Source organism: Zea mays, chromosome 10 (assembly GCF_902167145.1).
Source record: "Zea mays cultivar B73 chromosome 10, Zm-B73-REFERENCE-NAM-5.0, whole genome shotgun sequence".
NCBI classification, from domain to species: domain Eukaryota; kingdom Viridiplantae; phylum Streptophyta; class Magnoliopsida; order Poales; family Poaceae; genus Zea; species Zea mays.
The window spans coordinates 132,457,420-132,529,508 of record NC_050105.1 but is presented as its reverse complement, the minus strand read 5'-3'; the positions used below and the strand labels follow the sequence as shown (position 1 = coordinate 132,529,508).

General features: G+C 44.1%; 1 protein-coding gene across 3 annotated transcripts; it reads right to left on the bottom strand.

Moving 5' to 3' along the window:
- Positions 1–34,230: 34,230 nt before the first annotated feature.
- LOC103641836 (uncharacterized) lies at positions 34,231–57,631 on the bottom strand. 3 transcript variants are annotated; one of them, XM_008665156.3, is made up of 18 exons: positions 57,173–57,631; positions 56,989–57,047; positions 56,785–56,866; positions 56,556–56,623; positions 55,285–55,354; positions 54,697–54,778; positions 49,968–50,032; positions 48,456–49,508; positions 48,323–48,385; positions 48,161–48,207; positions 48,011–48,056; positions 47,848–47,927; positions 47,453–47,569; positions 43,645–43,726; positions 35,289–35,414; positions 35,091–35,171; positions 34,881–35,006; positions 34,231–34,791 (listed from the first exon to the last, which is right to left on the bottom strand). In XM_008665156.3, the coding sequence occupies exons 1-18, from the start codon at positions 57,506–57,508 to the stop codon at positions 34,729–34,731; spliced, it is 2,646 nt and encodes an 881-aa protein (XP_008663378.1). In that variant the 5' UTR covers positions 57,509–57,631; the 3' UTR covers positions 34,231–34,728. The 3 variants fall into 3 exon arrangements, 2 of the variants coding, with proteins under 2 accessions (XP_008663378.1, XP_008663379.1); XM_008665157.4 differs by having other exon boundaries at positions 43,645–43,681; XR_004853289.1 differs by lacking the exon at positions 43,645–43,726.
- Between the last annotated feature and the right edge of the window lie 14,458 nt (positions 57,632–72,089).

The following is a 72,089-nucleotide window of genomic DNA, read 5'->3' as shown; positions in this document are numbered from 1 at the left end:
CTTGTTGGTGACCCGACTCAAGTTTGTAAGCGATCTCGAGGGATCCACCGCGCCGGAGTGGCAAAGGATCATCTCGTAGTGAGCACTTGGTTCTTGCGAGGACCAAGGGGGAGCGATACCTGTGCGCGGGTGCTCCAACGAGGACTAGTGGAGAGTGCCGACTCTTCGATACCTCGGGAAAAATTGGAGGAGTCTTCTAAACCTTGCTTTACATTCCGTACTTAATTCAAGCACTTTACTTTGTGTATTTGTTTAGCAAGTATTTGAAGTATTGTCTTAGCATTGTTGCATTTCTAGTATTATATTCTTAGTGCTAGTTGTTGGGGTGAAGTTGGGCTCTTGCTTAGCTCTTGCTTAGGTTTTAATTAGTGTTGATTTTTAGAAAAGCCCAATTCACCCCCCTCTTGGGCATCGTGATCCTTTCAATTGGTATCAGAGCCTTGTTGCTCGTAGATTAGCTTAACTGCTAGAGTTACGATGTCCGGTGGGGATGGACCTCCTCCGGTTTTTGATGGTGACGATTTTCCTTATTGGAAAATTCGTATGGAAGCATATCTAGAGGCTATAGACATTGGTGTCTATAAAGCCGCCACACAAGGATTCCCCGAACCTAGAGATCCCACAAATCTTGTAGGTGATGAGTTCAATTATGAGAAATGGAATGCTAAGGCCAAAAACACCCTTTTTAGAGGCCTTTGCAAAGATGTGTTCAATAGAGTAAGAAATCATAAAAATGCTCATGATTTGTGGATGGACATTTGTGCTCTACACGAAGGAACTAGAAGTGAGCGTGAGGAGAGATATCACATAGCCATGAGAAAGTTAAATTCTTTTGAAATGCTTGCTAATGAAAATGCAAATGCTATGTACTCACGTCTCAATATTCTTGTAGAGGAAGTTAATGGATTGGGGCTTACTCAAATCTCACAACCGGATGTTGTGAGGAAGATTCTCAGTGTCCTCCCAATAGACAAATATGGACACATTGTCACTGTGCTACATCAAATGGATCTTTCAGTTACCACACCTACACAGATTTTGGGAAAGATCAATGCCCATGAGATGTACATGCACATCAACGACAAAGAAGAATCATCTTCCAAAAGAAAGGATTTGGCTCTCAAAGCAAATCATGAAAGAAAAGGAAAAGCAAAAATACAAGTTGAGGAAGAATCCTCAAGTGATGATGACCTTGATGCAAACATTGCCTTGATGGTAAGGAAGACCGCCAAGATGTTGAAGAAGCTAAATAGAGAAGGCATCAAATTTGATTCAAGAAAGAAGAAATTCTTTTCCAACAAAAGAAAGCCCATTTCTGAGATGGACTGCTACAACTGTGGTGAGCTCGGTCATCTTGCTCATCAATGTAACAAGCCCAAGAAGAATAAGTTCAAGGGCAAGAAAGAAGATGACAGCGATGATGAAAAGAAGGAAAAGAAATTCTTCAAGAGGAAGGATGGGAAGCAAAAGAGGTTCCACAAGAAGAAGAATGGAAAGGGATATATTGTTGGTGACTGGCTCACCGACATTGAATCATCAAGTGGGTCTTCTTCAAGTGAAGAAGAGAATGATGAAAAAGTTGCCGCCATCGCCGGGGACTTCTCTTCACCACCACCATCGCCATCATCGACTTCTCACCTATGCCTCATGGCTAGGGGTGAACGGAAGGTACAAAATGATATTAATATTGTTGATGATAGTGATAGTGATAGTGATGAGGAATTTGCTTCACCTTCATATGATGAGCTAGCTGACTTGCTTAAAGAATATACTCAAATCATTAGAAAGTCAAAAGCTAAATGTGATAGGTTGAAAAATGAAAATGAATCTTTAAATGCTAAATATGACATAGTTATAAAAGCTAGTGATGAAATAAAAGAAGAAAATAAAACTATGTCATCAACTGTAAATGAGCTCACAAACTCCCTAAAAGATGCTAAGGATAAATGTGACAAATTAAATGAAGCTAATAGGGAGTTGCAAAATAGACTAGTTAAAATCAAGGAAGACTATACTCAAATTAAATTTGATCATGACAATCTTCTTGTTGAAAATGAACTTTTATCTTGCAAAACACATGAGGCTATTAACCCTGTTGTTAAGATTGATGTAGCAACCTCATGTGATGATTTGAGTCAAGAAGAGCAAACTAGTCTACATGCTGAATTGACTGAAAAAGTTGAAGTCCTGACTTTAGACAACCAAAAATTGAAGAATTACTTGACTGATGCAACTACTAGAGGAAAGGTTGCTATTGAGAACAATGATTTCAACAATGAGTTGGCAGTGGATAATCAAAGGCTTAAAAATGAGGTCAAGAAACTAAAAAGTGAAAATGAACATCTTGCAACAAGTGTGCAAAAGTTCAACAAGGGTCAATACCTCCAAAATGAGCTGCTTATGAACACTATCATGAAAAACAACAAGAGTGGTATTGGATACAATGCTTTTGTGCAAAAGAAAGCTACCACTCAATACAAGCCAAAGCAGACTCACAGGCCTATCAAATGCTTTGAGTGTGGAAATGAAGGTCATTTTGCCCACAACTGCAAAGCCAAACCACCAACTCCCTTGCCTAAGCACTCAAGATCATTTGCTTTCAATGCTCATTATGTTCTAAGAAAGGTTGCAAATGGAAAGGTCAAAGTTACATTCCTAGGTCCACCAAACAAGAGTAGACCTAGACAAATCTGGGTTGCAAAGTCCTTGATTGAGAGAGTCACTGGTCCTATGCAATATAGGGCCCTCAAAATTCAAGCTTGAATTGTCTGTGGATGTAGGTGAACTACAAGACCGGTGGGAGCCATTGGGTTATTGATAGTAGATGCACACAACATATGACAGGCAACCCACGGATGTTTGCCTCACTTGATGAGAATGTTGATGGACAAGATAAAATCACATTTGGAGACAATTCAAAAGGAAAAGTACAAGGACTTGGCAAGGTGGCAATCTCAAATGATTTATCAATATCAAATGTTCTCTTAGTTGCACATTTAAGCTTCAATTTATTATCAGTGGGTCAACTCTGTGATCTTGGATTTCAATGCTTATTCACTCCAACAGAGGTTATTGTAACAAAGGTGGATGATGAATCAATGGTATTCAAGGGATTTAGATACAACAACCTCTACTTAGTGGATTTCACTTCAGAAGATGCAGACTTAAGAACTTGCCTCTTCACCAAAGCTTCACTTGGATGGCTTTGGCATAGGAGGCTTGCACATGTTGGGATGAGCACACTCAAGAAGGTATTAAAGAAAGACATGGTTAGAGGTTAAAAGATGTGGTGTTTGAAAAAGATAAGCCATGCAGTGCTTGTCAAGCTGGAAAGCAAGTTGCTAATACACATCCTACTAAAGCTTTCATGTCAACATCAAGGCCACTGGAACTACTTCATATGGATTTATTTGGACCTACAAATTATGTAAGTGCCGGTGGCAACCTCTACTGTCTAGTGATTGTTGATGACTTCTCAAGATACACTTGGGTGTTCTTTCTCCATGACAAATCAGAAGTTGCATCTATATTCAAGAAGTTTGCCAAGAAAGCTCAAAATGAATTTGATTGCAAGATCAAGAAGATTAGAAGTGAAAATGGCAAAGAATTTGACAACACCAACATTCATGAGTACTGTGATGAAATTGGGATCAAGCATGAAGTATCTGCCACATACACACCTCAACAAAATGAAGTTGTTGAAAGGAAAAATATGACCTTGATCACTCTTGCAAGAACAATGATTGATGAGTATAACACACCGGAGAGGTTTTGGGCCGAAGCTGTCAACACTGCTTGTTATGCATCAAACAGGCTATTTCCTCACCGGCTACTTGCGAAGACTCCCTATGAACTGCTAAATGGGAAAAAGCCAGACGTCTCCTTCTTCCGGGTGTTTGGGTGCAAATGCTACATCTACAAGAAACGCCATCACCTAGGGAAGTTTCAAAGACGTTGTGATATTGGTTTTCTTTTGGGTTATTCATTAAAGTCCAAAGCATATCGAGTATTCAACCATGCCACTGGCGTGGTAGAAGAAACATATGATGTGGAATTTGATGAGACTAATGGCTCCCAAGGAGCACTTGAAAATCTTGATGATGTAGGTGATGAGCCACTTAGGGAAGCAATGAAGAACATGCCTATTGGAGCTATCAAATCAAAAGAAGATGAAGAAGAGGTGCAAATCATTGACAGGCCTTCTTCATCAAATGTACCACAAGATGATGAAAAAGATGAGAGGCATGCAAATGAAGATACATTTGTCTCTCATGAACAAGCAAGGGTACAAGCCGAAGATGTTGATGCTCCAGGATCTTCTTCCCAAGTAGTTGACAGGAGAAACTCATCACTACTTCAAGCTCATCCTCAAAACCAAATCATCGGGAGTCCTTCACAAGGGGTTATTACTCGATCACATAGACATGCTTCTTTTATTGAACATCACCCTTTTGTTTCTTGTGTTGAGCCTACTTGTATAGATGAGGCGCTACAGGATCCGGACTGGGTGAATGCCATGCATGAAGAACTTAACAACTTCACCTGTAACGAAGTTTGGACCCTGGAGAAGCCCCCACAAGATGCAAGAATCATTGGAACAAAGTGGGTGTTCAGAAACAAACAAGATGATCAAGGTGTGATTGTAAGGAACGAGGCAAGACTTGTTGCAAAGGGATTCTCTCAAGTTGAAGGCTTAGATTTTGGAGAGACCTTTGCACCGGTTGCTCGACTGGAAGCCATCCGTATCCTACTTGCATATGCATCATGCTATGATATAAAACTTTATCAAATGGATGTAAAAAGTGCATTTTTAAATGGCTTCATAAATGAACTTGTATATGTTGAGCAACCGCCTGGATTTGAAGACCCTAGATATCCTAACCATGCTTACAGGTTGTCCAAGGCGCTTTATGGGCTAAAGCAAGCTCCAAGGGCTTGGTATGAGCGCCTTCGTGACTTCCTCATCGAAAAGGGCTTCAAGATCAGGACCGTCGACACAACTCTCTTCACAAAGAAACATAACAGTGATATTTTCATTTGTCAAGTATATGTTGATGATATAATCTTTGGCTCGACAAATGACTATCATTGCAAGGAATTTGGTGAGTTGATGTCGAAGGAGTTCGAGATGTCAATGATTGGTGAGCTAACGTACTTCCTCGGCTTTCAAGTCAAGCAAATGAAAGATGGTAACTTTCTCTCACAAGAGAAGTATACCAAAGACTTGTTGAAAAGGTTCAACATGGAGAAGTGCAAACCAATCAAGACCCCCATGCCTACAAATGGACATCTCGACTTAGATGAGGGAGGTAACCGGTTAATCAAACTCTCTACCGCTCTATGATTGGTAGTTTATTGTACTTTACCGCATCTAGGCCTGATATTATGTTTAGTGTCTGCATGTGTGCCAGATTTCAATCTAATCCTAAGAAAGCTCATCTTCGCGCTGTTGAGAGAATTCTTAGGTATCTCAGGCACACCACAAGCGTTGGTCTGTGGTATCCCAAAGGAGCTACTTTTGATTTAATTGGCTATTCCGATTCGGATTATGCCGGTTGCAAAATTGATAGGAAAAGTACTTCTGGGGGATGCCATCTGCTTGGTAGATCACTAGTTTCATGGACATCCAAAAAGCAAAACAGTGTTGCCTTGTCAACTGCCGAAGCGGAATACATTGCCGCAGGTGCTTGTTGCACACAAATTTTGTATATGAAACAAACTCTTCTAGACTATGGCGTAGTTCTAGAAAAGGTACCTTTGTTGTGTGATAATGAGAGTGCTGTTAAAATTGCTAATAATCATGTACAACACTCTCGCACCAAGCACATTGATATCTGTCATCACTTCCTTAGAGATCATGTTGCTAAAGGAGATATCATTTTAGAAGGAGTGAGGTCGGAAGATCAATTAGCGGATATTTTCACTAAGCCACTTGATAAGACCCGCTTTTGCATGTTGAGGAATGAACTAAATATTCTTGATCTCAGAAATTTTATGTAAAATGTCAAATGGTGTTGTCAAGCTTGCATTGCATGTTTAAATTACTTGTATTGCATCTAGGGCTTGTCTAACCTAGTTGAGATAACCGCCAACAAAGCGAGTGAAAAAGCTTAACTCGGGTCAAACTTGACAAGTCTTAGTTTTAAGCTTTTAGCACTTAAATTCTTACTTTTTATGCAATTGTTGGTTCTTGAAATATGCATGAGGTACTGCACTTAGGGGGAGTATTCAAAGCTCAAATCACTCATGAAAACCCCTAGTGCAAGCCAAATGCAAATTTCACCATTTGCCTATTTTCTCTAAAAATTATCTAGCCTATGGCAAAATATTTTGAAAAGTATATGAGGGTGCCAATACCTGTCCCAACAAGTGTTATTTTGTGTGATTATAAGTTGGGATTTAGTTTGGTTGGAAATTAGATAGAAAAATTCGAAATTTTCCAATCTTCCCTCTGTCTGGGCTCACCGGACACTGCACAGTGCAATGTCCGGTGCACCGGCAGCCGCACACTAAAACTCCTTTCTCCTGTGCGTTGTCCGGTGTGCACCGGACAGGCACTGTAGACTGTCCGGTGCGCCCATATCGCGTTTAAAAAAAAAGGCCTCCAGCCCGAGACCGAGCCAGAGGCTCTTTTCTTCCTCTGAGCTCTCTGTGCTCTGCGATTCCTCCCTCTCTCCGGCGACCCCCCTCACCGGCGTCCACCGCTCTAGCCGTGCTCCGGCGACCTCGCCCAGTGCTGCCCTCCTGCCCTCGCTCGGTGAGCAACCTTGTCTTCTCCTCTCTCTTCCCTCTGTTCAACTCAGTGAGACCATTTCCACCCCTTGTGCTCAAATTCAAATCCTGTGAATTCCAGTGAATCCTTGTTGTGCAATGTGTTCCTCTGTGTGCCTTGAGCATTCCTACAGGTTCTTAGCTCCTTCGGGAGGGTTTTCCCACCTCAAATAGCCATTTCACCGAAACCCTAGAACTCCGCACGTCACGTGATCGGTGAAATGCCCAAACCAGCCAAAAATGCTCCAATTGAACCCAAAATTTTCAGGCACCTTCACAACATCCCCAGTAACACATTTGCCAAATTTCACGCCAATCCGAGATTCCAGGCTTTATTTTCACCAAATTCCCCGTTTCGAGCGATCGTTTCCGAGCCGAGTGCCCAAATCTCTTTTTCTTCGCCTAAATTCAAACCAAACACACACTTCACTCATATTCACCTATATAAACCTATTCGTGAAGTATCGGCTCAATTCCATGTCGTTTCGTGCCTCAATTCAAATTCCAAACCTCCTATGGCACTGTGTATCGTTCAAATGTCGTTTTCACGTCGTTTGACCTCTCGATCGTCTCATCTCGTGTTTTCTGTGCCATATTTCTCTGCGTATGTATTTATTCACATTTCATATACTTATGACTATGTGACTAATACGTGCTCACCTCTTCTGTCATTTCAGTGACCTTGATTGCCCGTGTGCCGTCTCCTGTCCTGCCTGGATCGTCACCTCTCGTGTGAGCTTTCCAGGTAGTCATCTCATCCTTTGCTATTCTATCGGACATTATCGATTTGTGCTTAGTCACTCTCTCTCATTTGCAGTCATCAGTTCAGGATGCCGCGCACGAAGAATGTGTCGGCGCCAGGGGGAGGCGATGATGAGGATCCTCGTCGCTCCTTCAGGCAGGTCAAGGGCAAGACAGTTTACTTGGAGCAGCAGGAAGGCCACAAGAAGCGGCGTACGGACAGAGCAGCCCGTGCAGCGGCAGCAGCAGCAGCAGCAGCAGCCGCTGCGCAGGTCGAGCTTGGAGATCAGCCGCAGACTCCGTCAGATCAGATTGCATACCGTGTTCGTCGTCTCGCCTCCCGGCCTCGCTCCTCCACTCACACCACCGCTTCCACTCCACATCTTTGCGCAGCTGATTCAGCCTCCTCGGTTTCAGGGCACACTTGAGGCCTCACGCCTTGTTTTTGGATCCTACCGTTCTGCGCTTGAGGCTCCTGTGCCAGCTTTTGCTCCTATTTTTGACTCTCAGGCCAAGGATGCTGCTCTTCGTCAGTTCGACACTCAGGATACAGCAGTTGATGATGATGATGATGATGATTTTGGGGTTCCTCCTCCGCCTTCGCCTCCTATGCCTCCACGCTCACATGATCATGAGGCTCGGAGTTCTAGTGCTGCCCCTGCTGCCCCTCCGGCTATTGATCCTGCCCTTGCTTCGATTCTCCAGTCTCTCACTCAGCAGCATGCTCACCTGGCAGCCGAGCAAACCCGGTTATCCGAGAGGATGCTCTCGATGTTTCAGACCATACAGGACAGGCAGGATTCGCTTCAGCAGCAACTACTCCAGGATCGGGCTGAGAGCAGGGCATTCATGGCTCTTATGCTACAGCAGTCTGGTGTCTCAGTTCCTCCGGTTCAGTCTGCTCCACCTCCTCCGCTTCACGCTCCTGTTGTGCCAGCGATTCAGTCAGGACCCCCTGTTCCTACTGTTGGTCCTTCTCCGCTCTGGCCGGTCACTCTGGCGTTCACGTCACCGGTTCTCAGCTCTGTCTGCCCTCAGCCGCCAGTGCCACCAGCATCTGCTGTTATCACTACTGCTGTGGCAGTATCTGTGACCACTTCTGTTCCGGCAGCTCCTGCAGCGCGGCCTCAGTCCGAGTCAGTACCAGCTCCAGCTTCTACCGCAGATCTTGGATCCGAGACTGACTCTGACCCTCCGCCGGCGTTCGCTCTGCTGCCTCGACCGCGACCGGATGCGCCCCCGCCGCCTCCTCCCGCTTCAGATGTTTAGGTTCGGGTACCCTTTTGGTGTTTGACGCCAAAGGGGGAGAGATATGAGTTGTGAGAGCTAGGGGGAGTTAGAGAGTTAGTAGAGAGTCATTTTGATGTAATATATGTGCTTGCTACTCTCTGTACTAGCTTGATGTTTTTGGCTCACAAACTCGATATATACTCTCGTTGCTTATGATTGACTGTGTGTATTATGTTTTCACCTTATATTTTATCACCAATCTTCTAGTTCTTGTTTCATTGATTTAACTTCACTTTTATATGAACAAGAATCTTATGATGTGTATGCGCTCACTCTTATTATTATGGTACACGTTCTTTCTGTCAAAGATTACTGAGTATAACTAACCATCCTTTCTATTGACAGAAACTTCAAAACAAACTACTCTCACAAAACTTGTAGGGTTGTCATCAATCACCAAAAAGGGGGAGATTGAAAGCATCTAGGCCCTTGGTTGGTTTTAGTGATTAATGACAACGTAATATTATATGTGACTAACGTATGCTTTGTAGAGACAAATGGTAAGTTAGGTCGCATCACAGGTAGAAGTACTACAACGGTGAAAACAATCCCGGAGATAAGAACTCGAAGCGACGGCTAAAACGACAAAACAAAAGGTGAAGGTCTACGGAGTCCGAGTGTCAAGGAGATGTGGACACTCGCGATTTAGTTAGGTCTTTTATTCTCTTTTAGCCGTACTATAAAGAGGGGTTGTCGATGAGTAGTTTGACCAAGAGAGTTCTAATGTAGTGTTGGTGCACAATCACACTCACATACAGTGCTAGGTGTCACTCTAGAACTCACTCACAAGTTAGAACGAAAACCGATTTGAAAATCAGCTGAAAAACAAGAGTTAGGGTTTCTGGCCCTGGGGCACCGGACAGTGCACCGGACTGTCCGGTGTGCACCGGACAGTGACTGTTCACTGTCCGGTGTGCCATGAGTCCAACGGCTAACTGTCAGAACTAGACGTTGGAATTGACCGTTGGCGCACCGGTGGCGCACCGTTGGCGCACCGGTGGCGCACCGTTGGCGCACCGGTGGCGCACCGGACTGTCCGGTGCGCCATTGCGCAGTGAGTTGCCTGTAACGGCTAGTTGGTGGGTGAGGGCTATTTATACCCCTTCCACCCACCACATTCAATGTCTTGCACTCCACATTTATTCCAGCACATTGCTAGAGCATTGCAAGCACCAAAAGCCTAGTGAGGAGATTAGAGAATCTTAATCCGCGTTTGTTCCTCATTAGCGCTAGCGAGAGCCACCTAGAGCACACACCACTTGCATTAGGCTTCTCTTGGTCAAGCGAAAGTCTATGGCTTGTTACTCTTGGTGATCGGCATCACCTAGACGGCTTGGTGGCGTTGGGAGCTCGGTGATCACCGTGAAGATCTTGTTGGTGACCCGACTCAAGTTTGTAAGCGATCTCGAGGGATCCACCGCGCCGGAGTGGCAAAGGATCATCTCGTAGTGAGCACTTGGTTCTTGCGAGGACCAAGGAGGAGCGATACCCGTGCGCGGGTGCTCCAACGAGGACTAGTGGAGAGTGCCGACTCTTCGATACCTCGGGAAAAATTGGAGGAGTCTTCTAAACCTTGCTTTACATTCCGTACTTAATTCAAGCACTTTACTTTGTGTATTTGTTTAGTAAGTATTTGAAGTATTGTCTTAGCATTGTTGCATTTCTAGTATTATATTCTTAGTGCTAGTTGTTGGGGTGAAGTTGGGCTCTTGCTTAGCTCTTGCTTAGGTTTTAATTAGTGTTGATTTTTAGAAAAGCCCAATTCACCCCCTCTTGGGCATCGTGATCCTTTCAGATATGCTGATATTTAAGGATGTGGAAGAGCAGGTCAAGAAGAGGGTAGAGAATAAGGCAAGGATCTTCGAGCAGAATGCCACTGATAGTGAGTGCAAGGTCGATCCTAAAGTGCTCTCCAAGCTATATGATCAGTGGGTGATGCCACAAACCAAGGATGTCGAACTTGAGTACCTCCTGCGCTGCCTTGACTAATCACCGATTAGTTGTAGCTGCAATTTTATGTATGCATGGTTTCAGTTGTGCTCGAACCAATTGTCTTGACCTTGAATGGACATTTTGATGTTTATTTCATGAATGTTCAGGTCAACGGCAAGAGAAACCAATTGCGTTGTACGAGTTTTAGATCATAACTCAAGTTTTTTTGTAGATCTTGGTGCTATTTCATCTGATGCGTCATGTTTTAGTGATTGATTTATAGTGAACCTGTAAGATGTAAAATGACCTTTAAGACAGAACCAACTGCAAGAACAGAGTATTCTGAGGAACCTTTGTTGAAGTAAATGTAATCGAGTTTCCTAGCAATCTTGTTCCTGCTGGTATCATATTTCTTTGAGCTAATCTTGTTCATCAGCTTTATATGGCTCTTGCTATGAACAGAAGTTATGTACTTGTCCGGATTTTGCATATCATAGTGATGTTTGTTGATCTAGTTTTTACTCCCGTTGCAACGCACGGGCACGGACCTAGTAAGTAATTTAAATAATATGGATGACTCTAAGCAAGGTGAATTAACGATGCCAGATAAAGAGTGCGACGTGCGTAACAGCACGACAACACGCGAACATCACGTGTGAACGACGCACAGACAAACGAGACACACGAGAACTACTAAATAGATGACGTGTTTATACTAAACAATTATTAATAAAAAATATTTTAGTTAATATTAACAATGTTGATATCTATACTACTTATTAAGACTGCAATAGTAGTCTGCCTCTTCTTGTTCTGCCACGAGATGGTTCTGCCCGGCTCTGTTCTGCCATCTACGTGCCCCCTCCTGCATGTGGGACCCTCCACCCAACGTGGGCCACGCATTCCCATCCAGCTCGCCTTCTCCTTGTCCAGCAAAAAATATCACGTTCACACGAGTTGGACCTGACCAGTTCAGCCACCAAACACAATATAATTTAACATTAGAGTTCTTACTATTAAGTCTGAGCCAACGCTTATAAGCTGCTCTATGTCTCCTTTACTAGCCAGTATGGTACTAAGTTGTTTGCAAGACAATACAACAACAGTGCATGCGTTCTGGGCTGAATTTTTGGTGCGGCCCATACTCCAGCTAGGTTTGGGGCGGCCCATACTCCAGCGACGGCTCTCCCCCGTCGATCCATCATCTGAACCCTTCCTCCCTCTCACCCTCTCTAAACCCGAAACCATAGCGCTCTCCTCCCTCCTCCCCACACCTCCATCTCTCTCACCCCTCTCTCTCAACCACCCCGCTCCCGTCAATCACGCAAGCTCCACCGTCGATGTCGGCTCCACCGCCCCCGTTCTCGGTGCCCCACCCCATGCGCCCTAGACCCGGATCTCGCCCCTGTCCTTGGCACCTCCTCCCCCGCCCGCCTGAAATCCGGATTCGCTCCATCGCCACCGCCGCCGCTATGGACGCCTCCTTCTCCACCTTATCCTACTCCCACCACTGCCCCAACCTCCTATCCAAGCTCGATCTGCCCAACGGTGAAGGTTCAGCACTCTGAGTTCGACGGCGAGGTCCTCGTCCTCGAGGTCTCCACCAGGTACTTCGTCGGCGGTGACCACATCTTCGGCCCTGACCCATCATCCCAGAGGTGCTCCACGCTCGGCTACAACTGTCGCGCACGCGCCCGCCACTCCCCGTCTCTGCGCCGCTCCCCCATCTCCACCGTTCCCTGTCTCCCCCTCCAAGCAAGCACCCGCTCCAGATCTCCAACTCGTGTGTCGATTCCCAGTGAGCGAGACCCCTCGCGTGTGCAACTGTAGGAGATGGACGATGAAGCGTTGGATCAAGGAGATGGAGGAGGTGGCCGCCACGGCCGCCACTTCCAGGTCGATTATGCCCTCTTGGGCCATCCACAAGGGCAAGCCGTTGTCGGTGTCCTTGGCATCGAGAAGAAGTCCACCCCTAAGCTCTAGAACTCTAGGTCAGCACTGCACCTCCCCCTCCCTTCCTTCCACCAGATTCTAGATCTCTTGATCCCGACACCAGTTTTCTTGGATCTATTGGCGAGTTCATCGACTCATGATCATCAGAACATGGTTGCAAGAATATCTCTTCTGTGATTATGCGCTGATGGCTCTACTCCTTGGCTCTAGGTGCTCGCCGTGGCCACAAGCGTGTTGTCCCCCGACGCAGAGAAGAGGAAGGGCATGTGGCGTAGTCAAAGGGATCTGAACCCTAGAGGTCGTTCGCCCGTCCAGATCTGTGACCCGCCCTTCTCGACGCTTCGGTGACATGAGTGCCTGAAAATCTGGGGGAGGCGAAAAGGTGACATGAGTGCTTGCAAAACGTACATGAATACTTGCTAAGCTGTCATTTCTTTTCACTGGTATAATAAATCTGGTCATTGGATTTAATTTGTTTGCTTGGTTGTAGGTCAGAGTTCAGTCATGTCATGCTTGATTTGAGTTCTGTGCCAGATCAAAGCAAGTAGTAGTACGTGAGAAGTTAACCATCAACGGACACGCTTTTTCTCTTTGTCTATCAGAGGTTGGTCTCAGACTAATCTTCTTCGATGAGTACCTTGATGTGTATACATGCCATTTCTTTGATCAGTACGTGAATGAGGATGCTATGTTTCTGTCTCAGAATTCAAACTTGTGAGAACTTAAATAACAAAGACAAGAAAATTTTAGGCATACTTTGCTTTAAGCCATTTGAAAAGCTCTCCATAATTTTGGTTCCCATTTCATCTGAAAACAAACCTCGACAATGTCTTGTATTTTTGGTGACCTTTTTATTCCTTGCTAAAGAAATACCTTGCTGATTGTTTTGTTATTGCATCTGTATCAATTCTCTCTTAGAAAGATATTATTTCTTGTAAGGCAAAATACATTTTGGTTCCTTATCGTGCGTTGATTTTACTGTTCCTTGATATTGCATAGATATTGTTATCTATGTTGATGTTACAACGAACCATCTCATTCCAGATTCTGAAACTTGCTGAGAGGGAAAACAAATTTATGGGGCGAAAAATGTGACACTGAAAGCCATTTGCTTCCAGCAGCTTAAGGTCAGTTAACCCTGTTTCAGTATTTTGTCCAGCTAATTTACTTGCTCCACACAACTGTTGGATCACATTGCTTATGCATTTGTGGACTGTGCTACATATATTTATGAGAAAATTTTCATGTGTTGTAGAAAATTCTTTCTCACCTTGTAACTGTTTGGCCTTTTTTCTAGCAAAGGAAGAAATAACTCATGACCTTTCATATTTTGTATATGCATGTGTTTTACAGAATTGTTGCGGTAGATGCAACCGAAGAGGGTCTTCAAGTAAGTAAATCAACTACTACAACGGCTCACTAAAAATGGTCGACATGACTGTTTCGGAACCTTATTGTTGTTCTTTAGGTATATATGATCACATTATTTTTGGACAGGCAAAATTATTAAGTATAATCTGGAATATATTAATTTAGAAAGATGCATCTCTTGATTTGACTAAGAAATAAATAAATCTCTACTACTTATTAAGGCTGCAATAGTAGTCTGCCCATTCCCTGTTCTGTCATTTTCATTCCCACCATTCCTTGTTGCACACCCTGGTCAGCCCGTCACCGCGACCCCCATTCCCATCTGTTCTGTCATTTCCACTCCCATTCTGCACAACCTGGTCAGCCCCGCACCGCGACCCCCATTCCCATCGCGCAAACCATCACACTTCGGACACGGGGCCCACGTGACAGCCCCCATTCCCGTTGCGGCATTGCCCACCGGGCCCATGTGACAGCCCCCCATTCCCATTGCCCATTCACACTCCAGACGTCGGGCCCACACTCCGCACTTCGGGTCCATGTGACTAGCCACCCACAGTTTTGCACACGTCGGGCCCACGTCCGCTCGCGCAAAAAAACGAGTCACTTTGACACTAACAAGAGCACTTGAGCACTATTGGTTCCTCCGAAGCAGGAAGGCTTATAAGCTTGGAATGGGGGGACTGGCTGACCGGTATGGTACAACTTTGTGTTGCGGTGAGCTGGTGACGACAACGTGTGGGTTGTGTTATTTGGTGTAGCCCACTAGCATGCCTAGCACGCCACACTTCTCTGGCCCGGGCCAACTTGGTGTTTCAGTCCCCCGCCAACGCTCTCACTGTCCAGTGGGGCCCTCTCCAGCTCACCCTCGCACATCGGTCTCTCGAGAGGTCGACATGTGACGGCGCCTTCGCCTTCGTCCTCGCAACCGCTGCTGCGACGACGTCGGTCCACACCCGCATCCCCTGTCTCTAGGACCTCCATGACCTCCACTCCGCGAGCTCTTCTCCTTGCTCTCTAGCACACCTACAAGTACCCCGCGTGCTACACCCTCGTTGACCTCGACCAACTGCCCCTCCCCTCCACCCACCCGCCTGCCCCCCGCCGTCCTCCTCTCGCGGATCCACGGTGCAGGATCCACTCTCCTCGTCCCCTCCGCCCGCACGCCGTCGCCCTCCTCCATGGATCCACTGCGCTCGGCGCAGGAGCTCTTCGCGCGCGTTGCTCTCCTCCATGGATCCACTGTGCTCGGTGCAGGAGCTCTTCACGCGCGCACCTCGCCTTTCCTTCTCCTGTTGTTGGGGAATGTTGGTATGTCTATTGGCCCTTAACTATTTCCCCTCAATAGTTGTTTTCACTTCATCAGTAAACTAAGAAAATACTACCATGACTAAGGTGCAAATGGTTGGATAACTACGGACATGAACACAGATAGCTACATTGTTTCTCAAATTAGATTACAGATAGGATTTCAGTAAATCAGATCATGGTATGGTTGCAGTTTTGTAGTACGAGTAATTTTGTTTTGTTTTCTCTGATGCTAAGGTAGTTTTAAGATTTACTTTGACCTTTCCTTTGGTTGATGTAATCTTGAAGCTGTAGTCGTTAGGGGTAATCATAGGTGTTGTTCATAAGAGGACTTCACTTTTCGTGGATGTGAAAGCATTTGTTTGTTTTTGATCGAGTGCAAGAGAGATATTTTAGGGCCTGGCGATCACCTTGTTTTGGTGCTCTGCACAATCAGCATTCCTTTTACCGTGTGAATATGGATCTCACTTTAGGTGTGTTAAACTAGGTTTTTGAATTTTGAATAATTTGTTGATGATGGAAGAGTGGTTGTTCGATATGTTTACGCTAGAGTGGAAATGTCTATGAACATGATCAACAAAATGGATAATGTAGAGTTCATTATTATTTTTTGGTCTTTCTTTGGTCAGTAGTCGTTTTTGAGTTGCTCAACACCAAATGCATGGTGGATATGTTGTTGCATGATATGTGGATGTATTTGTTAGAGGGTGACAAGTTCAATGATTTTTCTAATCAGGACACATTTATTTGGCATGAGGTAAACATACCATATGCAGTATAGGAAGTTACCAGCACTCACAATAATTAACATACTATCCTTCAGTGCTATGCTACTAATTTCAGTAACATAAACATTATTTCATGCAACTATGGCCTATTTGTTTTGAATTTTGTGTATTTACTATTACATGCTATTAAGCATATTGCATCTTTGTTTCCCCATGTTTACTTTGCCAGCTCGGGTTACCCTGTGGACCTAACAGATCCTGAGTATGATCACAAGTCTATATTTGGGAGGACACATTGTATGTGCTATTGTTTTCCAGCATGATCTTCCTTTATACGATCTCATGTACGTATATAATACTAATTACATTATGCCTGCCATTTAGTTGTTGTGGCATTCTTGCCAAATTCAAAAGCTGGTAAAAAGAAGAACTTGCTAGGAGATTCAGAAGAGCCTAAAGAGCAAGCACCACATAAGGTTGTTATTTTCATCCTTTGTCATCAAGTATGTGAACTACTAACTTGTGGCATTTGCTTTTATCTTCCAAGCTAACAAATGATTAACGTTTTGTTTAAGAAATAGAAAACTAGGTGACTGACTGAGCCTTACTGCTTAGAACTTAAGTTTGTATCGTTGTTTGTTTAATATTTAGGTTGCTTCTAAAATGGATGAGCTTGTACTATTTCATAGTAGAAAGCATATTATGGCAAGGAAAACTGTAATTAATCATATCCCCATATTATTTTGTTTTCTCAGCATTTTAACTTCTATACAAAATTATTCTATTTAAATGGGAACAAGCAACCTGCTCTTTTGCCAAGTAGTCGCCCTTGTCATTATCATGTTACATGAGTATAGAATCAAAGTTAGATTTCTAAATGGCAACTTTGTTGAGTGAACTGAGTGCTTCATTGAATTATATTGTTTGATGCTTTGTGTGAATGGCTAAACCTTCAGCCCAAATGCCTAATGTATGATTCTTCTTTTGCTACAGATTATGAGTATTCACAGTCTATGAAGTGCATCATGTTTTGGTTCTAGGTACTAGCTTTCAGGGACATAAACGCTCAAGCTCCAACACACATCCTCATCATCCCCAAAGTCAAGGATGGACTAACTGGTCTGTCAAAGGTAGAGTGTACTGCTCATCAATTACAATGTACTATAGTTGTCTAAAAATTGTAATCCTCAAAAGCCAAAAAAACACATTTCATCTTGGCCTACTTTCCCACTTCCCAGCCCCAACAATGTTGCTAATTCATCTAAAATATTTATAGGAAAGGATAACATTAAACCACAAGAATACATCACAATGGCCAAAGCACATCATTAAGCGTGGATTGTCTATTCAAGTTGAAGGCACTCGAGCTGCTATTGCAACACAACTCCAACAAAATACTCTTGTTTATTTCTTCATCCAGGTCTACGATGGATCCATCCTGTTGGACAATCGCTCGAGCATCGTGTCAGAGAATCGGACCCCTCTTAGAATAAGACGATTTGGAGTGCTACAATTTTGTTTTCTTCTCAGCTCCTCCTCTTGGTCCCAGCAGCTCCTCGACGTCGGCGTCCGCATCATCCAAGGTTAGTAACTCCAGTTTACCATATTCAGTTCAGATCGCTACAATCCCCACAGTTTTACTTTGCTATCGTTGTGGCCTGTGGGTAAACCTCATGCGATTTACTGTGTTTTGAGCAACAGAATTGGACCCCTCTTAGAATAAGACGATTTGGAGTGCTATAGTCCTTCTATTTTGTAGTTTCGGCTTCTGGAACAAGATGCTAATTAGTGTGTCCAAACATAGGGCATTACGATACCAGTACTACTTATGCGAAGTATGGCTATGACGAGCAGAAAAGGCAATTACTAGATGCTCCTATAATCTTCTATTTGTCAGGTAGCTATTTAGAAAGACCATCATGTTTTTGCCTTTTTGTTTTAGACTATACCAGTCTCCTACACACAATTGAGTTATATAAAGTACTAAGTGGAAAATATATAGTTGTTTCCTGTACACCTCATTGTATTTGTATTTGTAAGAATGGTGCAGTTGGAATTGTTGATATGTGCAATTTCTTTTATTGGTTCCTTTTTGTTCTCGAAATTGTGATGAAAACAGACAACATATACCTACAGTGCACTTAATTTTAGTATGGTTTGCCGTTTTTGAATGTTCTTTGCAACAGCTGACCTGCGTGCTTTTGTCACAAAAAACATATTCGTTGTCTGCTATTGGGGTTGTTAACCCTTGCAGTTTGCAAGGCCAATATGTTTCAGCATTGATGCACCACAACATATGCTCCCTTAGTCTCTTTTACCTATTATATGTTGTGAGGCAGTTAGTCAACTTGTTTAATTGTAGGATGTTACCATTTAACTGATTCACCTCACACGGTACTAGGAGTGGGTGTCAAACATAGCAGTTAGCTAAATCTCGTCTTTATCAATACTACATATAGTTTTGGTCGACTTTGATGCTACTATGCTCAGCTGCTGTGAACACTTGTTTTTTCTTTATTAAGAGAAAGAATCAAAGATGGATGCTTCTCAGGCATCTGATGGGGAGCTCCACACTAGCGTGCTCAACCACTATGCTATCAACGTTTGCACCATAGTAGGTAGTAGATAATACTAAGCTTTCTAAAACATCAGATACTTAGTAATGAAAAGAGGAGTGGATAACATATTTTTTTATCATGAGCATAATATAAAAATTGGATTCACTTAAATTGGATTCTCTTGTCTGTTATATATAACTTCTGTAATATATATGGAGGACCTCAGTACCATTTTATGGAGGAGGAGCTGGCAGGAACAAGACCTCAAGCCCAAGCAGGTATTTCTAGCTTCATTCTTCGTGATATCTAATTAAAAACATTATTTGGTGCAATTCTAAAGTCACATGTTGTTCTAATAACCCACCCGCATTCATCTGTCCATCTACCAAGTTACAATGCAAGAATGTAAACTATTATGCATGCATTTGAAAACAGTTGAAAGTGTGATAAAAAATATGCCTTCATTTGTTTGATAAGAAACTCACTTCCCATGTTATCATAATTATTTGAAGAAATTATCTTCAAGGCCCGATGCCGAAGATGTTCTCCGTAAGTTCAAGCACCCTTGTAACTTGTGCTTGAAAGGGAAATGTGCCCTTGGGCCATTTCTAAGTATTTTGGTGATTGAGTGCAAACACAAGTGCTTAAATGTGAGAATATGCCCATGGTTGAACAAAGTGCAAATCACAAGTAAAGGTATGTTTCTAAGCCTTAGTACATTGGTTTTGTGTACTAATATATTTGTCTAAGTGTTAGAAACAGAAAAAAGAAGAGAAGAGAAGACTTGGCTGTGTGCAGCCAAGGGGCTGTTTCGGTCTGGGGCACCGGACTGTCCGGTGGTGCACCGGACAGTGTCCGGTGCGCCAGGCTGCCTCGGCCAAAGAGGCCGCTCTCGGGTTTTTCTCCGGCGACTTCGGCTAAAATTCACCGGACTGTCCGGTGTGCACCGGACAGTCCGGTGAGCCAACGGTCGGCCGGGCCAACGGTCGGCCGCGTGATCGGCGCGCGACACGTGGCCGAGCCAACGGTCGGAGGGAAGCACCGGACTGTCCGGTGTGCACCGGACTGTCCGGTGCGCCAGATCTGCAACAGTCGGCAACGGTCGGCTTCGCCAATTAAGGAAAGGAATCGGGCACCGGACACTGTCCGGTGTGCACCGGACTGTCCGGTGCGCCCGACGACAGAAGGCAAGAATAGCCTTCCAGATGTGCTCTCAACGGCTCCTAGCTGCCTTGGGGCTATAAAAGGGACCCCTAGGCGCATGGAGGAGATAACCCAAGCATTCTTTGAGCACTCTTGATCACTCACACATCAATCTCGCGCACTTGTTCGACATTCTAGTGATTTGAGCTCCGTTCTAGTGTGCTAGTCTTTTGAGCTCGAGTCTGGGTCTTGTGTGTGCGTATTCGCTGTGATCTTTGTGTCGTGTGTGAGTTGCTAATCCCTCCCTTGCTCCGTGATTCTCTGTGAACATCTTTTGTAAGGGCGAGAGGCTCCAAGTTGTGGAGATTCCTCGCAAACGGGATTGAGAAAAGAAAAGCAAGAACACCGTGGTATTCAAGTTGATCATTGGATCACTTGAGAGGAGTTGAGTGCAACTCTCGTCCGTTGGGACGCCACAACGTGGAGTAGGCAAGTTTTGTACTTGGCCGAACCACGGGATAACCACCGTGTCATCTCTGTGATTGATTTCTTGTGGTTATTGTGTTTTGACTCCTCTCTAGCCACTTGGCCATAATTGTGCTAACACTTAACAAGTTTTTGTGGCTTAAGTTTTGAAGTTTTACAGGATCACCTATTCACCCCCCCCCCCTCTAGGTGCTCTCAATTGGTATCAGAGCCGTTCTCTTCACAAAGGGACTTACCGCCCGAAGAGATGGATCCTAAGGGGAAGGGAATCGTGATCAACGACAAAGAGAAGGAATCCTTCGTCAACGAGCCAAAGGACGACAAGCCTACCGACTCCGGCTCGGGGCAAAGGCGGAAGGAAGGGAAGAAGAAGAAGACAAGGCGCATCAAGGAGATCATCTACTACGACGATAGTGATGAATCTACTTCTTCCCAAAAGGATGATGACAACGACTACAAAAAGACGGTCAATTCGAACTTTTCATTTGATTATTCTCGTATTCAACATAGTTCGAATTCGCATTTGCTTTCCATTCCTCTTGGCAAACCCCCACACTTTGATGGGGAGGACTACGGATTTTGGAGTCACAAAATGCGTAGTCACTTATTCTCTCTCCATCCAAGCATATGGGAGATTGTGGAGAATGGAATGAAATTTGATAGCTCGGATAGTCCTATGCTTATAAATGAACAAATTCATAGAAATGCACAAGCTACTACTGTTCTCTTAGCATCTTTGTGCAGGGAAGAGTACAATAAGGTGAGCGGCTTGGACAATGCCAAGCAGATATGGGACACCCTCAAGATCTCTCACGAGGGGAACGACATCACCATGCTCACCAAGATGGAGTTGGTGGAGGGCGAGCTTGGACGATTCGCCATGATAAGGGGAGAGGAGCCAACTCAAACTTACAACCGGCTCAAGACACTTATCAACAAAATAAGGAGCTACGGAAGCACGCGTTGGACGGACCACGATGTCGTCCGCCTACTACTCAGGTCCTTTACCGTTCTTGATCCTCATCTCGTGAACAATATTCGTGAGAATCCCAGGTACACGATGATGACGCCCGAGGAAGTACTTGGAAAATTCGTGAGCGGGCGAATGATGATCAAGGAGGCAAGGTACGTCGATGACGCGCTGAACGGTCCAATCCACGAGCCTCAACCCATTGCTCTCAAGGCATCGAGAAGCAAGGAGGCACTACCAAGCAAGGTGGCGCAAATTGAGGCGGCCGGGCTTAATGATGAAGAAATGGCTCTCATCATTAAGCGCTTCAAGACGGCGTTAAGGGGTCGCAAGGAGCATCCCAACAAGACCAAGACGAAGGGGAAGCGCTCATGCTTCAAGTGTGGTAAGATTGGTCACTTTATCGCTAATTGTCCCGATAATGATAGTGACCAGGAAAAGAAGAGTGGAAAATGGGAAAAGAAGAAGAATTACAAGAAGGCAAAGGGCGAGGCTCATATTGGAAAGGAGTGGGATTCGGATTGCTCCTCGTCCGACTCCGACAACGAAGGACTCGCCGCCACCGCCTTCAACAAGTCATCCCTCTTCCCCAACGAGCATCACACTTGCCTCATGGCAAGGGAAAAGAAGGTAACCACTCGTAATGCTAATACTTATGATTCTTCTAGTGATGATGAATCTAGTGAGGATGAAGTAGATTATTCATGTTTATTCAAGGGCTTAGATAGATCTAAGATAGACAAAATTAATGAATTAATTGATGCCTTGAATGAAAAGAATATACTTTTAGAAAAGCAAGAGGATTTGTTGTATGAAGAACATGATAAGTTTGTAGAGGCTCAAAAATCCCTTGCATTAGAAATTAAGAGGAATGAAATGCTTGCTTGTGAAGTGTCAACATGCCATAATTCTATTTCTAACTTAAAGAGCATAAATGATGATTTAAATGCTAAACTAGTAGAAGCAAATAAATCCAACTCTTGTGTTGAATATGTTGAAGTTTGCACTAGGTGTAAGGATATTGATATTAATGCTTGTAGCGAACACTTAGTTTCAATTTCAAAATTGAATGATGAATTAGCTAGTCTTAATGCTCAACTTAAGACTAGCAAGAGTAATTTTGATAAACTAAAATTTGCTAGGGATGCCTACACGGTTGGTAGACACCCCTCAATTAAGGATGGGCTTGGCTTCAAGAGGGAAGCCAAGAACTTAACAAGCCATAAGACTCCTATCTCCACCAAGGAGAAAGGGAAGGCTCCTATGGCTAATAGTGTTAAGAAGAATCATGCTTTCATGTACTATGATAGGAGATACTCTAGAAATGCTTTTAGAAGTAATGATGTTTTTGATTCACATGCTTATGACTCTTATGATATGACTGCTTCTAGTTCTCATGTTATGCATGGTAGAAATGTGTTTAGAAGAAATGTTGTTCATCAAATACCTAGGAGAAATGTTGTTAGGAAAGTAGTGAATGAACCTTCTACCATTTATTGTGCTTTGAATGCTTCCTTTGCAATTTGTAGAAAGGATAAGAAAATTGTTGCTAGGAAGCTAGGGGCAAAATGCAAGGGAGACAAAACTTGCATTTGGGTCCCTAAGGATATTTGCACTAACCTTGTAGGACCCAACATGAGTTGGGTACCTAAGACCCAAGCCTAAATTTGCCTTGCAGGTTTATGCATCCGGGGGTTCAAGCTGGATTATAGACAGCGGATGCACAAACCATATGACGGGGGAGAAGAAGATGTTCACCTCCTACGTCAAGAATAAGGATTCCCAAGATTCAATTATATTCGGTGATGGGAATCAAGGCAAGGTAAAAGGGCTAGGTAAAATTGCAATTTCTAATGAGCACTCTATATCTAATGTGTTTTTAGTAGAGTCTCTAGGATATAATTTACTATCTGTTAGTCAATTGTGCAATATGGGATATAACTGTCTGTTTACAAATGTAGATGTGTCTGTCTTTAGAAGAAGTGATGGTTCACTAGCTTTTAAGGGTGTATTAGACGGCAAACTTTATTTAGTTGATTTTGCAAAAGAAGAGGCCGGTCTAGATGCATGCTTAATAGCTAAGACTAGCATGGGCTGGCTGTGGCATCGCCGCTTAGCACATGTGGGGATGAAGAACCTTCACAAGCTTCTAAAGGGAGAACACGTGATAGGGTTGACTAACGTGCATTTCGAAAAAGATAGACCTTGTGCAGCTTGTCAAGCAGGTAAACAAGTGGGAGGAGCGCATCACGGCAAGAATGTGATGACCACTTCAAGACCCCTGGAGCTACTGCATATGGACCTCTTCGGACCCGTCGCCTATCTAAGCATAGGGGGAAGTAAGTATGGTCTAGTTATTGTTGATGACTTTTCCCGCTTCACTTGGGTGTTCTTTTTACAGGATAAGTCTGAAACCCAAGGGACCCTCAAGCGCTTCCTCAGGAGAGCTCAAAATGAGTTTGAGCTCAAGGTGAAGAAGATAAGGAGCGACAACGGGTCCGAGTTCAAGAACCTTCAAGTGGAGGAGTTTCTTGAGGAGGAAGGGATCAAGCACGAGTTCTCCGCTCCCTACACACCATAGCTAAATGGTGTGGTAGAGAGGAAGAACAGGACGCTCATCGATATGGCGAGGACGATGCTAGGAGAGTTCAAGACCCCCGAGTGCTTTTGGACGGAAGCCGTCAACACTGCTTGCCACGCCATCAACAGGGTCTACCTACATCGCCTACTCAAGAAGACGTCGTATGAGCTACTAACCGGTAACAAACCCAATGTATCTTACTTTCGTGTATTTGGGAGCAAGTGCTACATTCTAGTGAAGAAAGGTAGAAATTCTAAGTTTGCTCCCAAAGCTGTAGAAGGGTTTTTGTTAGGTTATGACTCAAATACAAAGGCGTATAGAGTCTTCAACAAATCATCGGGTTTGGTTGAAGTCTCTAGCGACGTTGTATTTGATGAGACTAATGGCTCTCCAAGAGAGCAAGTTGTTGATTGTGATGATGTAGATGAAGAAGATGTTCCGACAGCCGCTATACGAACCATGGCGATTGGAGAAGTACGGCCACAGGAACAAGATAAACGAGATCAACCTTCTTCCTCGATCATGGTGCTACCCCCAACTCAAGACGATGAACAGGTTCATCAACAGGAGGCATGTGATCAAGGGGGAGCACAAGATGATCAAGTGATGGAGGAAGAAGCGCAACCGGCACCTCCAACCCAAGTTCGAGCAATGATTCAAAGGGATCATCCCGTCGACCAAATTCTGGGTGACATTAGCAAGGGAGTAACTACTCGATCTCGATTAGTTAATTTTTGTGAGCATTACTCCTTTGTCTCTTCTATTGAGCCTTTCAGGGTAGAAGAGGCCTTGCTAGATCCGGACTGGGTGTTGGCCATGCAAGAGGAGTTAAACAACTTCAAGCGCAATGAAGTTTGGACACTGGTGCCTCGTCCGAAGCAAAATGTTGTGGGAACCAAGTGGGTGTTCCGCAACAAACAGGACGAGCACGGGGTGGTGACGAGAAACAAGGCTCGACTTGTGGCAAAAGGTTATGCCCAAGTCGCAGGTTTGGATTTTGAGGAGACTTTTGCTCCTGTGGCTAGGCTAGAGTCAATTCGAATCTTGCTAGCATACGCCGCTCACCATTCTTTCAGGTTGTACCAAATGGATGTGAAGAGCGCTTTCCTCAACGGGCCAATCAAGGAGGAGGTGTACGTGGAGCAACCCCCTGGCTTCGAGGATGAACGGTACCCCGACCACGTGTGTAAGCTCTCTAAGGCGCTCTATGGACTTAAGCAAGCCCCAAGAGCATGGTATGAATGCCTTAGAGATTTCTTAATTGCTAATGCTTTCAAGGTTGGGAAAGCCGATCCAACTCTTTTCACTAAGACATGTGATGGTGATTTGTTCGTGTGCCAAATTTATGTCGATGACATAATATTTGGTTCTACTAACCAAAAGTCTTGTGAAGAGTTTAGCAGGGTGATGACGCAGAAATTCGAGATGTCGATGATGGGCGAGTTGAACTACTTCCTTGGGTTCCAAGTGAAGCAACTCAAGGACGGCACCTTCATCTCCCAAACGAAGTACACGCAAGATCTGCTAAAGCGGTTTGGGATGAAGGACGCCAAGCCCGCAAAGACTCCGATGGGGACCGACGGACACACCGACCTCAACAAAGGAGGTAAGTCCGTTGATCAAAAAGCATACCGGTCAATGATAGGTTCGTTGCTTTACTTATGTGCTAGTAGACCGGATATTATGCTTAGCGTATGCATGTGTGCTAGATTTCAATCCGATCCTAAGGAGTGTCACTTAGTGGCGGTGAAGCGGATTCTTAGATATTTAGTTGCTACGCCTTGCTTCGGGCTCTGGTATCCAAAGGGGTCTACCTTTGACTTAGTTGGATACTCAGACTCCGACTATGCTGGATGTAAGGTCGATAGGAAGAGTACATCGGGGACGTGCCAATTCTTAGGAAGGTCCCTGGTGTCATGGAACTCTAAGAAACAAACATCCGTTGCCCTATCCACCGCTGAGGCCGAGTATGTTGTCGCAGGACAGTGTTGCGCGCAACTACTTTGGATGAGGCAAACCCTCCGGGACTTTGGCTACAATCTGAGCAAAGTCCCACTCCTATGTGATAATGAGAGTGCTATCCGCATGGCGGAGAATACTGTTGAGCACAGCCGCACAAAGCACATAGACATCCGGCATCACTTTTTGAGAGACCACCAGCAAAAGGGAGATATCGAAGTGTTTCATGTCAGCACCGAGAACCAGCTAGCCGATATCTTCACTAAGCCTCTAGATGAGAAGACCTTTTGCAGGTTGCGTAGTGAGCTAAATGTCTTAGATTCGCGGAACCTGGATTGAATTGTAGCATACATGTATTTATGCTTTTGATCATGTTCCTTTTTGCATTTTGTTGCTTATTGTGGTGCTCAAGTTGTACAAACACTCCCTGGACCTCACAAGTCTGTTGCAAAGTGATGCACATGTTAAGGGGGAGATGTGTTACAACTTGACCCTTTGAGACTAACCATGTGTTTGAGTTTGATGATTTAGTCTCAAAGGAGGCTTGAAAGGGAAAAGGTGGACTTGGACCATGAAAGACTTCCACTGCACTCCGATGAGAGGGTAACTTATTCCAAGTCCATCTCATGAACTCTTATTGCCATTTGCTCTTAATTGAAGATTTTGGTGAGGCAATGGGGTTATAGAGCCAAGATTGATCCCGTTTTGGTGCTTGATGCCAAAGGGGGAGAAAATAAAGGCCAAAGTGATAAAATGGATCAGCTACCACTTGAGAGATTTTGAAAATAGTAGAATAGTAGAATAGAGTTTTTGTTTTGTCAAAAGCTTTTGTCTCTTATTGTCTCTATTGTCAAAAATTGGTTTCTTGTGGGGAGAAGTATTGATTATGGGATTTAGGGGGAGTTTTTGAAATCTTTGATCAATCTCGTTTGGAATGACTCTCTTTATGCCTCAACATGTGTGGTTGACATAGAAATAGAGATTTGAGTTTGATTTGCAAAAACAAACCAAGTGGTGGCAAAGGATGATCCATATATGCCAAAATTGAATCAAAACCAATTTGAGTTTTTATTTGAAGAGATTTTGCACTTGTCCTAGTTGCTTTATGTTGTGTTGGCATAAATCACCAAAAAGGGGGAGATTGAAAGGGAAATGTGCCCTTGGGCCATTTCTAAGTATTTTGGTGATTGAGTGCAAACACAAGTGCTTAAATGTGAGAATATGCCCATGGTTGAACAAAGTGCAAATCACAAGTAAAGGTATGTTTCTAAGCCTTAGTACATTGGTTTTGTGTACTAATATATTTGTCTAAGTGTTAGAAACAGAAAAAAGAAGAGAAGAGAAGACTTGGCTGTGTGCAGCCAAGGGGCTGTTTCGGTCTGGGGCACCGGACTGTCCGGTGGTGCACCGGACAGTGTCCGGTGGTGCACCGGACAGTGTCCGGTGCGCCAGGCTGCCTCGGCCAAAGAGGCCGCTCTCGGGTTTTCTCCGGCGACTTCGGCTAAAATTCACCGGACTGTCCGGTGTGCACCGGACAGTCCGGTGAGCCAACGGTCGGCCGGGCCAACGGTCGGCCGCGTGATCGGCGCGCGACACGTGGCCGAGCCAACGGTCGGAGGGAAGCACCGGACTGTCCGGTGTGCACCGGACTGTCCGGTGCGCCAGATCTGCAACGGTCGGCAACGGTCGGCTTCGCCAATTAAGGAAAGGAATCAGGCACCGGACACTGTCCGGTGTGCACCGGACTGTCCGGTGCGCCCGACGACAGAAGGCAAGAATAGCCTTCCAGATGTGCTCTCAACGGCTCCTAGCTGCCTTGGGGCTATAAAAGGGACCCCTAGGCGCATGGAGGAGATAACCCAAGCATTCTTTGAGCACTCTTGATCACTCACACATCAATCTCGCGCACTTGTTCGACATTCTAGTGATTTGAGCTCCGTTCTAGTGTGCTAGTCTTTTGAGCTCGAGTCTGGGTCTTGTGTGTGCGTATTCGCTGTGATCTTTGTGTCGTGTGTGAGTTGCTAATCCCTCCCTTGCTCCGTGATTCTCTGTGAACATCTTTTGTAAGGGCGAGAGGCTCCAAGTTGTGGAGATTCCTCGCAAACGGGATTGAGAAAAGAAAAGCAAGAACACCGTGGTATTCAAGTTGATCATTGGATCACTTGAGAGGAGTTGAGTGCAACTCTCGTCCGTTGGGACGCCACAACGTGGAGTAGGCAAGTTTTGTACTTGGCCGAACCACGGGATAACCACCGTGTCATCTCTGTGATTGATTTCTTGTGGTTATTGTGTTTTGACTCCTCTCTAGCCACTTGGCCATAATTGTGCTAACACTTAACAAGTTTTTGTGGCTTAAGTTTTGAAGTTTTACAGGATCACCTATTCACCCCCCCCCCTCTAGGTGCTCTCAGTGCTTTATATATATATATATATATGATTCTCAATTTCCCATTGACTTTTCCTAATGGCTTTCAACACAGGGCACCCCTGGGTCTTATTCTACACTGATTGCCGCAGAAAGCTGAATTCTCTAACCTATGGGATACTAACAAAACTGGAGCTCCCATGATTCATCGGGAGATAGTCAGGTTTGGTTACTGCGAGTCTTCATCTTCAAAATCCTCAAGTGACAACTCTGAAGATCGAGATGAATGCGGTATAGTTGACGCACTGGCGACAACAATAACACAGGTGAGGATCTCAGAGCCCAAGAGGAGTCTGCTGTTCAGCCTACCCAACGGGTTGTTGCCGCCAAGCAGGAACAATCTCCGAACATGAAGATGATGAATCCGTGTGTGGCTTTCTAACTTGACCTACCTAGCTCCATCCCCATGCATGTATAAACGAGATAAACGAGCTCTGTGATTTTATAGATGGAAAATTTTCACCGTGGTTGATGTTTTGCGATTGCTAGCTCGCTGAGGCTGCAATCCTCTGTAAATATATCACTGTTGTCATCGTTTCTGTACATCGATGACACCGTAATTGATTCAATTTAGTTTTTTTGACCTGTGGCCGTGGGTAGTGCTTGTTAAGAAATACTTATGACCGCTTCAGAATAAAGCCAGTTATTCAGACTACAAAATGTATAAAACAATAGAAGCCGTTTTGGATTAAAGCCAAACGAAACGCTTAACTACCTACGTTCCAATTTATGTGTCGTTTGGCTTTTTATATTTTATTCATTTTAAAAAAAAAGTTCAAAGTCATACGGGCTTTAATTCAAAAATTTAGGTCTATTACAACATTCTATCCATACTGTGATTTATAGACTTATGTATTATATCTCAGTTGAGAAGCACATGGGTTGTGAATGGGTAGGAGGACTTAAGTGAAAAATTTCAACTCTTGCTATTTGTGTTCCTTGCCTCTTGGGTTTCAGTTGACACACTTGAAATGTTCTATTTTCAAATCACTTACCACTTCTATGTTCCAGCAATGTAGTTTATCTTTGTTTTAATAGCTCTTTCTTTGCAAAACAACATTTTGCTGCCGTTATTATGCGGATAAGAGAACCTAAAACTACGACATTGATGTTTGTGTGACATAAGAGAACCTAAAACACATTGATGACATTTGCGGCCAAGAGCTACAGTGGGGTGGTTGATGTGCTTGGAGAATGAGAAGTTGAAGAATGGACTTAAGTTATTTCAACGACTTCATTACCTGGCGCGCACACGAGTATTGTATAATGCATTATCCTTTTATGGAATCAATGTGTTTTATTTGAGATGTTTTAATATTCGCTACAATATTGTTTATTTTTTATAAATGACAAAACACATATAAACCTTATATGTCTCGTAAACATCCACTTTTAGTGATGCTAACAAAAGTACAAAATTAAAAATAACAATTAGTGTTTTTGCATATAATGTATTTTATCATATTGATTTCGTAGCAACGCAAGGGTATATTTATATAAAAGTTATCATGGTATTATATGTCCCCGTTGCAACACACGGGCACTCACCTAGTTTATTTATAAAAGCGTAAGTTGAAAACTATAAATTAGATTTTATTGGAATGTTAATTTAATAGTAGTTGGTCAAATAAATATTTAACAAATTATTTAAAATATGTAACAACAGGGAATAATATTTTTAACATGTAGACAACTTTAATATGAATCTAACGTGACTTGAACGGGACGAATCAGATTTATAACGTAAAATATATCACAATTTTAAATTAAACGAACTTTTGCGCGCAGTTACACAAAATTCCAGGGTCTGTCTTGCTAAACGTCCTTCTCCTTCCTCTCCTATAGCTGCCATGGGCAAGGGGGGTGGGGGGCACGGTCACGCCTGGGGACAGGGCCGCATGGCGTGGTGGGCAAGTGCGCCCGGCCGGCCGCCGGCGGGGCAAGAAGGGAAGGGAGGGGAGAGCGACGCACGTGGGAGGGAGAGAGGAGGTGAGAGAGAGGGGGGCTAGGATTTCACGGTGAAAAAAAACGAAAAACTGGATGAAGAAACAATGGAGTTTGCTCATCGGAGAAGAAGACGCTCGCCGGAGCCGTGGCGAAATCCGTCGATTTACAGCGAATCGGAGGTCCGATCGACGAATCGAAAGCACCGGGACGAATCCCTCGATGAGATGAACGCAGCGGTACTCTCAGATTTCGCCAACGACGCATAGAGTGAAAGCAATTGCTCGCTGAAGTTGGAACCGCCCTAAACTTCGGCAAGCAATTTCGGGAATTGTGGATCGAATCTAGGAAACGGTTTTGAAATTTGGAAAGGACTCGGTGAGAGGGTTCTAGCATATATATATATATATATATTGCAAGGGTTTGAAGATATTTTATTTTTCGTATTCAATCAAATTTTAAAATTAAAATAATTCCAGAAAAGGATGAAATCGTATTTAACCCCCGAAAAAAATCTCAAAGGCTAAAAATCAAGGAAAAATCATAGGCATGATTTGGCACCCAATGAACTCGAAAAACATATTTAGTGCTTTTGAAAATGATTTTAAGTACCTCAAATAAATAGATTTTGGTTCTTGGAAAATAGAAAAACATTCAGAAAATTATGAAAATTTACCGAAAACTTCTACAAAGTATATTAACAGGTTTCAAACACTTCTTGCACTTAGAAACACTACACAACAACATGAATGCAACAATCAAATCACCACTAGGGCTCCCTTCACTATATAACAAAATAACTCTCCATTATTTTAGTGAAGGGAAAAGAAAAGCAAGGAAAAGAGAGTAACACCTGAATTTTGAGTATAGAGCAAAGAAATTTTCATACCCCAAAATTAAGGGTGTTACAGACATATCCCCCTTAAAAGAATCTCGCCCCGAGATTCAAGGTTGGTTAGCAAAGAGTTCGGGGTACTTCGATTTCAGGTCATCTTGCCGTTCCCGGGTTGCTTCTTCCTCAGAGTGGTGACCCCATCTGACTTTGCATATTCTGATGGTATTTCTCCGGGTGACTCTGTCTATAGTTTCCAGGATCTGTGTTGGCTTCTCTACGTATGTCAGGTCTTCTTTGACTTCCAGTCCTTCCACTGGCAACTGCTCGTCTGGTACTCGCAGACACTTCTTCAGCTGAGACACGTGGAAAACATCATGCACCACTGACAGACTTTCCGGTAAGTTGAGCTTGTAGGCCACTTCTCCACGCCTTGCTAGAATCTCGTACGGTCTGATATATCATGGTGCTAACTTGCCCTTGACTCCGAACCTTCTGACTCCTCTGATAGGTGACACCTTCAGATAGACATAATCTCCCATTTCAAAACTCAGTTCTCCTCTTGTTGTGTCAGCATAACTGCGCTACCTTGATTGTGCTATCTTCAGATTCTATCAAACCATTTTTATGTTCTCTTCGGCTTCAAGCAAAATGTCAGGACCGAACACCTTTCTTTCTCCAGGTTGATCCTAGAGCAGCAGAATTCTACAACTCCTTCTGTATAGTGCCTAAAACGGCGACATCTTCAAGCTGCCCTAATGGCTGTTGTTATAGGAGAATTCCGCATAAGATAATTTCTTATCCCAACCTGACTTATCTTGCAATGCATAGGCTCTCAACATGTCTTCTAGAAGCTGGTTAGTTCTTTCAGCTTGATCGTCGGTCTGATGGTGATAAGCTGAACTAAACTTCAAATGTGTACCCAAAGCTTCTTATAGCTGCTGAAAAAATGAGATGTGAACTATGTTCTTTGATATGACACTATCTTCCTCGACACACCATGCAAACAGACAATCTGGGACATGTATAATTCAGCTAGTGTTGCTCCATTGTATGTTGTCTTCACTGGTATGAAATGGACCACCTTTGTTAAGCGGTCCATAATCACCCAGATGGAATCGTAGCCGGCCCGGGTACGAGGTAGGCCAACTATGAAATCCAACCCGATCTTATCATATTTCCACTAAGGAATTTGCAACGGCTGCAAAAGTCCGGTTGTTTCTGATACTCTACTTTGGTTCTTTGACATCTGTCACAGATGGCAACATGTTATGCAACCTCTCTTTTCATACTGTACCACCAAAATCTTCTTTTTAGATCCTAATACATCTTCTCGCTTCCGGGGTGTATAGAATAGTCTGTCTCATGAGCTTCTTTGAGAATTAGCTCCCGAATGGACTTGATGTCGGGAACACACAGTCGGTCTTTGAACCATATCACGCCTTCTACATCTTCTCGAAAGTCCTTGCCTCTCCCTTCTAAGATTAGATGGCGGATCTCGCTGGCCTTCTCATCATCTTTCTGTCCTTCTTTGATATCCCGCTCTAGGGTGGATTTTAGTTCAACTGTCACTCCCTGCGTGCTGTTTAGAAATCTGAGGCTTAGTCTATCAAACTCCTTGGCTTACTTATATGACATTGGGTGAGCGACCATCATACTGACTTGACTTTTTTCCTTAGAGCATATGCAAACACGTTCGCTTTGCCTGGATGGTAATGTATCTCTAACTCATAGTCTTTAATCAGCTCTAGCCATCTTCGATGTCTCATGTTTAGCTCTGACTAGGTGAATATGTACTCAAAATCCAACTGAAAGAGCCCCTTTGATGTTAGAGATCCATTTTCTGTTGGTTAAAACCTTTAGAACATATCTATTGCTTGTAAGTCTTTTTTGTATAATTGCAAACAACCTAGGAGCCAGATCACTTACTCTCTGACCCAAGAGCCACTTGTCTGTCCAGAACAAAGTGCAGGCTCCATTCCCACTTCTGAATCAGAACAATATCAAAGAAAGCCTTTGCCTTTCTTAGAACTTGGATAGGGAAGAAAGCCTTGTCTTCATGGCTTTCTTCGACACTTTCCGACCTTCGTGCGGAGCTCTAGTGTCCTTATTAACCGTCGCGGCGACATCGACGACCTCCTCCTTCCTGCCTTGCTACCCAAGTCCTCGAGCGGTCCGTCGCCGGACCTAGGGCTGGAAAATAAGCTCGAGGCTCGCGAGCCGGCTCGAGCTCGGAGCGGCTCGGCTCGGCTCGGCTCGGAGCGGCTTGCGAGCCTCGAACGAGCTGAGCCGAGCCCCTTCTTTGAGCTCGTTTTTGCAGCGAGCCAAGCCGAGCCGGCTCGCGAGCCTTGCAAAAATGATCAATTTATGGAATAATAATGAATATTAGATAATTTTATGGATAATAGATTATTTTTTAGTCTTTGATGATGAATATATTACACTTTATAATTTAAATTACTCATAATGTTGAATGATGATTCTATATTTCAAATTTAGATAAGGTTAATTCACCAAATAATACAACGATAAATACCAGAATATGGCTCACGAGCCGAGCCGAGCCGGCTCGCGAGCCAAGGTCGAGCCGAGCCGAGCCTCTTTCGCCAGCTCGTGGAATGGACGAGCCGAGCCGAGCTCGGCTTGGCTCGTTTCCAGCCCTAGCCGGACCCGCCCACCACCAAGCGCATTGATCCCAACTCCGACGCCTTCGACACTGCATGTCGTGAGGTGGACGTCGGCGCAAAAGCACTCTCCAAACGAAGGGAAAGAGAGGAAGCAAACACTTCCATGTCGCGAGAGGGAGAATCGACCGACATGTAGCAGACGCTCGACACCCTCCACATTTAGCGTCTCCTGGACAAGCGCTAAATTTTACAGTGTCATGTAGCGGATTCTTTTAAAGGTGAGGCATAGGCCAACGTCCGCTAGATTTATGGTACCCGACCCTTTACCGGTCCTTGCTGGAAACAACCTAAAACACTAGGTTAGACACGGAATTTGGCAGTTTTGATCCTTAAAGAGCGAGTATGTGTTTTAAAAAATAACCTTCAGCATAGATTTTCGATGCCTAAAGAGCGGGTATGTGTTAAAAAAACTAACCTTTGCCATAGATTTGGCAGATTTTCTATGTCTAAAGAGATCGTATGTGTTAAAAAATCTAACCTTTGCCAGATAACTTATTCTATCTTAATATAATGACGCGGTTCACATGCATGTTCAAGAAAAAATGCCGAAATTACATGATGCTACTTTATTCCATGCAAGATATATAGTTCCATCACATTGAACATTTTTATCTAGGTCGTACACTCGATTAACACACCCTATCAGCCCTTGGGTAGCCGGTAGCCTACCACGGTGTGCAAGTTTCTCCATGAAAAAAAATATTGGCCAAAACGGACTTGGATATTTCTTGAGTTATTCTCCCAGGTGTCTATGAACTTTTCTAGAATTTCAAACATCATACAATATATTCCAAAGTGTGCTAGCTACATCAACGGAAAATAGCTCAAACAACATATCTACCAATTGACACGGTGCTACAAGTATATCCGCCAGTGAAACCAGTTTCATTTCCTCTATCCTGACTGAGGTCCAAGGCTGTTCTGCCTGTTCATGTTTCCACTAAGAGTAAGGATTGCACACTTTCATAGCCCCATTCAGTGTCCTTCAGAAATGAAGTTTTTGCAGGGAAACACAGTCCATGATGTTCAGCTGTGCAGTTTTACTAGGATCACGCTGTCAATTGGTATTCATCATTGGCAGTATCTGCCACTTGATAACTTGATCTCACATTCTGCAATATTGAATTGTTATTTAGTTGCTGACCTTGAGGAGCTTTTGACACAATTTGGTATGAGAAAAGCAGAAATAGTTCTCAAAAACCTCAAGAAGGGTGACATAGTAGAAGTCTTCCATGTGCTGCATAAGAGCCGAACCATCCCTGATTGAGCGGAGTAAATTTATTTCTGTTTGCAGTAGTTTTTCCACAAGTTGCTTCTCGCCTTTCATCTGCAGGATGTTATAGGTCCAATTAGTTAAACAAACGTGAGGAATAGCATCCTAGTAAGTAGAAGCAAACAGAGGCATACTCACAAATTCAGTAACAAGAACATCAGGTGTGTACTCCCCTATCACGTCACCTTGGTCTTCATCATCTAGAATGCTGTTATTTACCTGTATCACATACAAATGCAATTTTATGTTTTTGGTGACAACTGGAGGTCTGGTACAGTAAAACATGGATACCTGATTAAAAACGCTATTAGAGCACATTTTGAAAAACTACTTTACCGGTGCATCTTTTGCGTCCCCAAATTTAAGATAAACTGGTGCTTCCACATGGCAATAGCCCATAAGACGTGGCACTGTTGGAATGATATCCCGGTGGTTGACAATTCTCCAACTGTCCTTTACTTTCTGGAAATAGTCCAAAAGAGATATAAAAATTGTGGTTGCTTTATATTTTTTAGTCCATGCAGTAAAATTACAATAAAAAGTGTGTGAATTACAACATAACCCAAAATGATAGGATTATTGTTAAAGTGTATGAGTGGATTGCTTACCTTCTCTTAAAAACTTAAGCTTTTTGGTTGAATTGGTTAGTACGTCCACTCTAACATGATATCAGAGCCGGAGGTCTCGAGTTTAAATCATGGTAGAGGATTAATTTGTGTCCCTGTCCCTTTATTTCCACGTTTGTGCATTTCTCTCTGGCTGCACATGAGTGGGGGCGTTGAAGTGTATGAGTGGATTATCTACCTTCTCCTAAAAGTCTAACCTTTTGGTTTGAATTAGTTAGTGCATCCATTCTAACAATTATTACACTAATTGCAATAGATAGGCTTCACCAATGGAAAATATCAATAAGATACACAAAAGTCACTGTTGTTGTACGACTAGATGTGACTCTTGAATTTGATTTGTAATGTATGCTAATAAGAATTGGACTTCCTCAAATTCATCCCAATTCTCTCTACAATATTCGCCCTTTGATTGCCTTGTACCCCAAAAAAACAAACTATTTCATTAATGTTCTCTATTGAGAATTGTAACTTGCCTATATCAAGTCAACATATAGTACTATAGTAGGGATGTCTTCTCTCACAAGTTGCTATTTGTGTCAGCATGGTGTACGCGTAGCTTACCGAGGAGTGTAACACCACTCTCCTGCATATGGATAACAAAATGTCTGGTATCTTGTTTTCCAAATGCAAATGGAAGGTTGAATTATTCCTGCTTCCTTCTTTCCTTTTATATTTCCGGTCGAGATTTTTTTTGGCACTAAGAAGAGAAGAAGAAATACTGTCTAGCAAAATGGAACATTATGTGCCAACCCAAAGATCAAGGAGGCTTAAGAATTAGGGACCTAGATATTCAAAACAAGGCTTTGCTAAGTAAATGACTTTATAGACTTTTGACATCTGATGGAACTTGGCAACAACTGATCTGCAATAAATACTTGAATACGAAACCACTCTCCCAAGCCTTTTGGAAATCAGGGGATTCCTATTTTTGGGCTAGATTAATGGAAGTGAAAGATTACTTTTTGAGGTTTGGGACTTTCACAATAAGGAATGGTTCTCAGTTTAGGTTCTGGGAGCACATCTGGTTGGGTACATCGAGCCTACGTGACCAATACCCTTGTTTGTACCATATAGCTAGACATAAACATGTGAGTGTGGCTGACATCTTCAACACTTCGCCTTTGAATTTGTCTTGGTGTAGAGATCTGATAGGACATAAATTAGTAGTGTGGAACGATCTAACTCCACGACTTGCTGATGTAGTTCTATCGGATGAACAAGATGGATTTCGATGTAATATGTGAGTAGATGGACAATTCTTTGTGAAGTCACGTTACACTGGCTTAATTCACCTAGATGTACCCAACCTTAATAAAAAGATTATGGAAACTAAAGGCCCAAAATAAAAATATTCCTTTAGTTTTTACGAAAAGGCACAATATTAACTAAGGATAATCTAGCAAAGTGAAAAGGCACAATATTAACTAAGGATAATCTAGCAAAGTGAAATTGGAATTGCAACGTGTTGGCAAGTTGTTCACAGAACCTCATTTCTGCTTGCTGTTCAAAAGATGGTCAAGATTAGCAAGTTGTTCACAGAACCTCGTTTCTGCTTGCTGTTCAAAAGATGGTCTAGATTTTTGCATGCTTCCTCGTCTTGCATGTCGCATTTAGTGGATGTGGTGATCTGAGGGATCCCAGAACATGCCTGGTTTCGTTCCTCGGCGGAGGTCATCCTAATGGACTCATATTGCATTGAAGAAGTTCATCCAGATACCCTGATGAAGAAAGATCTTTCATCCTACGTGGTGCGAGCGTGGTGCTTTGATCCAGCAATATTACAACGGAAATTGGCGCTTCACATATTGGAAAAAGGGTTGCAGGTTGAAGAGAGGAGATCTCTATCATATGGTATCAGTGTCAATGTAATTCTCGCGGATAATACGGACGCTGCCTTGAGGTCCTGGCCTCCTTTCCTTCCGGCGGACGGTCATCTTCCTAGGGACTTTGATGATCACGACGAGCGGGATCGGCGGATCCTCATTCTTGGCGTCCGGACGGTTCCCTGACAGGCGGTGGTCGGTTCACCTCCGGCTTGGACCACAGCCGCCGCATGGAAGGGGGGAGTCTCGCGTGCTCCTGGGGAATCGGACTCATCACCCCCGGTTCTTTTGGGTGCACCGCCGGAGCAATCAATCTTCCTGAAGGGCGCGGGGCAAAGGAGATCCTGACAGAAGATTTGGGGCTGCCGCGGCTTCCTGATGCCGCTGGCCGGGAGGAAGACGAACAGTTCCCTAGAGGTGGAACTGCAGACAGTGTGAATGGCACGATCGGGTCGCTGATCCCCCCAGGCCGATTTCGCCCCAGCCCTTGGTGACTGGACCGCTGGAATCGTTTGGGCCAAGATCGCCCCTACTGCTGGCCCCTCTTGTCCCCGTTGTCCCACCCTCTGGGTCCGCTCTTGGGCCGCCGGAGACGGGACATGGATCTGACATTAGGCCGTCTGAGGTCTTGTTCGGTTAGCTCTCAATTCATGTGGATTGAGTGAGATTGAGTGGGTTTAAATCTCAAATAAGGCAAAGTTTTTTAAATTTTTTCTAATCTCATTCAATAAATAACCGAACAAGGTATGAGATGGTCTGTGCGCCTGTGGTCTTGCCCCATTCTGTTGGGCCGCCTGAGACGCAGATTACAGTACCAGCCTCGCACCATTCTCTTCTTGAAGAACTGAACCGTGATGGTGATCAAGCTATTCAGTCAGCTTCTACTGTAGATCCCAGTTCCTTTCCTGGGCAAGCTGATCTGCATTCAAGTAAAACCAAGCTCAAAGTTTACTCAAGAAGAAAAGGTGGACCAACTCAGGAGATACAAGTGGCCCCTAACCCCTCGAGTGTTGGGGCTCCCATCCTGGACATGGCGGATGGTACAAGCAGTTTGATCACAGACATCTCAGTACCTCTGGTCGATCCATCAACCTTCATTAGCAGGATCAACAAGAGGTCTGCACATCTTCTTCCAACGCCTAGGGCTGAACAGAGGAACCTGAATTCTCAGACTATGACTGTGCCTCGACGCAGTAGGCGCGTTGCTGGGATTGGCGTCGAATTTTCCATGCAAGAATGGCGCAACAGGTCTTCTAGGAAGGCTATGGGGGCTCTGCATATAATCAAGGAATCTGATGGAGTTAATCCTGAAGCACTGATGGGGTTAGTTCTGCAGACAGGATGGACAACCGTGGTGGTTAACTTGTGTATATGGGCCCTAGGGGGATGCTGAGAAAATTCTTTTTCTCCTAGAACTGAGAAATGTCAGGGCAGCTTGTGTTGGACCTTGAGTGGTAGCAGGAGATTTAAATCTAATCTATAAGACTAGTGACAAAAACAACTCCAACCTCAACAGAGCCATGATGGGTTGCTTTAGGACTCTGATTAGCAATCTTGCCCTTAGAGAAATTCAGTTACATGGAAGAAAATTCACCTAGTCAAATCAGCAAGATAACCCGGTGCTTGTGAAGTTGGATAGAGTTCTTTGTTCTGCTGATTGGGAAGCCTTCTTCCCAAATGTGCTCCTGCCCATGTCTTCTTCCCAAGATTCAGATCATTGTCCTCTGATTCTAGGGCTGAAGGACAATACTTTTGGCAAGAAAAGGTTCCACTTTGAATCTTTCTGGACAAGAATGGAAGGTTTTTAGGAGGTGGTGTTGGATGCTTGGAACTCTATAGTGCCTACTAGTTGTCCCTAAATCTGGATAAGAAACTCAAGGAAACAGCCAGAAGATTTGAAACAGGTGGGGCATATAGTCTCTCAGCTTTCCTTGGCAAAGGAGCTGCTTCACAGATTTGAAATAGCCCAGGATCGCAGACCTCTTAGTCCTGCTGAGAACTGGCTAAAAAACAAACTCAAGAAACAGTCCTTACTTTTGGCCTCCTTCAAAAGAACAATGGCAAGATTACGTTCAAGAATCACATAGATAAAGGAAGGTGATGCAAACACTAAATATTTCCATATGCATGCTAGATATGACCATGTGGAGGGATGGAGAAAATTTTGTCACTAGCCAAACTGATAAAGCTGCACTGGTGGACCAATTCTACTCCAACCTCATTGGGCAGTCTGGGTTCAGGGAGAGAACCATTGACCTGGAAGCCCTTGGTCTTCCAACTCATAACCTCTCAGCTTTGGATTACCCTTGTACTGAGCAGGAGGTGTGGGAAACTATAAGGAACCTTCCTTCAACTAAGGCCTCTGGGCCGGATGGTTTTACTGGGAGATTTTACAAGGCTTGTTGGAACATTATCAAAGTCGAGGTGCTAAATGCAATTTCTGCAGTCTGGAACAGTAATTTCACAAAGTTGGACAGACTAAATTCTGCTTTTATTACAATGATCCCAAAGAAAGATGATGCAGATCAAGTGAAAGATTTCAGACCTATTAGTTTGGTGCACAACTTTGCTAAGCTGGTAACTAAAATCCTAGCCAACAGGCTTGCTAGCAACCTAAATGGACTGGTTTCTCCAAACCAGAGTGCATTCATAAAAGGAAGATTTATTCAGGACAACTTTATGCTAGTTCAACAAACGTCAAGATTTTTGCATCAACAAAACAAGGCCAGTCTTCTTTTCAAGTTAGACATCACAAAAGGTTTTGACGTTGTGTCGTGGCCTTTTCTGATTGAGGTGCTGCAACAGTTGGGTTTTGGCCAGAAATGGAGAGATATCTTTTTTTTTCTCGAATACGTAGGAGAGCTGCGTATCATTATATTAAGTAGAATAAGATGGGGTGAGGTGTTAAAGAACCTCATACAACTCTACACACCACCCAACAAAAAAAAAGAAAAAGAAAATGAGCAGGAGCACCAGTACACTAAGCATACTAGAGACCAACTCCTCAAATAGCATGCGGAGGTAAAAGGATAGCAGATAATCCGCGAGTCCCAGCCCTACACCAAAGATGAGACTCAGCCATGACCCAATTTATGACCTTGCTAGCCCTAGGCTGCTCTCCGTTGAAGGATTGATTGCGATGAATCCAAATGGCCCAAGCTCCTAAAATGATAAGGGAGTTCAGCCCCTTGCGCAGCTTCTTATTGGAGGGGCTAATAAGGGTCATGCTTACATCCTCCCACCATTCATCAAAGGAAGTAGAATTGAGACTGGGAGAGAGGTGCTGCAAACCGACCGTTTTCAGGATATTAAACCAGACTTCCCTTGAGAATACACAGGAAACTAGCAGATGATTCATAGTTTCTTCCTCCTGGTCACATAACAGACATCTTTGAGGGTGAGGCAGGCCTCTCCTTGCCAGCCGGTCAGCGGTCCAGCAACGGCCGTGCGCCACAAGCCACATGAAGAATTTACATTTTCCAGGAGCCCAACTCTTCCAAATCCTCCTCCATGACCTAAAGGTTGTTAAGCCAATAAATAAACCATCATAAGCCGACTTGGCGGTATAATTTCCTGAGCTAGAGAGCAGCCATATATGCTTATCTTCCTGTTCCGGGTGCAAAATCCAGCTGGCAGCGAGGTCCCAGACTTTAAAAAAATCAGACAACACATTAACAGTAATAGCCCCTCTAATGTCCTGTACCCAGCTTCCAGTAGTGAGTGCATCCTGAACACTCCTTTTCTTAGCCCTTGAAGATACCATCCTGACAAGATGAGGTGCCAACTGTTGTAGGCTTTGGCCATTTAACCATTTATCTGTCCAAAACAGAGTATTCCTGCCATTGCCCACTTCAGAAGAAACTGCCGCAGAAAAGAAGGCCAGAACTGAAGGGTGCACATGAAAATTGAAGGCTGTCCATGGCCGGTCAGGTTCAGTTTTTTTTAACCAGAGCCAACGCAATCTGAGGGCCCAACACATATGCTGCAGGTGGGAGATGCCCAAGCCTCCAAGCTCTTTAGGTCTAGTAACTTTGTTCCAGGCCACCAAACAGTGGCCACCCATAGCTTCTTTTCTTCCTCGCCAAAGGAAATTTCTCCGAATTTTGTCTATGGCCTTTAAAGCCCAAGAAGGGAGGTCCAATGCCATAGCTAAATAAACCATCATCGAAGATAGAACTAACTGAACAAGAATCAGCCTTCCAGCTCTGGATAGTAGGTCGGCTTTCCAACTAGGCAAGCGATCTGCAATCTTATCAATGAACGGCTGAATGTGATGTTTACCAAGTCGCTTCAACGAAAGAGGCACCCCCAAGTATTTGCAAAGGAAAATTGGCAACAGGACAAGGAAGTAGATTATGGATGGTAGAAACATTTTACGCCGAACAGTGAATGGGAAATACACTGCTTTTTTCCATACTTGTTTTTAGCCCTGATGCCTCACCAAAGATCTTTAGGATATCCATAGTGACCTCGAGATCCAGAGCCACAGGGTGCAGGAAGATCACCACATCATCGGCGAAAAGAGAAGTGCGGCAGAGCTCTGAGTGTGCAGATAAAGATTTCAGCAGACCGTCATCAGCTGCCTTCTTTAACAAGTAGAATAAAACATCCATAACTAGGATAAACAGCATGGGGGAGAGAGGGTCCCCCTGCCGAAGGCCCCTTCTGTGGTGAATTTTCTGACCTGGTTCGCCATTAAGAATCACTTGAGTTGATGCAGAAGCAAGCAGATTACTCACAATATCACACCAAATTTGACCGAAACCCAAATGCTTCATTACTTCTAACAGGAAAGACCACGAGACCGAATCAAAGGCTTTTGTGATATCCAGCTTAAGAAGTATCCGAGGAAGTCTTTTCTGATGGAATAGATTAGCTGTTTGTTGAACTAGCATGAAGTTGTCAAGGATGGATCTACCTTTTATAAAGGAACTTTGAGAATGCGACACCAACTTATCAAGATGACCAGCCAGCCTGTTAGCCAAAAGCTTGGTGATGAGCTTAGCAAAAGAATGAACCAAGCTGATGGGCCGAAAATCCTTTACGAGCGAGGCGTCCTCCTTTTTGGGCAGAAGAATAATATAGGCTGAATTGAGCAAGTCAAAATTCAGCAGCCTCCTACTCCAGACTGCCATAGCAGCAGCCAAAATATCTCCCTTTATAATCTGCCAACAAGATTTATAAAATTTTCCTGTAAACAAGAGATATCATCTGCGGGTTGCTTGATTCTTCTACCACTCAAGTGCTCCTTAATGGTTGTCCTGGGAGCAAGATCTATCATAGAAGGGGTCTTAGGCAGGGAGATCTCTTATCCCCCATGTTATTCATTTTGGTTATAAATATTCTTGGCCTTCTTTTTTCTAAAGCTGAAGAGGCTGGATTGCTGCAGCAGTTGTCCAACAGGAAGAAACTACACAAGATTTCTATTTATGCTAATGATGTGGCCCTTCTCCTGCATCCTTCTCAGAGTGACATCTCTATTACTCTAGACATCCTTAACCTTTTTAGAGTACTCATATCAACAAGGTGCATCTTTTTTTGGAAGCCTGTCTCGAAAGAACCTCTAGGTTAAGCGTGCTTGGTCTAGAGAAATCTTGGGATGGGTTACTGACCGAGAAGTTTTCCCGAGCGCACACGAGTGAGGACAAAGTGCGCACAAAAGACTCGTGTTGGTCTGTATGAATAGTCTATGGTTCTAAAGGGCTGCTAGGAGTAAGTACCGCCGGTCCGAAAGTGGACGGGTTGTTACACACATCCAAAGAGTTTTTTTAAAAAAGAAAGTGTCAGAACCTCTGCATTTAAATTTAAGATGCAAATAAGAGTGCGTGCAAAATACAAGCCCCAACCATGCGGCTCTGCTATACAATGGATTGGTAAAATTGTGTATGTCTTTTGTAATAATATTTCTATGCAGCTGCCCAAGCACTTATTTTGAAATAAAATCTGATAGGTACTAGGTATCCATATTGCATATTAACTTGCCCAACATATGGAGGATAGAAAGAAGATTGAACAAAAGTAGTACATTATTCACATTCATTTGTATACTCCAAATCAGAATGACTGATATTTACTAAATGACCCTTCTGCAATACCAGAAATAATTGTGAAGACCATAATAATTTCATTATATATAAAATAACTTCTCAGTTGTGTTTTATCAAGTGTTCCAGTTCTAAATCAATCCATACAAGTAGAAAATTAGCATCTTCAGAGTTAGTAAATGGTTTGTCAAATTACCGCATTGTAGACTTCGGCGAATCTTCTATTTCCCACTCTAGGAGAGCCAAAATTGTACATTGTCACAAATATGGCACCATTTCTATAAAAGATGACAAGGCCATATGAAAATAAATATAGAAAAATGTATATAAATAGAAGAGAACCATTTAAGGTGTGATGATCAAGTGGTGCAAGTTGGATGCAATGTGTTGCAATGCAGTCCCGCTTCTTTTCCTTGCAAGTATCTGGGGCTGTCCATCTCTCATAAGAAGTTGAGGAAGTGTGATCTTATGTTGTGGATTGATAAGATCGCAGATCGTCTCCCTAATTGGAAGGCTCGACTCCTCAATTTGGCTGGGCGGACAACATTGGTGAAGTTTGTTCTTTCAGCCATTCCAACCTATCTCCTTATTGCTATAAATATCCCTCAGTGGGTAATTAAATCAATTGATAAAATTTGACGGGAGTTTCTTTGGAAAGGGAGAAAGGAGGTTAATGGTGGTAGTTGTCTTGTTTCCTGGGAAATTGTCACGAGGCCTCTGAGCTATGGCGGGCTTGGGATCCCCAACCTGAAATTTAAAAGCTGGGCTTTGCAGGCGAAATGGTTATGGCTGAAAGGGAAATGTGCCCTTGGACCATTTCTATAATGTTTTGGTGATTAAGTGTCCAACACATAGTGAGTAAGATATTATGTGCCAAACAAGCAAAAGGTGCAAATCATGTAACAAGGTACGTTTCTAGACTTAGTACATTGTTTTGAGTACTAACATATTTTGGCTAAGTGCTAGAAACAGAGAAAAGAAAAGAAGAAAAGGATTGCAAGTGACTTGGCTGTGTACAGCCGAAGTCCAGCTCAGTCTGGCACACCGAACTGTCCGGTGGTGCACCGGACAGTGTCCGGTGCGCCAGGCTGGCCTCCGGTGAACAGGCCGCTCTCGGGAAAGTTTCGTGGCGTACGGCTATAATTCATCGGACTGTCCGGTGAGCCAACAGCCGCCAGCGCAACGGTCGGCCGCGAAATCCACGGGTGACGCGTGGCCCGCACCAACGGTCGGCAGGGGGCACCGAACTGTCCGGTGCGCCAACTGCCACGAATCTGCAACGGTCGTCTGCGCCAGAATAGAAAGGAGGTCCGCACCAGACCGTCTACAGTGACTGTCCGGTGGTGCACGGGACTGTCCGGTGCACCACCCGACAGAAGGCAACTTTGGCCTTCCTTGTTGGCCTCCAACGGCTCCTAGCTGCCTTGGGGCTATAAAAGGGACCCCTAGGCGCATGGAGGAGTCACCCAAGCATTCAAGAAACATTCTAAGCCTCCAAGACTCCAACTTTGCGCATTTGATTCTTTGAGATAGTGACTTGAGCTTTATTTGAGTTGTGAACTCCGTGGGTTGTGTTTTGAGCTCAAGTTGTGACTTGTGTGCGTGATTGTGCTGTAATTTGAGTCTTGTGTGTGTTGATCTCCCCTCCCTTACTTCCGTACATCTTTTGTGATCTTCATTGTAAGGGCGAGAGGCTCCAAGTTGTGGAGATTCCTCGCAAACGGGAGAAAGACAAAGAAAGGAAAAACCGTGGTATTCAAGTTGATCATCGGATCACTTGAAAGGGGTTGAGTGCAACCCTCGTCCATTGGGACGCCACAACATGGAAGTAGGAAAGTGTTACTTGGCTGAACCACGAGATAAAAATCGCGTGTCTCTTGTGTGCTTTACCTTTGATTATCTGTGTTCACAAAAACTCGTTTCAAGCTACTTAGCCGTTCTAACTTACATAACAAAGTTTTGTGGCTATTAGTGTTGAATTTTACAGGATCACCTATTCACCCCCCTCTAGGTGCTCTCAATGGCTGCAAAAGATGGACCCGAGCAGGCCTTGGCATGCACTGGGCAGCGACAGGTTAGACAGTTTTTCGAATTGTCTGTGTTTACCGTATTAGGAAATGGGACTACTACTCTCTTCTGGTAGGATAGATGGGTATATGGGAATACTATCCAGGACATTGCCCCTGAGGTGGTGCGAATGGTTGGCCGCAGGGCATTTTCTTCCAGAACTGTAGCGCAAGCTCTGGATAACTAGCAATGGGTCAGCGACATTAATGGCCCTCTTTCCTTGAGAGGGTTACAACAATACTTGTTGTTATGGGATACTTTGAGAGGGGTTCTGCTTTCTCAAGATACTGACAAGCATGTGTGGATGCACATTTCTTCTGGGCAGTTCTCCTCAAAATCTTGCTATAAAGCATTTTTCATGGGGTCCATTTCCTTTGAGCCATGAAAACGTTTGTGGAAGACTTGGGCTTCCCCAAAATGCAAGTTTTTTTATCTGGTTGGCAATAAGAAATAAGTGTTGGACTGCTGATAGACTCAGAAGGAGAGGGTTGCAGCACCCTATTGACTGTGTTTTATGTGACCAAGAGCAAGAAACAGTTCAGCATCTTCTATGCACTTGCAGTTTTTGCCAGGCAGATTTGGCATGATATCCTATTGCCCTTGAGACAAGGGGATCTCACCCCTGTTGCTGATGAAATATCTTTTGCTGAATGGTGGAGAAAGGTGCTTAAAAAGGTGCATAAGAGCAAGAGGAAAGGCTTCAATAGCCTCATAATTTTGGGGGTGTGGTGCCTGTGGCTTCTTCAAAACAAAGTTGTTTTTGATGGAGTAAACCCTTCCTTGAGATCTGTTAAAAGTTTGCTTCTGGATGAGCTGAGTTGTTGGGATAGGGCTGGGGCTAAACGGTTAGTAAGTATTGGTCTACCTTCTGCTATTAGTAGGGTCTAGGTTGGGTTCCAATCTGGTCTAGTTGGTTTTGATTGCCCTCTAGGCATTGTATTTTGGTCCTCTTAGACTTTTTTTCCTCTCTTAATATAATGACGTGCAGTTCTCCTGCGCGTTCGAGAAAAAAAAGAAGTGTCAACAGCTGCCAACCGCGGAAGCATATAAACTATTTGTGAGCCATTTTTTTGTTGAATAACACAAGAGAGTTGTGTGTCATTCCATTAAGACAGGAAAAACACAAGTACAACGAGCCAACCAAGAAGGTCGCCTCAACCCCCCTCACGCACACAAAAAACTGGACATGCCACATAGCGTCGTGGCATGGATCACCCGGATAGATGTCCCCTGTGACCAGCAGGATGAGACAGTGCAACACATTCTGGTGGCTTGTGTCTTTACGAGGGAGGTATGGTTTAGAACTCTAAGCAGGCTGGGACTGCAACATCTTACTTCCATGTCTGATGCAGCAGTGTTCCAGGAATGGTGGAGAGAGGCAGAAAGAAATGTGTCTAAGCAAAAGAAAAAAAGGTTTTAACTCTAGTGTGAGTTTAGTAGCATGGCAGATTTGGAAGCATAGAAATGTGTGTGTGTTTGACAATGCTTCCCCAAACATCCACGCAATTTTGCTGTCCATCCATGATGAGGCCTTATTATGGAGCCTTGCTAGGGCTGCTGCTCTTAGGAAGGTTTGGCAGTAGTTGGATGTGTATTCTAGTTTTTTTTCTTTTTCTTTTTCCTTTTTCTTGGGTGCTTTCTAGGCACCTTGTATTGGGTCTTTTCTAGACCTTTTTCCTGACTTTTTAATATAATGATATGTGGTTCTCCCACGTGTTCGAGATTAAAAAAGACATGCCACAGAAAATGACACACACCTCTCCTCTGCTGTTCGAAAAAAAGAGCAGTTAATAAAAAGTCATCCAAGTTAAACTGATCTTGTTTGGGTTGCCTACATGTTAAATGTTTGACTTTTACCTGTTTCCACAAACAGTGAACCAAATGATGTCTGAAATAAGAAGATTGCAGATTTAGATCAAGTAAAAGTTCAAACCTACTTGGCCATTTGACTTGATGAAAGTTCAAGAGCAAGAAGAGTCGCTAGTGCTCCACCTAAACTGTGTCCAGTCACATAAACATGCCACCTAGGTATGTTTTCTGCATCTTCTTCATCACTGCAGTGGAATAATTAAATGCTTTGTCAATAAAGTTTTAGATAGTTACTTGGTGAAGATATATATATATATATATACACACACACAATAAATGTGTAAAAACCGAGATTTAAATCAAAATGTTGCCTTTTTCAGCAATAGTTTTCTGAGATATATAGTCAAAATTCCATGTGGACAACAATAAGAATTTGCTATGGAATGCTGAAAGTGAACTTTCCTGCTTCATATATTAGCTTATTTGTGGTAGAAAGGTCACCTATTTCATTGCAAATACTTACTCGTATCCAATGGCATATTTGATGAGAGTCATGATCCTGTTCCTAACAGAGTCATATGCACCTAAGAATCCACTGTGAACCTAAAACATGGTGTGAAAACATGTCAGGTAGCAGAAATATGAGAACAGACACATAAATAGAAGGAAGAGTGTAGACGACTAACTTGAACTTCTTGTTTGAAGTCACCACCTAGCCTCTCAGGGTTTAGTCTGCAATCAGGTTCAAAACATGTTGTCATTGTTGTGTCAAAGGAACACAAAATAACAAGAAAAAATACTACTACCATAGCTACAATTTCTTCCTTAAATCTTACCCAGCAGGTACAAGCATTAAGTCGGTTCGCAAATCCTTCCACCTTGACTAGGTAGACATGCAGAAATCAATGCAAAGCAAAGTGAATAAAGATTGAATATATGCCAAATTATAAAGTGAATTTGCCATTAATAGAACACAAGGCTTTCATGTTAATGCATACTTGTTCGGTTCCACGAAAGGCAACAACCAACCTTCTTCGAGAAGAATCGCACCATATGGCAACCTGAACATATTAATATAAGCTACCAAAACAAAGGAGACTGGAAACTCATTGATACCGCAACAAAACTCACTTGTGTGTCTGTTGAAATATTGTCAAGAAAACATATCTTTTCAAAGTCCGACTTGATGAAACTGTTACGTCCCAGTGAAGTGGCAAGCATAGCCCATGCCTCCATGGCAGTCTCTGCACTTGCAAACAAGCGCCGCATATCCTCTGCTTCCTGTGCATCAATGGACAGTAACGCAGATGAAACAGTATCAGCCTTTTGAACAGAATCTGCAGCTGAAGCACCTTGCTCTTCTCTAATCATGTCATATTTCCCATTTGTTCCAGTTGTCGGTACTGACTGATCATGTGGTGAGAGATTTTTGGAAAGTATCATCAGAGCTCCGAGTATATTTTCTGTTTGAGACAATACATCCCGAGATACTTTATTTATATCTGGAAAGGAAGATTGCACCTCCTCTTTGGTTGTCAATGTTCTATTTTCATTCTCAACACCAACTGTATTTTCAGAAGTTGTTTCACTGCCACCATTTGTTGAAGTATCTGCCATTGCAAGTCCAGATTCTAGATATTCCTGTTCAGCAATATTGCGTGATTTCAGACCAAGTGAACTTAATAGGTCAAAACCACCCAATTGCTTGACCTCCGGGAGAGAAAATCCAAAGTTCTGTAGTACATTTTGGTTTAGTACATTGTTCAGAGCTCTCCAAAAATATTCATCTGATTTCTTCATATCAGACGATGAATTTCCTTCACTATTAACAACAGCAGTAGGAGATTGAACTTCACTATGAGAATGAGAATCTGAAATGATTTCAGAATCAATATTCTGTTGTTGAAGCTCATTTGAATTAGTTGGGCCATCTGAGGATTCTTCATCACTTTTAGAAACATCAACTCCACTTTCCAATGATGATGGCTTTGGAAGATAGGTGTATGTGAAAGAACTCAGTTGCCCAAATGCAGACTTCACAAACTGACTAGCATTTATACTTTCAGATCCAAGAACCATCCTAAGAGCAGATCCCAGGCTGCTCTTCACAAGAAAGTCAGACACGAAAGGTATTCTCCACCATTGTTTTTCACGCTCGATATCGTCATAACTCTTATATTTGACCTGGCATGTTGTACTTAAACTTAGTTTACTGATTAGAATGAAACAACAATATTACAAGCCTTGAACATAGTGGAACAACTAAAATATCACTATCATAGAATCATTAGCTAGACTCTTTATATACCTCTATAATTGTTTGGGCAACGAGAACAGATGCGATGTGCAGTTAATACAGCCTATTGTTTACCAACGTGGCTCTAATACTAGATATTCTTATGTGAGTAAATTACCACTGTACTCATGGCTAGTTGAAAGGTCAGTCTGTTAGTTCATGTCCAAAAGGCTTCCTAATATGAAAATTGTTCCACTGCTATTGCTTCTATAAGAACTGCATACTATTTTTTAAAAAAAACGAAAACAAAAGTAAGCATTTTGCTGACCCTCAGCTGAGGCAAGGATGTGTTAGAGGATGCACCTTTGCATTTGATGATCAGGAAAATAAAATGCTAAGGATTGTACCTCTATCTCTATAGTTCCACCACCACCGAGGCCTTCTAATTCAACAGTAACACCATGATTGTTACCTACAAAGAACAAGGGCGCTCTAAGCTTTTGCCAAGAGCAAGGTAAAGATGGGGGATCCAAGGGGGGAATATTGCCTGCTTGATCTGTAATCAGCTTTTCACGTGAATATTAAATAAATAAATGAAGTATTACACGAGAAATAGACCAATGTACAGTTTTTTTTTAGAGTGCAGCAAAAAAAATTGACGCAAGCTTTATTAGGAAGACAAAAAAACGCAGGCCCAGTTTTTTAGTGAAACTGAATGGCCAAAAGGGGCTGTCCCATCCAACTGTCTATCCTCTTTGTGATCAAGAGGATGAATCTATACACACATTCTTATATCATGTGTTTTTACCCGTCAAGTATGGACGCTGATCTTTAACAAGCAAGGCCTAATCAACCTAGCTCCTCCACCCGAATGTTCTCGTTTTTTTAGCTGGTCGTGCCAAAGTTCAAAAAATGTTGAGAAGGAATCGCTGATCAAATTACTGATCATGATTGTGGTGTCATCCTTGATCCTGATTTTTGTTATATTCAGGATCGATGCATGGGTCGTCTGGTTGGTACTGGCCCTCTTCGTCATGATTCCCAACGCCTTTGGGAGCTTGACTGGCTTTGTCTTTCTTCCGCTGTGTCTACCGGTCTTACTGCTTCTGCTTTGGCTACGTCGAGTTCGTATTTTGCTCAGTGGCATCTGTTGACGCCTTTTTGGAGCGCCAAACACTCAACAAAAACTGTGGCGGTGCTCTCTAGTCAGGCGCGGACGGTCCGCGGCCAGGGGCCGGACGGTCCGCGACCTGGCGCAGGGGCTAGGGTTCCTGCCTGACGGCCGGACGGTCCGCGCCCTAGGGTCGGACGGTCCACACGTGCGCAGGGGCGACGGAAGATCGCCGGCGGCGCCTGGATCTCGCTCCCGGGAGGGACCCCGTCGGGGAGGAGAGATCCTAGGAGATGTCTAGGCTCGGGCAGGCCGATCTAGACTCGTCTAATCGACATAGAGTCGAAGAGAAGCGAAGAATTTGGGGATCGGAAGGCTAAACTAGAACTAGACTAGAACTACTCCTAGGAAATAAATGTGAAATAGAAGTATTTTTGATTCGATTGATCATTACAAATCGGCCGTATACCTCTCTATTTATAGAGGCGGGGGGCTGGACCCTTTACAAACTAATTTCCGAGTTATTTCTGCGGATTTAGCTAACAACCGTAGCACAAAACTCGGAACCCTAAACTGCTGTGCGCACGCGCGGACCGTCCGGCCCACACGCGTGGATTGTCCAGACCGCGGACTGTCCGGCCTCAGGGCCGGACTGTCCGCACCTCAATTTGGTGCCCAACAGCATCATCATTTGGGACATATTTGTGGCTCTCAGTTATCCACTTTGACTAGTCGTGATTTATTAGGCTCAGTTTTAGGTCGTGAGTCTACATCAGTGTCAGGGTTCTCGGTTAGGAAAGCAGATACAACTTCCTTACGATTCTAGTGAGTCTGTTTCTCAGCATCCTTTTGACCTTGTTCACTCAGTTATATGGGATCCTACTCCTTTTGTTTCTAAAGGGGGCAATCGATAGTATATCATTTTCATAAATGATTTTCCCGTCACACTTGGAATTATTTCATGAAACATCGGAATGATATTGTATCCATTTATAAAACTTTTTCTGCTATGGTTCACTCATTTTGACACTCCTATTCGTGTCTTTTGAGTTGACTCTGTTGGTGAGTACCTTTCGGATGCTCCTCACCAGGTTCTTTCTACACAAGGTACTCTTGCCCAATTTTCGTGTCCTGGTGCTCATGCTCAGAATGGTGTTGTTTAGACTGCTCATACCCTTATGCTCGCTTCCTCAGGTCCCCCTCATTTTTGGGCTGAAGCTGTTTCTACTACAAATTATTTGATTAACATTCTGCCTTTTTGACTCTTCAGGGTGGGATTCCTTTTGAGCGTCTTTGTGGCAAGACGCATGATTGTTCCAATATTTGTCTTTTTGGTTGTGTGTGCTGCGTGTTTCTTTCACCATATGCAGACCAAATTGATGGCTCAGTCTACTGAATGTGTTTTCCTTGGGTATAGTGCTGATCATAAGGGGTATCGTTGTTGAGATCTGGTTGCTCGACGAATGAGAATTTCTCAGGATGTGGTTTTTTATGAGACTCGTCCTTTATCCTCGTCCCTCTTCTGATAATTCTTCAGCATCATTAGTTGACCCTATCTCTTTTCTTTCTTGATGCCCCTACTCTTACTGTACCAGTTTCACGACCATTGCAGTCTTCTTCTATGTCTTCTTTGAAGCCTTCTTCTTTGCTTCCTGGTTATTCCATGAAGCCTCTAGTGACACAAGTTTACACACGTCGCACTACGATTCCTTCTTCGGATACGCCATCTTCGCCTGATGAGCTATCTCCTTCTATTAATCCATCTTCTCCCGATGTGTCGATGTCTCCTAGTGTGTCATCTATTCCTATTGACTTGGCCTCTCTTGTTGAGTCGGTTTCCTCTCCTGCTTCTACACCGGAGCAGTCTCTTCGACATAATCATCGTCTTCGTCATCCTACTGCTTGTTACTCTCCTTCAACTTTTGTGACTACTGTTCTTTCTGAGTCGGCCTCTTATCATGATGCTATTATTTATCAGGAATGGCAGCATGTGATGGTTGAAGAGATTGCTGCTCTAGAGAGCACTGGCACATGGGAACTTGTAAGTTGTCCACCATGTGTTTGTCCTATCACATGTAAGTGGGTCTATAGGGTTAAAACCCGCTCTAATGGTTCTCCTGAGCGTTATAAGACTTGTCTTGTTGCTCGTGATTTCCGGCAGGAACATGGGCGTGATTATGATGAGACTTCTGCTACTGTTGCTCACATGGCCATTATTTGCACCCTCCTTGTTGTGGCTTCTGTTCGTGGGTGGTCCATATCTCAACTTGATGTCAAGAATGTCTTCCTTAATGGTGAGGTGCGTGAGGAGGTTTATATGTGGCCACCACTTGGGTATTCTATACCTGAGGGCATGGTTTGTTGCCTTCGACGTTCTCTTTATAGCCTCAAGTCGACTCCTCGAGCTTGGTTTCAGTGTTTCACTTATGTGGTCACTACTGCTGGTTTCTCCGCTAGTACTCATGATCCTGCTTTGTTTGTGCACATGTCATCTTGTAGTAGGGCTCTTTTCCTTCTTTATGTTGATGACATGATTATTACAGGGGATAATCCTCAATTTATTGCCTTTGTGAAGGTATGTCTTAGTGAGCAGTTTCTTATGTCTGATCTTGGTCCTTTTTGGTATTTTCTTGGGATTGATGTTTCCTCTACTCTAAAGGGCTTCTCTCTTAGGAGAAATACATCCATGGGCTTCTTGATCGGGCTCCTCTTACTGATCATCGCATTGTTGAAACTCCCATGGAGCTCAATGTTTGTCTTCGTGCCACTGATGGTGAGCCTCTTTTGGATCCTACTCATCGTCGTCACATTGTAGGTAGCCTGGTCTATCTTGGTTTTACCCGCCCTAATATTTTGTATCCTATGCATATTCTGAGTCAGTTTGTTTTTGCTCCCACTTAGCTTCATTACAACCATCTTCTTCGTGTTCCACGTTATCTTCGTGGGACTATCTCTCGTCATCTATTCTTTCCTCACTCTATCTCCTTGCAACTTTATGTCTAGTGTGATGCGACTTGGGCTAGTGATTCCTCAGATCGTCGATCTCTTTCTGTCTATTGTGTTTTTCTTGGTGGTTCCCTCATTGCTTGGAAGACTAAGAAGCAGATAGCAGTTTCATGTTTGTTTTTTTCTTGACGGTTCCCTCATTGCTTGGAAGACTACAAAGCAGTTAGCAGTTTCACGTTCGAGTACAGAGACTGAGTTGCGTGCTATGTCTCGTGACGGTAGAGGTGACATGGCTATGATGGTTGTTTGCTAATTTTGGTAATTTTGTGTCTATACTGACTCCCCTTTTGTCTGACAGTACTGATGCTATTAGTATTGCTCGTAATCCAGTAAAGCATGAGCTTACTAAGCATATTGTTGTTGATACTTATTATACACGAGCACAGATGTTGGATGATATTATAGATCTTCGCTATTTGTCTTCGGAGCTTCAGTTGGCTGATTTCTTCACCAAGGCACATACCAGACCTCAGCATCGATTCTATCTCATCCAACTTGAGTCTGAGGGGGGGTTAGATAGGACTCTATTTTTCTATTGTAACTCTATTTTCCTATTGTATATAGATAGGACTTTACGTTGTACCGGTGTATATATACTGGCCTTGAATACAAGTGATATTCATAATAGCCAACAAGGGGACGTTTTTTGTGTGTGCCACTAGGATTTGAACCTTGGCCGGTATCTCCCTCAACAGGGGAGCTTTACGCTACGCTATAAGAGTGTTTGTCACAATCCACTATTTTGTTTTTTGACCTAACATCATAAGCATAAACAGTAGAAAAAATGTTTGGTTTCTCAAATTTCTCCATAAGAACAATTGAATTGATGAGTTTCCTAATGTTTCAGGCCAATTACATCATGTTTCGACATGAGTTTGGCCATGACTCTATACAGACTAGCACTGAGAAAGGAAACCAGCACTCATGACATCGATCAGGAACAGGTTCTGAAAACCTTCTTATAAAAAAGGAATAGTAGGACACATTGTTATGATTTCTTTATGAATATAGAGAATTACCATCACAAAATGATTCAAGGTATAATCCAGCATTTCCCATGCGTTTGTGTGGGGTAACAAGGTTTGCATCCCAAGCTGCAACCTATTGAGCGACATGGCACCAGATGCCAAAAGCCACAGAAATCATTCAAAGTAAAACCAAGATATAGCAAAGTACATGATTAAAACGAAAATTAAAAGAAGAACAAAATCATGTATTTGTTTACTATCGCTTGCTATTTCATATCTATTCCTTTAAGTTGCATAAATAGAAATAGTCTTGACCATGTACTATGCCATCCTGAAAGCTATATATATGTATTTCCGCTTGTTACGATCTTTGCCATAAATGTTTCCAACTCAGTTTAAGCTTCACTGGAGTTGATCCATCCAACTTCCAAAACAAATTTATAATACCTAAAGTGAGTCTAATATTACTTAAAGTATGCAGCAGTTTCTTTGCCAAGATAAGAGGAAGATTAATGGGCCTATAGGGAGAGGTGTTTAACAAGACAGATAGTATAGAATAACCGGAACGTCCCTTGAATAAATGAAAAGGGGGGCTAGAATGGGGTGGGGGGGGGGCATGAAGTTATAACTTCTTGATACCTGCAGAAGATTTTCACGAGATTTTCTAATGTTAAACGTGAAATCTTCATTCCATGTTGGCTCCTTTGTCCTACAGTGATCAATTCATGAAATCACACTTCGAATCAACAATGCAAAGGACTAGAAATATTCAAGTTTTCTCTAGAAAATCATCCAAAAAACTCGACCAGCGAGGGGTAAGACTGTCCCGAGCATTGCATTAAAAAATAAAACATTCTCACATAAGGCGAGAAACCCCCGAACCCTTGCCCCGCCCATACATAGCGACATCACAGCCTATGTGAGAATAATTAGGATTAGGATATTAAAGGATGAGCACAGCTTGTGGTGCATGGCGGGAGCTAAAAAACTCCAAGGCCTAGGTCTAAAAGGGGCAACCTAATTTGTTGGGGTGTGGTCGGGTTTTGTGGTTTATGTCCTGTAGCTAGTTGGGTGTATTTTCCGCCCCTCATAATTGGTTCCCGTATGAGAGGGAGGTTGTTTGGGAACCTTTTTTCCTCTCTATAATTAATGAATCGCAGCTCTCCCTCGCTTTCCAAGAAAAGAATCAGGCCTTAGACCTATGCTTTGGCGTGGAACGAAAGAGTGGATTTTTAACCCCAACTTGAAAATTTGATCCCATGTAGAGTTGAATTGATGACCTAAGGAGTGCTACTTGTTAAAATTAAAGTGTATAAGTGGATTACCTACCTTTCTCCAATGACTTAAGATTTCCCATTAGCATAACCTTTTAGGCTGAACTTATTGGTATGTAACTTAATATGGTATCTAAGTCAAAGTTCTCGAGTTCGATCCTAGTAAATCAGCGGCAAAGCCAGCCTTGAGATTTGTCGGTGTCAAGATCATTTTATATGAGTGTCATCAACATTAAAAACAATATTTAAACAGTACTTTACACTATATTTTCTAAAATCTATCGGTGTCAGCTGACACCGGTAACTAGTTGTAGCTCCGCCCCTGTGTAAATGCAACTTAAGTCCTCCTGTGTTGAAGTGTGAAAGTGTATTGCTCACCACTTTTTAATAGCTTAATCTTTTGGGTTCATTTAGTTAGTGCGTCTACTCTAACACTACTCAAGCCACCAAACTAACTCAGCTAGAGGCCATTTTGCTCAAAACAGAATACCCACAAGTGTCATGTTATCCCGAATGAAATAAAACACTCATTATATAGTGCATAAGTCAATTTAATTTGCATATGTAAAGGAAATTCTTATTTATAATAGCACACCCAGACCCAGCATACACAAAAAAAAAGTATGAGTAACTCACGCCCATTTAATTTGGCTTTTTGCAGTTTGGCCATTCAGTTGTAGAATTACATAAGGATCACTAGTACCCTGAAAACAAAAGAATTGGCTAAGGGAATTGTTAGAGTAGAAAAGTAGCACTTTGATTAATAACTCCAAACATAAAAACGTTGTAGTGATCCACTAGAGAATGCGGCTTAATATAAATATAATGACTATTCAGCAGCATGCACAACTACGCATCATCATACCCATGGATCCATTGCAGGAAGGTTTATGCCTTTCTTCAGCCTGACGACAAGCCGTCCATCGTATACTTCACGAAGAAACACACTGCAATAGTTGTGGCATGGGTACATCATTCATAACATTTACAGTAACGGCTTAGCAATTAGCACCATATAGCTACAACAATTGGTCCAAGCTCTGTAAAGAAGGGTGGGCCTAGGACTTACTCGGACAGGAACACTGTCTGACAGTCAGCCGCATCAGTTTCGCGCCAGCCCACATCTGCCTGTGAAATACGACGACCAATCGTGCCACGTAAGCTAATCCATGGCGGTTGCCTCCACCACCGGCTTGGACTAGTCCAGTTCAAGGATAGGGACGAGTAGGTTGTGACGGGAGCAAAGTGCTCACCGGAGGACTGGTATAGGCTTCAAACGCGAACCCGGCGAGCACGACGGCGAGGTTGATGTCGAATGGCGGCCGCCGCGGCCCGTCGTCCTGCGCCACCAATCCCTCCCCAGAGCTCTCAGAATCTGGCTGCACGGCTGACGGCTGGCTGACGTCGCAGCTTATGCGGCACCTTGCCCGCAGCCCTGCCCACCGCCTCCGTCTCCCCCTCGTCGCGGCCCAGCACCGCCACACCACCGACCTGCATCCCGGCCGCCGCGAGTGCGCGGGAAGAACCGAGGTTGTTGCGCGCGCCGGCGCGACGCGGCATGCTACTGCGGGAGCACTGATCGAGGCCATATGGACTCGGCGATTGCCGTCGTTTTGGTTATGTTCACTTCGCTGTCGCTTCTAGCGAGGAGAAGCGCTCGCCGCTCGTCTGTTCGAGAGACTTCGAGTGGTGAGGGTGAAGAGAGAAGGCGCGCGCCACGAGCCCACGGTACATGATTGCGTTGCGCCACTTGCGCTGGCCTGCTCGAGGGCTCTGTGTCTGCTTGTGGGCCCCACTACGCTGGCAGTTGGGCCCAGTTACCACTGGGCACTGGGTGATCGTGCATTTCGCTAGTTGTCTGTGCTCATCAGAACGGTGACGGTAGATTGGTAGTGCAGCTAGTGCTCACGGCAATTGCCTGTGTTTGTCAGCAGTATAGGATCGCAAATCTGACAGCCTCGATCGATTTTTCCCTCGTCCCATATATGTTTAAAAAAACTGAGAATTTAGCTTCTCTGGTCTGGGCCAATATGCATTCGAATACGTCAGGTGTCCACTGTCCAGAAACGAAGTGTTGTTCGCAACAGGCACCAAAATCTCGTCAAGCAGCAGCTATACAATTCAAGACCGAGACCAGAAACGCGAGGCATGCCCTGCCGCGGCAATTTTGAAGACTTCCAGAAAGGTGTGCTTCCCATAGAAAGACTAAACTATGCTATAATCACCTTACTTCCTAAGACCGAGGAAGCAAAAGAATTAAAAAACTATAGACCAATTTGCCTATCAAATGTGAGCTACAAATTTATCACAAAAAACCTTAATAACAGGCTGGTATCATGCATTACTAAGGTCATTAGTAATTCGCAGTCAGGCTTCCTCAAGGGGAGGTACATCTTGGATAGTATAGTAACTTTACATGAGATTCTTCATGAGGTAAAAAGGAAAAACAAAGTGGAATAATGTTCAAAATTGATTTTAAAAAAGCATATGATAAAGTCAATTGATAGTTTTTATACCAAATGTTAGATAAAAAAGGCTTTGGAGAGAAATGGTGTGATTGGGTAATGAAAACAGTGAGGGGTGAAAAAGTGGCCGTTAGGACTAATGATACAATTGGTCCTTATTTCAATACGCATAAAGGGGTCAGGCAAGGGGATCCTTTCTCTCCTCTCCTCTTTAACATTGTGGCGGATGGACTAGCATGTTTGGTTAAAAAAACTCAAAATGATGGTCTCCTCGTGGGCATGGTTCCTCGCATTATCGAAAAAGGGGTAATCAGTCTGCAATAGGCAGATGACACAGTTTTTTGTTGCAAGATGATTTAAAAATGGCCAGAAATTTGAAGTTTATTCTCATTCTTTTTGAACAGATGTCAGGATCAAAAATCAATTTTCACAAAAGTGAAATATTCTATTTTGGTAGTGCTTTACAGGTCAAATAACTTTATTCAGATATTTTTACTTGTCCTGTAAATTTCCTCCCAATGAAATATTTGGGAATTCCCATTGACTGTAAGAAGTTAAGCAATACAAAATGGGCTTTAACTGATGAAAAAATGAACAAAAAATTAGGAATGTGGAAAAGTAGATTTCTTAGCATTGGGGGAGAGTGACTTTGATTAATAGGAGTCTATCAAACCTCCCCCTATACATGCATCCTTATTCTTGGCCCCTAAGCTTGTCCTAAAAAATTGTGATACTTTTAGAAAAAGAATGCTTTGGCAAGGTGGAGATAACACTAGGAAATATCATTTGGTTAATTGGCCGACAGTGTGCTCCCCAAAAGATCAAGGGGGTTTGGGAATTCTTGATCTGAGAAACATGAACATTAGCCTGTTGACCAAATGGTTATGGAGGTTGGAGACTTCGGATGGACTGTGGGAAAAGATTATCAGGCATAAATATATAAAAGACAATCCCTTGGTTGTGGTGGAAAAACAAAATATATCTCAGTTTTGGAGGGGGCTCTTGGAGAATAAAGATTCGTTTCATAAATTTTGCACAAAAAAGTGGGGAATGGAACCCATACATGTTTTTGGCTAGATATCTGGTGTGGGGATTCTCCTTTTAGAGTCAAGTTCAAAAGGTTATTTGATCTAACCTTTGACAAAAAAATCAGGGTAGACCAAGTGATCTCTTTTACTTTTCAGGGGTTGAATTTTAGAAGGCATTTGGTAGGTGAAAATGTTGTCATGTTTGAAAATTTAAAGAGAATGTGCTCTGGTATTCATTTGACCCAAGAAATGAATCGTGTTAATTGTACTCTTGGTAAAAATGGCTTCTCTACTAAATCCTTATATAATTGGATTAGTTGTGAGGGAGTAAAAGTCCCTTACAGATTTCTATGGAAAATCAAAATCCTCCACAAAATCAAGATATTTTTATGGTTGATTATCAAGAACAGAATTCTCTCAGAGGAAAATTTGATTAAAAGAAACTGGTCTGGGTCTCTGATTGCGTCTTTTGTGGGTTGTTTGAATCTACTAAGCATTTGTTTTTTGAATTCTCAGTAGCTCGATTCATTTGACGACTAATTCAGATTGCACTTCATTTGCCTACAACCCTGACAGATGTGGAGCATCTAACTGAGGTGTGGCTTAGGAACTTTGATAAGGGGTATAGAAAATTTGTTGTGGTTGGGTGCGGGGCCATTCTATGGGCGATCTGGAAGTCCAGAAATTCCATTTGCTTTAATAAAAAGCTCCATGATGACCCCACTGATGTAATCTTCATGTGTTGTTTTCTTTTGGATAATTGGGCACCAATGCAGACAAAGAGAACAAAAAAGACGTTGCAAGCAGGAAATAAGCGAATCACAGAGACGACAAGAGAGGTGTTTAATCGTGCGCACGGGTGGGCTCCAGTGACAAGAAGTATCATGTGGTGACTGTGTTTTTGTCTCACAATCTGCTTGGTCTTCTGATTTTCTAGGCGTGTGTTGTCAGTTAGCTTGCCTTTGATCGGTTATGGTTGATTCCAGGCAGCTGAGATTGATCGGTTGTAGACAATTAAGTAAGCGTCTAGTAAGGCTTAGTTGATCTAAATAAGGTTGTAAGTCTGGATTTCTGTGTAACGGTAACGTAGATCCTTGATCCCTTTTTTGGCGTTGCTCTGTTGGGATGTAGTCATCCTTGTTGAGTGGCGACCCTCGTGACCCGTGATGGTTGCCCTTTTGGTTAAAAAAATCTGCGGACGGTCACAGGGTCGCTTCCTTGGACGATGCCGTCGTCGGAGGGGCAACCGTGCTCGCTCATGCTCCCCCAGCCGGTAGAAGTTGTGCCTCGCCTTGGTGCGCAGCGGTCCGGACCAGTCGTACATCGCCAGGGACTCGATCTTGTCTGACACCTCGCTCGACGCTGACCGTGGCCTCCGCTCGTCGGCGTCGACAGGGTCCGAGCCGTATCCTAGGACCCAGGGAGAGCTCCGGGCCCGGAGTGGCTGGCGGGTCTGTTAGCACACACAAGGATGCCAAGGCAAGTGAACCTGCGCCAGAGACTGGAAGCGAAGAAGATGGTGTGCTGCTACAGCCAAGATTAAAAAGGAAGTTTAAGCCCAATAGCAAGGTGTCCGGCCTAGAGTGGGTTCGTTGACTAAAATAGAGTGGCCCAGTCGTTGTGCCATATGTATGGCTTCAGTCTGTGAACTGGGATATCGAAAAAAGAACAGAAAACACTACTGTCTATCTTCTTCCCCTCTCCCAAGTCTTCTCCTTCCCTGTCGCCGTCTTGCTTCCTCCCCCTTCCTCCAGGAAGCTAACAGTGGTATCAAAGACCATCGTTCCTCGGATCTGGATTCCATCCACTATACCCGTCGTGCCAAAACCCTAGGCGCTATGCATCCCCAACTCAAACTCGCCTTGGAAGCACAAACTCGCTCCTTCATCTCCGAACTCGACAAAAAATTCGCCAACCACGACGCCAAATGGGAGTCTCGCGTGGGTGAACTGGAGAAGGCGGCGGTGTCTGCTGCCGACCAGTTCTACGACCTCAAGGTGGACAACCATACCGATGCCACGGCGCAGTTGGACTTCTTCGTCTCTTCTGTGATCAAGCAAGCAAATCGGGTCGCCGCGGCCACGGCGTCGCGCGTGTCAGCGCTGGAATCCGCCACAGCGGCCTTCGAGGCGTGGCGCCCTGCCATGGAATCGACAATCGCCGAGGTCAAACGTGGCATCGCCACTGTCCAAGCCGTCGTCGCCAACATATCTCAACCGGGGGAACATCGTCCGTTGGAGCCGCCACACCTACAACCCGCATCCTCGGCGAATTTGGATCGGGCCCCACACGCCCATCTAACGGTCTGAGGATCGATGGCCCCGACGGGCATTGCTCCGACCATCATTGTCGGGAGGCTGGTTTTGGACGCGTGTTCGCGTCCACCCACCTCCCGCTCAATGGTATGCCCCCGTTCAATTTGCCCACATTTATCCATCTTCTAGGGTCACCACACAGTCACAACGGAGAGCCCCCAGCGGGGTTCACCCAGTCCTCACAGTTCGGTCCCTTACCGAAGGTTCCATTTCCTCCATTTGACCACGTCTTTGGATCACTCGTAGCGAGGACTATTTTGACTTATACAATGTTGATCCCTCCACCTGGATCCGTGTGTCTACAATACACTTCATAGGACCAGCCTCTCGCTAGTTGCAATCATTAGGCCAGCGGTTTAGATTTTTCCCTTGGGCAGAATTCACCAAACTACTCCTTGAACTGTAACACCCACTTAGTATGAAAGGCTAAAAAGAGAAAGTATATTACTCTATATCTATGTGTTACCCATGTTTATCATTTCATGTGAACACATTACTTACACAAATACATAATTAACAAGAAATACCCAAAGATAACACATGCATCATGCTGAGGTTTATTTGTTTGTGCATTCACTCAGGAAGATAATGATAATGGAAACACCCTAGAGTTGAAACATGCATTAAACCTAAATCTGGAAATTGAGATTTGGAGAAAAATAGGAAGGATACTACACCAAAAATAAAGTAAATAAACATACACATAATTAAAACCCTTCTATACCACTATGCCTATTTCTGTACATTAATTAGAATACAAGATTCACAGCACTGTTTGAATTCAAATTTGAAATTCAAACTAAAAAGGAAAGGCAAAACAGAAAAAAAGAAAAAAGGGATATCGTGCTTACCTGGGCCGATTTCACCTATGGGCGGCCCAACTACATTCGGCCAATGTCCCCATTCCCCATCGCGCGCGGCCCACCTCCTTTTTCGCTGTCGCGCCTGCTCTCGCCGACAGGGCGGGCCCGCGCGCCAGCCACGCCCTCGTGCACTAGTGCGGCTCAGCTCGACTGGTGGCCGCACGCACCAGTGCCTCTGCCGGTGGGCTCCGCGTGCTGGGTCTTCGTCTTCCCGGAACCCGCGCGGCGTCAACAACCTCCGGGCCGCGGATTCCACGCGTGGGCCAAGTCCGTGGCTTGCCGAACTCCGTACTGAACCTCGGGGTATAAATACCGGACGCTATTACTCCTCGCTCGTCTTATCTGCTCCCAATATCGGTGTCGCGGCTGGCATATCTGAGAACACCGCCGCCTTCGTCTCCCTCGCTGCCACCGCGAACAGCCACCTGTAGTGTGAATTGGACCTCATTCGGGACACCGGAGGCTTGTGTTGCTCGCGTATGAACCATACGTGGGCGCAATTGGAAGGAGGTGACCGGAGGCCGTGCGAATTCCTCGTCGTGGTTGGAGATCCGCCGTGCGTCGCGGGTGGCTTCGCTCGGTTCTCAACTCCGGTGAGTAAACCCTATACCTCTTTCGCTCGTCCCATGCGATGGTGTAGCACCCAGTAGAATCAAGCGTAGGGCACTAAATCACCGGGTTCGGGATTCCGGCGATGGCGGTCGCCGCGGGTTAAAGCGCGCCGCCGCAGCCCTCCATCAGAGTTGGGTAGGGGGGGTTTCGGCCGTTGGATGAGCGATCTGTGGCCAGGATTAGACTTGGGATACCGCTTCGGCCTGGGGGCGTGTGCCGTCCGATTCGAATCGAGTGGACGGTGATTGTCATGTAGGTATTTAGATCCAGAGCGTTGTCGTCTGATCCAACGGGCGTGGTGTCAGACCGATTCGATCTCGGGTGGGTTTGATCTGTGCCGTACACTTCTAATCCGACGGTCGTGATAGTTGCTTACCCCTTCGCGGAACCAAATTAGCACATGAAACCCCCTGTTTTCAGGAAATGAACCCGCCATCCAACCTAGTTATAAAGTAATTACAGAAAGGTCCTAATTTTTTACAGAATTGACCCTGCACTTCTCAGAAATAGTGCGAGCAGGCCAGAACTTGAAGGAATTGAATAAATGAATATAGAAAATACTTTTCTAGTATAAAATTAAATCTAAAACTTGTTTAATTCCTAGAAAATTCATTTTAGCTCCTTTTTAGTCCATTCCAGTTCCTATAATTTTGTATTAATATTGTCTATCAACCAGTAACACTGTTTAGCCATGAAACTTGAATTAAAATTATTCAATCTATTCTAAGCACTAAATGATTTCGGAAATTCATAACTTAATAACCGTAGCTCCGAATTTAGTGGTTCTTGATCCCACGATCTCGTAGCTTCGCGTAGATCATTATTATTCAGTTTGTTCTTATGTTTGGTGTGATGTTAATTTTGCCTATACATGTTTGTGTGTATTGCTACGTTTAGCAGTGAGGTCACGAGTCACCGAAGAGCAAGTTGGTACCTGGAATCTCAAGTCCCAGGCAAGTTGTGCCCTTGATCACTTCTGTTACCCAATAATATTCGTTATTATCACTATTCAATGCATAGGTTTAATTTTGATGGGACCCAATAGGTCTCCCTAGATTGTTTATCTCATTACCTTGTTTACCCCTGAATCACTTGGGTAGTTTGCTATTGCTTTACATGGATTTGGGATAATTATTTATCATATCTATGTTCCAGTTAATTTGTTATTCTATTTATGTTCATGTCAAGATCGTTAATGTTAATTGGAACATAGAGCTTAACTTGAGAAACACGTGCCACCACAAGGGTTTATGGACGCCCTTGGCTGATTAATTAGGAAAGCTAGTGGAGGACTACCTTACCCGAAAGGGGCAAGGGCAGTAGGGCAGTGGTCAGTGTAGGGAGGTCCTTGGTTGATTTTGCTGCGATGGCGGTCAGGCAAGAACCCTGCATTGGAGCTTCCTATAAACTGTAGCGGGTTTTCTAAAGCTAGTGGAACTTTGTAAAGGCCTCGTAGTGTTACCCTGCCTCGCCTCCTCGGTAGAGGTGTATGGGAAGTCGCGATCCCTTGGCAGACGGGTAACATGACTTGTGGGTAAAGGGTACAACCTCTGCAGAGTGTAAAACTGGTATACTAGCCGAGCTCACGGTCATGAGCAGCTCAGGACTCTCTGATGATTAAATTATGGAACTTAAACTCAATTTGTCATATGCATTGCATCGCAGGTGATGTTGTTACTTTTGTTCTACTGCTTAATTGGGTTGGTATTTACTTATACTTAGTAATTGCTAATAAAATTTTGACCAACTCTAAAAGCAATGCTCAGCTCTAACCATCCTCTTTGGTAAGCCTTACACTTCACATGAGCTCCCACCTTTGGCGAGTTCATGCACATTATTCCCCACAACTTGTTGAGCGATGAACGTATGTGAGCTCACTCTTGCTGTCTCACACCCCCCCACAGGTCAAGAACAGGTACCACAGGATGAGGCGCATGGAGGATGTTGTGACGAGTTCGTGAGAGGTCTAGGCCATCGTCTCCCAGTCAACTTTGGGTTGCTGGATCGTTGTCTCCATATAATGTAATTATTTATTTATTTTGTAGAAAACTCCGATTATATAGTAAAGATGTGACATTCGATCCTGTGCCATGATTCATCATATGTGTGAGACTTGGTCCCAGCACACCTGGTGATTATGTTCGCGCCCGGGTCTTGGTGCCCCGAAACCCGGGTGTGACATGAACGCTTTGGTCGGGATCAACATGACGCCCTCATTAGACAACTTTTCCACATCAAACAATCCACCACCATAGCAGCTTATATTGAACAATTCTCAGGAATAGTGGATCAGCTATTGGCTTATGAGTCTCACACCGACCCTCGCTTCTACACTATGCGATTTATTGATGGCTTAAAAGATCATATCAAGTCTGTTGTCTTGTTACAGTGACCTTCGACTCTCGATACTGCTTGTGCTCTTGCCCAATTGCAGGAGGAAGTCTTGGAGCCAGGGCGAGCAGATCATCGCAAGTTTATATCCACATCTTTCCACAAGACCAACTTATTCTCCGCTGCCCCTGCCCCGACCCCCACAAACTGAAGTGTTGGTGGCTAATTCTGGCAAGCTGAATTCCCTGCCTCGCTCTCGTCAGATGGATGATAAACTTGCATCATTGAAGGCTTATCGCAGAGCTCGTGGGTTATGTGACCGGTGTGCTGACAAATGGGTGCTGGGACATCGTTGTGCACCAATAGTCCAACTTCATGCCCTGGAAGAATTGTGGGAATTAATTGAAGAAAAGCCAAGCACTAACGAAGTGGATACTGGGCTCTCACCACCAGGCGGGCTATTGTCTCTCTCACTGTCTGCAGTTTTAGGGATTCCTTCGCGCCAGACTATACAATTCTCGGGCAAATGCCAAGGGCATCCTATTGTTCTGTTAGTAGATTCAGGCATCTCACATTCATTTGTTAGTTCAACATTAGCTGGGAAGCTCTCTGGTATATCTCCTCTACCTCATCCTGTGACAGTCCAAGTGGCCGATGGAGGCAATGTTTCTTGTTCCCAATTTTTTAGCTCCATTCCATGGTCAGTTTAGGGCTATACATTATTTATTGATTTCCGGGTGTTTCCCCTACAGACTTATGATGCAGTGTTGGGCATGGACTGGCTTGAACAATTTAGTCCCATGAAAATTAATTGGATAGAAAAATGGTTGTCAATTCCCTACAAGGGCCATACTGTGGTACTTCAAGGCAAATGTCAATATACATACAGTCTAGACTTGTTCCATGTGGTCTATTTATTGCATGCTATGGACAGCGACTCGGCAATGGGGGATCTTGATCCTAGAATTTCTAAAGTATTGCAGAGTTTCCAACCAGTGTTTGATATTCTGCAAGGTCTACCTCCTTCACGTTCTTGTGATCACTCAATTCCTCTAATTCAAGGTTACCAGCCAGTGCTCATTAGGCCATACTGTTATGCCCTGGCTGTCAAAGATGAAATCGAACGACAAGTCAATGATATGCTTGCGTCTGGCACAATTCAGCATAGTAACAGTCTGTTCTCCAGTCCGGTCTTGTTAGTGCGGAAAAAGGATCAATCATGGCGTTTTTGTGTCAATTTTAGACATCTCAACGCCCTCACGGTTAAGCAGAAATACCCTGTTCCTATCATTGAGGAGTTAATGGATGAGTTGCAAGGGGCAAGTTGGTTTTCCAGTTTGGACTTAAGGGCAAGTTTTCATCAGATTCTGCTCAAAGAAGGCGATGAGTTCAAAACAACGTTCAAAACTCACAGTGGCCACTATGAATTTCACGTTATGGCATTCGGTTTGACTGGGGCACCAGCAACGTTCTAGAGCGCCATGAACTTCACCTTGCAGCCTGTACTTCGCAAGTTCGCACTTGTTTTCTTCGATGATATATTAGTATATAGTCCAACACTGAACGATCATGTGGAGCACCTGTCCGTGGTACTATCTCTTGCAAAAAGATCAATGGAAAGTGAAGCTGTCCAAATGTACCTTTGCCACTCGTTCTATATCCTATCCGGGGCACATGATCAGTGAAGCTAGAGTGCAGAGAGATCCCAACAAAGTTACTGCAGTGGTCAATTGGCCAACACCTTCTAATGTCAAAGAACTCTGTAGTTTCCTTGGCCTTGCAGGATACTACAGGAAATTCGTGCAGCACTTTGGTATTATCTCCAAGCCTTTAACCCTACTACTCAAGAAGAATACCAGATTTCTTTGGACTCAAGAACAGGACATCGCATTCCATTGTCTGAAAACCAAGGTGAGCCAAGCACCGGTTTTAGCCTTGCCTGATTTCTCCAAGCCTTTCGTGCTTGAAACAGACGCTTGTGACTAGGGCATCGGGGCAGTGCTAATGCAAGGTGGCCACCCACTCGCCTATGTCAGTAAAGCACTGGGACCACAAACTCGAGGCCTCTCTACATATGAAAAGGAATACCTCGCAATATTAATGGCCGTTGACCATTGGAGAGCTTATCTGCAGCATTCGCAGTTTGTTATTCACACGGATCAGAGAAGTTTAGTCCATCTGAATGAACAGCGGCTGCATACAATTTGGCAACAAAAAGTTTTTTATAAGCTATTGGGGCTGCAATATTCGGTTGCCTACAAGAAAGGAAGTGAAAACAGTGCAGCAGATGCTCTCTCTAGAAAACCTTCTCATGATTCCAGTTGTGCTGCTATTTCCACCGTAGCACCATCATGGGCTTCATCGGTCGCTGACTCTTATTTGCATGACCCGAAGGCTCAAGAATTATTGGTTAAACTTTTTCTGGATGCCTCCTCTGTTCCCCACTTCTCCCTCAAGGATGGTATTTTGCGGTACAAGAACAGAATCTGGGTTGGCTTTGATCCTCAACTTCACCACAAGTTAGTTACTACCTTCCACCATAGCCCCGTTGGTGGACACTCCGGCGTGCCCGTCACTTACAGGAAGATCAAGCAAGTGTTTGCCTGGCCGGGTCTCAAGTCCTTTGTCCAGACTTGGGTGGCTTCCTATGTTACCTGTCAACAGGCGAAACCAGACCGCGCACTTTCACCTGGTTTGCTCCAGCCCTTGCTGGTTCCCACAGCTGCTTGGTGAAAGTCGCCTAGAGGGGGGTGAATAGGGCGAAACTAAAATTTACAAAGTTAATCACAACTACAAGTCGGGTTAGCGTTAGAAATATAATTGAGTCTAAGAGAGAGGGTGCAAAACAAATCGCAAGCGAATAAAGAGTGTGACACGCGGATTTGTTTTACCGAGGTTCGGTTCTTGCAAACCTACTCCCCATTGAGGTGGTCACAAAGACCGGGTCTCTTTCAACCCTTTCCCTCTCTCAAACGGTCCCTCGGACCGAGTGAGCTTCTTCTTCTCAATCAAATAGAACACGAAGTTCCCGCAAGGACCACCACACGATTGGTGTCTCTTGCCTCAATTACAAGTGAGTTTGATCTCAAGAAAGAATGAGAAAGAAAAGAAGCGATCCAAGCGCAAGAGCTCAAATGAACACGACAAATCACTCTCTCTAATCACTAAAGCTTTGTGTGGAGTTGGGAGAGGATTTGATCTCTTTGGTGTATCTTGTATTGAATGCTAGAGCTCTTGTAAGTAGTTGGAGGGTGGAAACTTGGATGACTTGAATGTGGGGTGGTTGGGGGTATTTATAACCCCAACCACCAAACTAGCCGTTTGGTGGAGGCTGCTGTCGACGGGCGCACCGGACAGTCCGGTGCGCCACCGGACAGTGTCCGGTGCGCCAGCCACGTCACCCAGCCATTAGGGTTCGACCGTTGGAGCTCTGTCTTATGGGCCCGTCTGGCTGTCCGGTGGCGCACCGGACAAGTCTTGTAGACTGTCCGGTGTGCCACCCGCGCGTGCTCTGACCTCTACGCGCGCTGGCGCGCATTTAATGCGTAGCAGTCGACCGTTGCGTGCGAAGTAGCCATTGCTCCGCTGGCTCACCGGACAGTCCGGTGTGCACCGGACATGTTCGGTGAATTTTAGCGGAGCGGAAATCCGAAGCTGGCGAGTTCAGAGTCGCTCTCCCCTGGAGCACCGGATACTGTCTGGTGGTGCACCGGACAGTCCGGTGAATTATAGCGAAGCGCCTCTGAGAATTCCCGAAGGTGCGAAGTTTAGCTTGGAGTCCCCTGGTGCACCGGACACGGTCCGGTGGCACACCGGACAGTCCGGTGCGCCAGACCAGGGCACACTTCGGTTATCCCTTGCTCTTTTTGTTGAACCCTTTTCTTGGTATTTTTATTGGCTTTTTGTGAACCTTTGGCACCTGTAGAACTTTATAGACTAGAGCAAACTAGTTAGTCCAATTATTTGTGTTGGGCATTTCAACCACCAAAATCATTTAGGAAATAGGTGTAAGCCTAATTCCCTTTCAATCTCCCCCTTTTTGGTGATTGATGCCAACACAAACCAAAGCAAATATAGAAGTGCATAATTGAACTAGTTTTCATAATGTAAGTGCAAAGGTTACTTAGAATTGAGCCAATATAAATACTTATAAGATACGCATGGATTGTTTCTTTAATTTTAACATTTTGGACCACGCTTGCACCACATGTTTTGTTTTTGCAAATTCTTTTGTAAATCCTTTTCAAAGTCCTTTTGCAAATAGTCAAAGGTAAATGAATAAAATTTTGCGAAGCATTTTCAAGATTTGAAATTTTCTCCCCCTGTTTCAAATGCTTTTCCTTTGACTAAACAAAACTCCCCCTTAATGAAATCCTCCTCTTAGTGTTCAAGAGGGTATACCAATTTGATAATCCTTCTTTAAAACCAATTGAAAGACTAAAATTTTTGAAATTGTTGGTGGTGCGGTCGTGGTGCGGTCCTTTTGCTTTGGGCTCATGCTCTCTCCCCCTTTGGCATAAATCGCCAAAAGCGGAATCATTAGAGCCCTTATTACTACTTTCTCCCATTTGGCAAATAAAATACGAGTGAAGATTATACCAACGTTGGAGAAATGGCTCGGAGCGACGGCGAAGGATGAGTCATGGAGTGGAGTGGAAGCCTTTTGTCTTTGCCGAAGACTCCAATTTCCTTTCAATACACCTATGACTTGTTTTGAAATTCACTTGAAAACACATTAGTCATAGCACATGAAAGAGATATGATCAAAGGTGTATTTATGAGCTATGTGAGAGCACCTAGAGGGGGGTGAATAGGTGATCCTGTGAAACTTAAACTTATAGCCGCAAAAACTTGTTAAGTGTTAGCACAATAATCGCCAAGTGGCTAGAGATGAGTCTCAACAAAACACAATACCACAAAAGATCAACACAGAGAAGACACAGTGGTTTATCCCGTGGTTCGGCCAAGTACAACACTTGCCTACTCCACGTTGTGGCGTCCCAACGGACGAGAGTTGCACTCAACTCCTCTCAAGTGATCCAATGATCAACTTGAATACCACAGTGTTATGCTTTTCCTTTCAATATCCCGTTTGCGAGGAATCTCCACAACTTGGAGTCTCTCGCCCTTACACTTGAGATTCACAAAGAAATACGGAGTAAGGGAGGGAAGCAACACACACAAATCCACAGCAAAATGCGCACACACGGCCAAGAATCGAGCTCAAAAGACTATCTCAAAGTTCTCACTAGAACGGAGCTCGAATCACTGAGAATGACAAACGAATGCGCAAAGACTGAGTGTGGATGATCAAGAATGCTCTAAGGTTGCTTCGTGTACTCCTCCATGCGCCTAGGGGTCCCTTTTATAGCCCCAAGGCAGCTAGGAGCCGTTGAGAGCAATCTGGAAGGCAATTCTTGCCTTCTGTCGAGTGGCGCACCGGACACTGTCCGGTGCCCGATTTCTTTCCTTAAACGGCGCAGCCGACCGTTGCAGATCTGGGAGCCGTTGGCGCACCGGACAGTCCGGTGCACACCGGACAGTCCGGTGCCCCCTTTCGACCGTTGGCCCGGCCACGTGTCGCGCGCAGATTCCGTGGCCGACCGTTGGCCCGGCCGACCGTTGGCTCACCGGACAGTCCGGTGTACACCGGACAGTCCGGTGAATTTTAGCCGTACGCCGTCGGCGAATTCCCGAGAGCGGTCACTTCGCTCGAGGCAGCCTAGCGCACCGGACACTGTCCGGTGCACCACCGGACAGTCCGGTGCTCCAGACCGAACAACCTTTTGGCTGTATACAGCCAACTTATCTTTGACTTGATTTCTCCTGTTTCAAGCACTTAGACACAATACATTAGTCTTCAAAACAATGTACTAAGGCTTAGAAACATACCTTTACTCTTGATTTGCACTTTGTCCATCCATGGGTATAGATTCACATTTAAGCACTTGTGTTGGCACTCAATCACCAAAATACTTAGAAATGGCCCAAGGGCACATTTCCCTTTCAATCTCCCCTTTTTGGTGATTTATGCCAACACAACATAAAGCAAGTAGAACAAGTACAAAATCAAATCAAATAAGAACTCAAAATTGTTTTGATTCAGTTTGGCATATATGGATCATCCTTTGCCACCACTTGGTTTGTTTTTGCAAATCAACCTCAAATCTCTATCTCTAAGTCAAACACACATGTTGAAGCATAAAGAGAGTCATTCCAAAAGAGATTGATTACAGATTTCAAAAACTCCCCCTTTTTCCCATAATCAACACTTCTCCCCACAAGGAGCCAACTTCTGACAAGAGAGACAACAAAAGAGTTTTGACAAACCAAAGGCTCTATTCTACTGTTTTCAAAATCTCTCAAGTGGTAGCTGATCCATTTATCGCTTTGGCCTTTATTTTCTCCCCCTTTGGCATCAAGCACCAAAACGGGATCAATCTTGGCCCTTTAACCCCATTGCCTCACCAAAATCTTCAATTAAGAGCAAATAGGCAATAAGAGTTTAAAGATGAACTTGGAATAAGTTACCCTCTCATCGGAGTGCAGTGGAAGT

Excerpts from the sequence above, each read along its gene's own strand:
- LOC103641836 (XM_008665156.3), bottom strand. The coding sequence starts at position 57,508 with ATGGCCTCGATCAGTGCTCCCGCAGTAGCATGCCGCGTCGCGCCGGCG. Across the intron at positions 48,386-48,455 it reads ATATTTCAACAGACACACAA|GTTGCCATATGGTGCGATTC; the intron begins GTGAGTTTTGTT and ends TAATATGTTCAG. Across the intron at positions 48,057-48,160 it reads TTAATGCTTGTACCTGCTGG|ACTAAACCCTGAGAGGCTAG; the intron begins GTAAGATTTAAG and ends ACCTGATTGCAG.